General features: G+C 40.5%; 2 protein-coding genes across 3 annotated transcripts; both read left to right on the top strand.

Moving 5' to 3' along the window:
- The first annotated feature begins 1,229 nt into the window (after positions 1–1,229).
- Positions 1,230–11,965, top strand: june (JunE proto-oncogene, AP-1 transcription factor subunit). Of its 2 annotated transcripts, XM_080874853.1 has the most exons (3): positions 1,230–1,308; positions 9,517–10,621; positions 10,755–11,965. In XM_080874853.1, the coding sequence occupies exons 2-3, from the start codon at positions 9,644–9,646 to the stop codon at positions 10,806–10,808; spliced, it is 1,032 nt and encodes a 343-aa protein (XP_080730979.1). In that variant the 5' UTR covers positions 1,230–1,308; positions 9,517–9,643; the 3' UTR covers positions 10,809–11,965. The 2 variants fall into 2 exon arrangements, with proteins under 2 accessions (XP_080730979.1, XP_080730978.1); XM_080874852.1 differs by having other exon boundaries at positions 9,517–11,965.
- A 21,740-nt stretch (positions 11,966–33,705) lies between these two features.
- LOC308392582 (uncharacterized protein) lies at positions 33,706–36,312 on the top strand. The gene is made up of 2 exons (XM_080875661.1): positions 33,706–36,017; positions 36,225–36,312. The coding sequence occupies exon 1, from the start codon at positions 34,015–34,017 to the stop codon at positions 35,443–35,445; it is 1,431 nt and encodes a 476-aa protein (XP_080731787.1). The 5' UTR covers positions 33,706–34,014; the 3' UTR covers positions 35,446–36,017; positions 36,225–36,312.
- Positions 36,313–60,948: the final 24,636 nt, after the last annotated feature.

Below are 60,948 nucleotides of genomic sequence, written 5' to 3'. Positions count from 1 at the left end.
AAAGCTTAAGGTTTTTCACTTTTCCACTTAACTGTAAGAAAAATAAATTAACCATCAACGACACTCTGACACTTTGTGACACGCTTTAAAATATACAACTTTCTGGATGAGTCAGTCCCGTTGACTTACACTGAAACCTGACAATTTAAATCCATAAACACAAACCAATAGTTTACTTTTCATGACTTTTTTTGTGAATATTTGCTTTTTAGTTGTGGGACTGGTCCGGTCGATCAGTGGGTGTGATATATCTAAGCCTGAGTTATGAGTAACAGATAAAAAAGACTCTTTGCACAGTTGTTAGAAGGATGTGTAATTACAGTCCAGTCTTACAGTCCACAAAAAAGTAAAGTTTTGTTTTTCACAGAAACTAATTATACAGATTCTTCAGGACAGTGAGCACAAATTTGTTGTGTATTATTTGTGTAGTTTTATGTCATACGTGCAAATTGTGTGTAGGAAAAGCAAGAAGGCATCAATTTACTGAATCAGAATAACCAAGTCCTCAATGCCTAAAGTTAACCAAGCGACGTAATTTTTATTAATAAAAGCGACTTTTAGCTGCTTCCATGTTCAGTTTGTTTGATTTCCTCCCGGGATCAGGCGTACCTGTAAGCCACCACACTGTGGATCATTAATCATCAAACTGAATTCATGAATCAAATAAAGCACAAACATCTGTGACTTGTACAATTTGGGTCTCTTATGTACCAAAAAGGTCAAATAATTTACTCCACTACCAACCCCTCCAGCCTCCACAGCTGAGCCTCTTTTGTATTTCAAAAGTAGAAAATATCAAATTTTGTATAAGTGAACATGTACACCTATATATGTGAGATGACAGATTAAAAGTGACAAGTGTGAGATAATGTCGGGGATAAAAAAAAAAAAGCTAAATTACGTCCAGGAAAGGTCATGCGTGAGGTCAGAGTGGAGTCCAAACCCCTCTCAGAATCAGGTTGTAAGGGAGTGTAAGGGACTGATTCAGGGGGAGTCATCCTCAAGCGGACGTTAGAGGAAGAGTCGGTGTGGGGGGTTCTTTTTCGGGGGTCCATCAATTTACCAACCTGTGAGGCACGGCTTTCAACCTTTCACGGCTCATATATATCACATATATATGTTCCCCGTGTGAAGTATGTCAGTGTATAAATAAAGGCGCTCATTAGAGGCGCGTTGGAGAGATAAGGAGCAGAAAGCGTCAGAGTGAGTCACTTTGTGATGGAGAGAGACTTCAGCCGCTCTTCCTCGCTCTCTCTCTGAGTCAGTCTCTCTGCTCTCGGATGGTTCAGCAGCTCTCCCTGTCTCTCTGTGAGTATCAGCCTTTATCAGACATTATTCCCGCTCTCATCGCCTCCCAGCCTCGTCATGCTGGACTTTTTTAGATGAGACACCGAGCCGCGGTCGGTTAGGACGGTGATGAGGAGGGGGAGGATGATGATGGTAGTGTTAATGATGCCTCGCGCTGGTTTCACCCGGTCTGAAGTTGACGGAACTTCACCTGATGAAGTCCTGAGAGGAGAGGACTGATCAGAGTGTCGGTACTGAAAACTACCTGTTATTATAAATTATAGCTTACACAGCATTGATGAGGATGAAGGTGTTTGACCTTCCTATTAACGAGCTTCGGTGTGATATGACGACTGTTTCACTGCTTACTGGGATTTATATTCATCACTGTCACATCTACTGTAACATGTAAGCAGGGTTTGAATGCTGCAGCTGGTTTAATGAACTGTTGCGCACTTCATATTTCTTTATTCTATGTTTAAAAAAAATCAGCTTTTTGACTAACACGCCGCACAGTGCTGGGATTAGAAGCGGGGAGGCAGCTGTGACAAGCGGTAGAAAATTAAAATAGTTAAGTAGTTATGAAGTTTGAGTAGTTACGTTACCATCGGATTTGGGAGAGTTTGTGGAAAATGTGAACATGTTGGATGATAAATAAGGAAGAACACTGCACTGGAGGTCGTTTAGGAAGTCGTGTGTCCAGCAGAGGGCAGTGATTTTCATTGGCCACAAATAACATTAATAATAATAATAATAATAATAATAATAATAATAATAATAATAATAATAATAATAATAATAATAATAATAATAAACTGCTGTGTTGGGTGTGATTGGGAGTTTCCAGCTGTGACTGTGCTTTTGATCTGAGATGCAAAGAGAGGTCCGGGGTCCAGACACCCTTTTTTGATCAAATTTACGGTATAGACCCATTTTATTTTATTATACTCTTATACTTTTTTTTTTTTAATTTGCAAAGTTTTTTATTTTTTATCTTTTGAGCTCCTTTTTTTTTCTTTTCTTTTTTTTTGCTGTTTTACAGCTCCTCTGTTTGTTTGTTTTTTTACCTCATGGAGCTATTTTGTTTTGTCATAGTGTTTTTGTTTTGTTTTGTTTTGTTTTGTTTTGTTTTGTTTTGTTTTTTAACTACTCTACTTGCTGCAGGCTGTGTTTAATGTTTCGGCTGCTGTAACACAGGGATCTTCTGACCTTTGGGAATAATGACCTGTATCTTGTCTTAACAGCATGACTACACATGCATGGAAATGTCTGTAAAGTGAAAACATATTGGGTCTTGTACCTCTTTGTGCCACTGTGTTGGTTAATCACATGTAATAAGACACATTGTTAAAGCTGTACTTACTTATTCTCAGTGTGGTTCATTAAATTGTGACATTAAGCAGGTCTACTGTTTCTGCTGGTTTCTGCAGCTAAAGTGGCGCAACTAATGTTTTCGAGCTGACGTTCACTTCCAGCTCAAGTGTTGTGTTGTTTTTGGACTAAAGACAGTCAGAGTTGTGTTTGTGTTGTGTTGTTGAAAGCTTCCCTGCCAGTTTTGAGAAACATTCGAATGTTAGCTGGAGTTCTGTGGAGGAAGTTAACTTGCAGTAGTAAGAACTTTACCGTTTGACCAACACATTTCTGACCTCATCAGTCAGCTATAAAACAGATTACAGCCAACATTTTAAATAGGACATGTACAGAAAACAACTAATCACATCGAGGATTACTGGTGGATATGCACATGAATGTGTAAGGTTGGCTGTTTTCTATACCTTTTTAGAATAATGCTCTTCTTTATGCACCTTGGAAGTAGGTGACGTTGCTCTAGAAACATCTGCTTTGTCTGTAAAAGAAAGTGGGATGTCCAGATTTCTAAACGCTGCTCACTAACTAACAATGACAGTGGGGAAGGCGCCTTGCTTTGTTTAGGAGCATTGAGGCGAGGGCTGGAAGAAGGAGTTAAATGTCTGTAGGTGGGAGGAAGCATGGAAATGCTGATGTATTCCAGTGCTTTCCCAGCTCGTACAGTGGAATAAGTGGTGGGTTCATACTGGAGCTGGAGATGCAAAACTCGAAAAACGATGCCCACTTGCTCAAAAGTGAAACAAAATAAGTTCACATGGCATACGAGCTGTGAACATATTTTCTCAGGGTGGGATTTATAATGTTATCAGTCAGATCCATCCCCACCCATTTATGCTGTGAATGGTTGCCAGACTCTCTTTGAAGCCCAGAGCTAGATGTGAAGGGCAGTGCAATCTTAACAGTTTGGGGCATAAATGTAGAAGATGGCCGTCGCACTCTCGTGCCACCTCTTCATGTTTAGACAGTTTCAGACTAATCTAGCATGACCTCTCAAGCCCTGTCCACACATATATGGGCATTTTGTATAACCTTTCTTGTGTATTTTTTCCTTTTGTCCAAATGTAAACAGGATTTAAAGGAACTGAAAATAGAGCTTTTGAAAAACAAAAGGCTTATGACTAGCTAACATTTCTATCTGGGTAGGGTTACAATGGCATGTGTTGCTTTGGTGAGCTCTTGACAATGTTTTAGTGTTTTTGTGTGGATTGAAAATGTTTAAAAAAGGAAAAAGTATTTGTGGGCGTAGCACTCAAATGTTACATGACATGTGACAGGACTAGGCTGTCATCGTTTCAAACTACGTGCTGTGCAATGAAAACCAAAATGAGTTTGTGAAAACTGTCACATCTTATAATCTGTAGTTTTCTGGCTCCTCTGTGGTTTTTTGTGTTCCTGAATATGGTTTTTCATCTGTCTGGTCTCATATGTCTTCCCCTCATCCACAACCAATCACAGCAGTTGGCTGTTCCTCCCTGAGCCTGGGTCTCCCAGAGGTTTCTTCCTGTTAAAAATTAGTTTATCTTTCCCACTGTCGCCAACTGCTTGCTTTTTACTTTTTAATCATTTTTTTATTTTTATTCTAATTTTTATTTTAATTCTGTGAGTTAACGTAGTCTTTACCTTATGATATAAAGCACCTTCAGGCTACTGTTGTGGTCATTTGCAAGTTCCTTTTTAATAAAGGACAAAAACTCCACCTATGCAGGTTGAAGGTAAAGGAAGCTAAAACTGATCTAAAAACTAACTAATTTCACTCTTGTTGATGGAAATAAAGATAAAAAGGAGATTTGGAAAAATATTTTTGCTGAGATGATTTTGGATAACTGAAATAAAATAAAACATATCTGTAGTTCTCGCTTTTGTGAATTTGGTAAAATGTGGATTCACAAGCTGCCCGATGATGCTTTCAAGCATTTTTTTTTTTAAAGATTTGACTCTCAACTGCCATCACAAAGCTGTTTTACTGTAATTACCCAACAGCTTGTGAAATAATCAAAGTCTCGAATCTACTGATTTGTTTCTGGTCATGAATTTTCTCGTCTTTCTGTTTGCTTTGTTTTTCCCTGAACACCAGTTCTCATCACGTGGACTGACTGACATGAAAACACGTGACCGTTTGTGTCCATGAACACAAATAAACAGGTTGCTTTTTTGTCACCATTTCATGTTTTGTTGCCGTGAGATCGGGCTGTAATGTCTATTCTGACTTTGCTAAAACCTTGAGAGAAACCCTGCATAAAATAAATAATTTAAGACAAATTAAGAATTAAAAAGACTAAAACTGAGTCTGATTAAATAAATTAAAATAAATAAAATAAATTTTAAAAAGTAAACTTTTACAGTAAAAACTAAACTGAAATGAGCAAACCCAAGTTCAAATCATACACATAATCTTCACATGTTTTCTACCAGTATTAATAATGAACGTAAAAGTTGTTTTATATGATCATTATTCAGCAAGATTGAGAAATAGATTATAGGCTGGGTTAAATAAAACAGTTACCACTTATTTTAAAACTTTGTTTTAGGTGTTGCCTCCAGACTGAAAAGTCTGGAGGCAATGATGCTACAGACACTAAATAATCATAACAATATGCATCCATGTGAGCCTACCAGATCGCTCTTACTGGTTCAACATCTCAGACCAGACATACTTTAAAAGCTGATAGAATAGAATATAAAAATTCAAAGTCTTAGAAGTTCCAGTATGTTCAGAGCCATGATGTTTAAGCTGTTTTTGCATTAGCTTAAGCATCAAGTGACGCCTGTTGTCCCTTGTTTTAACTTTAAGAGTTGCATCAATGTCACATTAGCCTGTTTGTCTTTGTAAGCTTCAGACTCATCGTGCTGGGCTGCTGTTAGTCACCTGAGCTCAGATAATCACCTGTGTGCAGCCCGTGATTATCACACTAACTTCTATCTGACGTTTTCACTCCTCTCCTGTGGGGAGATCTTCCTCACGCATGACCTTGACTGCTGTTTCTTACTCTGAGGGTTTTTTCTCTTATTTCTCAATATGCTGCTCTGATTAAATTATAAGGAAGCAAAGAGTCGAGGTGACGGTGGACCTGAGCTGAATCAGTTCCTCAAGCGTCTCGCCTCGTGGTCAGTTTCGTCACCACATGACACACACTGCATCTGAACTGTTGAGGTTAAAGGATAGAGGGGATGTTTTTGTAATTTCTTTTTTTTTATTCATGAAAAGGATTCAGGAATTACAGTGACGCTTGTCACTGTGTTGGTTATTTGTCTCTCCGTGTAACTCAAACTCGACCACTGTGTTTCCTTTTCAGCAAAAAATATTTTCAGACTCATGTGTTGCCCTTTTGTGGAAACAGACTAGAGGTTTCTGTCTTTCTGGACTCGGAGAAGAGGTTAAGAACTGAAAGGGGTAAAGCTCCAACAACACTTGTTATATATAGAATACACACTGTTGTTTTACCCACACAGTAAAGCCAGATAAACAGAGAGAAGAAATGAAGCATTAAAATACAGAGACTTCAATCCATTCAGACAGGTGCAACACTTATCTCTAATATTTAATATAAAATATTCTAAAAACGCTCTCAAACTGCTGTCAACAAAATAAATAAATAAATCCATGGTCCTCTGCTTACACGTGCTTTGATATTATCTCTGGAGGGTTTATCCATGCCCACCAGCACTCTCATATTCCCCAGCTTTCTCTCCTATTTCAAAACCATCTCCAAGAAATCTATATATCTAACCCATCTGTCAACCCAACCTGGCAACCCTAAACACAGTTCATGAAATAGCCTCAAACTCTAATCTAATGAAATTAAATCTTATCTGTCCAGTTTCATCGTGTCCACATACATATTTGACAAATTTGACTTTTAAATTTGCTGCTCTTGCTGGTCAGTGCCAGAAATGCCAGCTGGTTAAGTGAATTATTTTGATAAAAGCCGACCTTCGCTGACAGACGGAGGGCCCTCCTTTTTCTGACAAGAGGATGTAAGTGTGCGAAGTTTGGCATCCGCACCAACCAGATCGGGTTTGCAGGACATCAGTGGTGTCAGAGTAAGCTGACATAAGAACTGAAGCAAAATGAAAACCACATTAACCACAAGGCACGTGGAAGCATGCAAGGACGGAGAGCCACATGTGCTAGCCATACTGACATTAGCAACGCTCGGCAAATTAATTTAGCATTGCGTGTGAGCAGCGTAACACATTAGACAAAGTTTCCCACTCTTCAGTGACATTTAAAACAGTAATTATTGGGGGAGGTGAATAATGATTTCAAATGGTTCGTAAATTCCCACGCAGTATTTGTACGACCGATGTTTAACCGCATTCTGTTGGAATGTGCCCAGTTTTCATTGTTTTCCTAGTGTTAGTTTCCCTCCTGATACAAAACACAAATTAAATGTCAGGAACAGCCCTAATTTCAGTCGAATGAATCATTTCACTGCTCACACCAGAGACCACAAGTCGGGTCATTCCATGACTGATTTTTACACTCAGTTTAGGTGATCGTTAATGTATCATTAATTACTGATAAGAAGTCACTTGTTATCAAAGCTAATGAGTTAGGTTTAGAAAATGTTGTGGTTTGGGAAAAAATGGTTGTGCAATGTTTTCTTCAAATCTATGACATTTATATCCTAGAACACAAATGGTTATTTTCCAAGCTTTGGTATGACTGGGCGTATCATCCAAAGACGATTCAAGGAGTGAGTGCAGCTGATCTTGTTGCAGGCATTCAGACCGGTCAGATTCTGAGTAAATTAGCTCACTGTCGTGTAGTCGCTTCAGCTCCTCTTGCTGCAGAGATAGAAACTTTAAAAATACACAACCATACACATGCTGGTAAAGTTTGAACTGACCTGAATTGACTCTCTGAGTCAGTAACTCATAGGATATGAGACATGCTTTATTTTTCCCAAAAGTTGATAAAATACTGTAGCAGCAGCCAAAATGTCAAACAAAACCTATAACAGCAAGTAGAATAGCTCACACAAAGCATCTACAAAAAATACTGCATACTACAAAAGTATTCAATCAATTCAAAAGTGAAGTTTCACTAAAATCACTTCACACAATCAGACATTATAGTTTGGAAAAAATTGCCCAAGAAATCCCAGGATTTTCAAACTTGAGCGCATGTACGGTCATTTTTTTCACCCACGTCTGCAAATCTGCTGAAAGAGAACGAGGCGACAGCTTGTCCATTTAATGAGACTTCAATAAATACCTGAAACAGACTCCTCTGTAATGTTTACAGCATGATGGATTCCTGCAGTGAGCAACGGTCATGTTAACGTTGAGCTTTCTTCTCAGGAGTACATCTGCTCCTTTCTATCAGACCATCAGTGCTCGTCATATAAAGGTTTCACTAGTGGAGCAGCCCAGTGAACAAGTTTAAACAAGCTGTAAATCTCACCTTTGGAGGGAAATCTCGACATAATCAGGGATGTGTAAGACACTCTGTAATAACTGTTTTTTGACAGGATCCTGTATCGTTTACTTAGCCAGCTCTAGTTTTTACACCGTAACAGCCTTACTGAAGACCCATGCAAGGATCATGGTGGATTTGCTTTAGGATCATCCTCCAAGTGTAGACGTTTGTTGCCTTTTAAAAGTGGAAATGTTTGTCATAGTTACATTAGTTGCTCATCCTGTCCACTCATATTCCCCCGTCTCCCAGGAGAGATGACCCACTGCACCAACTGCCTTTATTAAGACTCACAAATATTTGCTGTTCTCAGAAAGCGACAACTTGCAAGGAAACAGATTTTATTACAGCAGCATATTGAATTTAGGTCTAAGTGTAACAGCCTGTCGTTGGAGGTCAGAAACATATCAGCAGCTTGTAAGTATAAAGTGTAGAACACTGTGTGTTGTGAATTGTGGGGCTCCTTTCTTTTCATAAAGAATCCACCAGTGTAGCCTCTTGTAAAGGAGAACTTTTTCTTGGTTTTTAGAGAATTTTAGCAGCTCATATTATTGCTATAGGGTTAGCTGATCAGTTAGAGATGTTACTATGAAGAACTCACATTAGTGGGAAACACTGGTTGGGTTGCTGATATGACAGTTTTTCATTTCTTTCAGTTTCTCATCCCATGTTTAGATGGACTCCAACTCCACCCTCCTGGACTGCAGCTGGCAATGGCTTCTTTGTTCTGCTCTGCTGGGACTTCAAGCATCACCCTAACCAGAACCTGCAACAGGTGGAGAGCTGGTTCATGTGCTGAGCTCACAGAGACTGCAGAGTAGAACAAGGACGACTGGCTACAGTGCAGGAGGGTGTAGTTGGAAATAATCAGCAGGACTAAAATAAGAAGAACATATTTCTCATTATTCATACAATTAGAAAACCCGTGTGCCTTTAATTTGCTTGTAAATTAAACCTCTTGGTTTTTTGATAGCACAGACAACTGAAAAGAAGCTTTAATCCAATTTTTTTGTAAACGAAATATTTACAAGCAATAATCTGTCAAGTTTAGAGGCCATACAACTGAGCATATTTTCAGAACAAGGTGTAGTTAAGTTTGGAGCTGGATATGCAAGTGCTATTAAAACGTTTTTGTTTCTGATGAACATCACTGAGTCATAATGCAGTGAGGCATGTTGTCTGTAAAATCAGGAACAAACAAGGATACAAACAGTATGAAGACGTGAATGCAGACACATATTTGATGTCATGAAAATACATTTCTGAAATAGAAAAGATGGTGAGCATGATTGTCAAATTAGAGGTGGCTGTGTTCCTTCAGCCTTAGCTCAGGGTGAAATGAACCCACAAACAGAGCAGGAGAATGAGAGGTGAGGGGTAGTGATTGTCCTGTTGTTTTGGTCCTCCTCTTCCTCTCACAGACATGTTTCTTCCTCCTGCAGGAACTCTTTTTCTTCTCTTCGTCTTGCCTTCATCCTCCAGACGCAGACGTCAGTGGAACGTTTCAATCAGCTCTCATATTCAGGTTAATCTGATTATGAAGATTTCTTCTGAGACGCCTCTCTGTCAATGACGGCCAAGATGGAGACTCCTTTCTACCACGATGACTCCCCCGCTGTGCCCGGCTTCAGCCAGATCGCCGAATACGAGCGCTACTCGGGAAACAAGATGCTGATGAGTAAGAAAGCCATGTCAATGGCAGGAAGTCACCACTTCCCCAGTGGTGGTGGAGCAGGAGGGAGGGGTGGGAACCCCAACATCCTGGGGCTGGCTAGCAACAGCTCCTTGATGACATCAGCAGCGTCCTCTGCAGCATCCTCAGCAGACATGAACCTGCTAAAGCTGGCGTCCCCAGATCTGGAGCACCTGATCATTCAGTCCAACCAGGGGCTGGTCACCACCAGCCCGGTGCCAAACTCCACCAATCCCTTCATGTACCGCAACCAGGCCACCAACGAGCAAGAAGGATTTGCTGATGGCTTTGTCAAGGCGCTGGCAGACCTTCACAAGCAGAACCAGCTGGTTGGAGGTGGGCCCATGTCTCCGCCTTCATCCTCTAGTGTCTCCCTGCAGGCGTCCTACCAGAGGAATCTGATGTCAGGCGGAGATATGCCCATCTACACCAACCTGAGCAGCTACAACCCGGGCCAGATGCCATACTCTGGAGGGCAGATGGCATATGGTGGAGGCTCAGGCCACGGTGGAGGTGGAGCACCTCAGCCACACCCTCGAGGCCTGGATGCCCCGCAGACTGTCCCTGAGGTCCCTCATCCTGCAGGGGACCCCACCTCGCCACCGTCGCTCTCGCCAATCGACCTGGAGACACAGGAGCGAATCAAAGCAGAACGCAAGAAACTTCGCAACCGGATTGCCGCATCTAAATGTCGCAAGCGGAAGCTGGAGCGCATCTCACGGCTGGAGGAGAAGGTGAAAGTCCTGAAGAGCCAGAACTCGGACCTGGCCTCCACCGCCGCTATGCTACGGGAACAGGTCGCTCAGCTGAAACAGAAGGTCATGAGTCACGTCACAAATGGCTGCCAGATTTCGGTAAGCTCATCAGCTGCCAGCAAGGCCGGAGGAGGAGGCACCGGCAGCGAGGACTCCAGCTGCTGAGGAGGCGGGACATCGCGAGAATATGCCAAGAGGCCATTTACTTTTAAGATTTTGCTTGTGCTTTCAGTTGGAGCGAGCAGAGAGTAAGCGGCTCGTGTCATCAACGCCTCCAGAAGGATAGGTGGATGTTAACGGCATTCAGAGTCCCGGAAACTCTCTGTCACCTAGCCAAAGGGGGCGGAGCTTTACAGAAGAGACTGGAAAGGAAGCAAATGGAAGAATGCAAGCAAGGTTTGGATTACGGACGACAACTTCTTAAAGAACACCTGGCAACATTTGAGACTTAAAGTGTTCAGATTCCACACAATGCATTTGTTTAACAAGTGGAACAAACTGTCAGATTTCCACATTTATTATGAACCGCTCACAACATTTTTCACACATCACACCTTCCACCTCTGTTTTTTTTATTCACACTAAAAACATATTTAAGATGTTACAGATGAAGTAAATTATCTAAAAAATATTGTTTTTACAGTGCGAGCTGAGAAGATTTATCATAGCATCAAAATACCGAAATGAAATGAAAAACTCTTTCATGTAATCAGATTACTTTTATTTACAGAGTAGGAAATGTAACTGTGGTTTCTTGTCATAATTTACAAACATCTGTTTTCAAGGTCAGAAGAAACTTTCTTTAATCATTTTCATTTAACATGATCTGTGCTGCATTATTTAGTTTTTTTTTGCTTTGTAATCTGATTATCAGTTTAATCTCTTTAATTTCATAACAGTGTGTTAATGCAACTAAAGACCGGCTTCTTTACAAACAATATCTTTCAACTTCAACAGCTCTGTTTTTAAAGCAAAGGTATGTAGTCTGATTATGTTAATCACTCTTTAAGCTCCAGTCTGGCCTACAAAGTCACATTTGTTGATGGAGGTTTTTCAAAGTGTTTTGAGAAAGAAATTACATTAAAGTTATGTTTTTCCCAGAGAAGTACTTCATCAGTACCAAAATGTTCACAGGTAATCATTAGCCTTTTGAAAATTCATGATGGCCACCAAATGTGGCAAAAAAACAAAAAGATACACATTTGACCAAATATAAGTCCACTTTAAAATTACACTCTTAAATTACACCTCAGTTTTGTTTGTATCATAGCTCAACTTTGTTTTCCAAAACTTTTTGTGAACAGGGGATAAATTGTTGAGGTACTTTTGTTTCAACTAGATTTCTTGGATTGACCCCTACCTGCCTACCATTTGCAGTATGCATATCAAGGTTATAGAAGGATAATCTCTCAACCTGCACAGCACGTGCAGCTTATGTGACGCCTGTAGGTCTGACACATATAACTCTCTCTTTCTTTGGATCATATTCAGCAGTCTCTTCAGTGTTAGCTACATTGTCCTAATGAAAGTTCAATTGCAGTTTAACCTGTGTTTTATGTTTGAAACTGTAAAAAAATTTGTAAATGTGAAACAAAGTAGCTCTTAAGAAGCTTTAAAGGCGTAAATTTGACTTCCCCAAAGGCAAGTATGTGGAATTCAAAAGATAAAAGGTGTATGTATTCATCTTTTACCATCTACTGGTTTGTGAGGTCCTGTTTTCAGTCCTCTAGAGGAAGATTTCACATCTAGATTTCACTGCCGCCTTCAATGTTTTGAAACTAGATGTGACGGACGATGGGGTGGGTCTGACTATGAAACCACACATAAACCGGTATGTGCACATGCACACCCTGGCTAAAGACTTACAGATTGTTATTCAATAATCCTCCTTTAAGACCAGTTTAGACAGTTTAGACAATTAACTTATGTTTGGATTTATTCAAAGTGATGATAAACCCGCGACTGAGCTCATATATTCAGCAAGGGTTAGGGTTAGGGTCTAGAGAGGTCAAGTTCAAACATCCTTTTTCCTCAGACTTCTGCCAGACTGGATATGTTTTTGCATCCAGAGCAGATGCTTCCTGGTAGATGTTAAAAAGGATGAATTTCGAACGTCTTTCCACATTGGATTCATTCTTCAGACATGAACGCTATGTCCACCTTTTATACTCTCGACACATAAAGATTGCTTTTTTCTACGCTGGAATTAATAGCAATTTTGGAAAATGGTGGCAGTTTTGAAAATTCAAGAGGCTAATGGTTCCAGAGGCAAATGAATGGCTCCAGAGGGACAAACATAAACATGCAAGTTTTGGTGTTCATGAATACTTTTGAAAGATTGTCAGAGTAATCTGCTGGGATTTTTCTTGAGTTACAAACAAAGGAAGTGCACAGTAAGATCTGCACTTGTTTTAAGTTTAAATGTGTATAACTTTGCAAAGGGAATCCAAATCATTTAAATCTTTTTGTTTTCACATTTAACTTTGTGTGACCGCGTGCAAAACAATCCCGTGTTGGAAGAATTTAATTATTTTTTTTTAAAGTTAAGGTATTTGACTCTTTGTTTACTTTTCTGCAGATGATGAACTGTTATTATGGAAAAGGAATTGTTTCATATCTGTTTTATATTCATACTATTGTGAAACAAGAAAATTAGTGTTGACTAATATTCATTATTCTGATGTTGTTACTGATTTACTTTTTATCTTATAAAAAAAAATAATGGTTCATGTAAGTGAGTTTATATGGTGCATTTGTTAGCAGGTTATACAGAAGCCCATTGATGCTGGAAAAATAGATGGAAATAAAAAATATTCATAGATTTGTGCCACAAAATTAGACTGAAAACATGTTCTGTTGACTCTTAAATTTTTGTCATAGAAAGAATTTAATCTCTTTTATCACCTGGCTGTAATGGGCCTCCAAGGTTTTTTGACAAAGAGAACGATACATCTGAGGATGCTGGAATAAAGCATTCGTGAATACATTTCAGATTCAATTCAAGGTCAAACGGACATTTCTAAATGTAATTAAAACATACAGGGAGGAAAATTCACTCAGATATATTCAGGTATGAAAAATAATGCTCTTCATATGTATATTTATCTAAAGATTGAGGTTTCTGCAGAAATGAGGTCCTTAAGGAGGGATAGGAAAACCTCTGCAGATGGTGCAGATCCCGAGGTCCATATTGGTCTCCCTTCTGGGCTTCCAGAGATACTTGGGTGAGCTTAGCTTTACCTAGAAATCCTACAAACACTGGAACTTGAAAAGTTTTGAGATGTCCTTAATGACCTTGTAGGTTTCTTAAGTACACTGTAAAAGTCTGTAGTGGTAGAAGTCTGAGGATAATAATTGTCCTTGGTCAGACAGCTCTGAGGTCCTGAAGTCAATGTCATTAATGGGATTTCTGAGGGCCTTGACAAAACTGATAATGCCTTTGGGAGAACTCTGAGGTGCTGGAGGGGTGAGATCATTATAAGGGTTGTACAGGTACTAGAATGAATTCTGGTGGACTTAGATATAGGTTGTAGTTCCCCAAGGTATTTGCCTCTACCAGGGCCTTCATAAGTTCCTAGAACAGGTATCCTGAGAGCCCTAATGGGATTTTGCAAGGTACTAGACTGTAGACTTTGAGGGAAGGCTCTTAATGACAGGCAGATTTCCTTAAAATTGTATAAATATTCTTGAGAATATTGCACAGGTACGTGAGAATCACTGATGATTTTGCCAAGTTTCCCTGAGTATATATTCAAATTCTGGTCTCTGATGGGGTCCGTGAGGTCCATAAAGAGGTTAATTCAGTCCTTGTGAAACTTCCTGAGGTCTTTAATAGCTTTCCAGAGGACCCTAGGGGGTTTGGAGGGGTCTTGAGGATGATTAGTGGGCATTAGTGGGCCCAAAGGTCCAAACTTTGCCTGACTGAATTTGTATGATTTTAAAAGCTGATTTATGACAGACATTTAAAAGATCACAACTGGTTCCAAGATACAAAGAATACAGCCCACAGTTTGTGTTACATGTGAGGGTACCTTGTTGATTGATAACTGTACACGTTGTTGTGGATTTTCTAAGTTTTGGATGTGGGTGCACCTCAGATTTATATTGTGAAAAGTTAACAGACTGGGCTTTTAATCTAGTCGTACAGTTGTTTACTCACCTAACAATCCTGTTGTTGTTTATGCAGTGTGCTGGTTGATATTTTATCACATTTGCAGCCATGAGGCTAATTGACCCTTTCTATTTCAGACTCTGTTTTGCACTGGCTTTACTGTCCAATCAGCATCTGTATCACGTTTGCAGATTGCAGCTGTCAGACAGAAAAACATGTAACTGCAAAGACAGACAGAAATATTTACTGCTCACAGATGTTTCTTTTAGAGTTCATGTTTTATGTTTGACAAATCAGAGACTCTCAAATATACTGTTGGCAAGTGTCAAGCAGATATTTATTTTTTTGAACTTGAGAGAGGCTTTTGATGTCTCTAATGATTCTATTTTTGTACAAATGTATAAAAGTTGTTGTTATTAATATACTGAAATGTGTGTATGTACAATCTGATTTGTTCAACCTCTTCGTGTCTATTTATTATAAATTGGTTTGTGTTAATTACGCTTCACTTTGTTCTGCTGTGTTCAGATGTTTGTGTCAATATACCAGTGATGAAACATTCAACCGCTGCTTCTCTCTCTCTCTCTCTTTTTTTAGACACTTGCAGCTGGGATTTTGGAGATTGCCTTATGACAGAGATAAAGCACATCACACTCATTTTACAATAGTGTCCTTGGGTGTTCTGTTCACATAATGAAAGTACCAAATCCATTGAAATGTAAAGGGAGTGTTGTCTCTGTTGTGGCCTTTAGGGACATTTTTTCAGTTTCATGTTGAGAAATTTGGGGAAATTTGCACATCAGATGGTTCCCTATTACGTTTCCCAGTTTTGATTTACTGTATATTGAGATATTCAAGAGAAGCAGAAGACTGAGACATGCTGAAATCCTCAAACCTGCAGAACTCCTTCGTAACAAGCAAAAATGTTATAAAAGAAAGTGTAACAAGATTCAATTTTATATAAATACAGTGAGGTAAATGTGTTGAGTTGACCAACATCTGTGAATCTTTCATAAACATTTTTGCAGTCCAAAATCTATCTATTACTAGTGGCTCCATCATAACTCATATAATCTATGGTTGCTTTTAGGAAACACAGGACTCAGTCAAAGTTTAGAAAAAATGTTTTGTGGTCTCAGCAAACAGGAAAAGTCCACAGTCACCAAAATCCACCCTTAGGACCCCTACAGCACTGTTAAGGATCTAAGAAAAGATCCTTGTCAAAGAGCAGCCAATCCGTTAGAGGTTGTGAACAAGGATGTCCATATACTTTTGAGCACACAGTGTATCCATCTATTTATCTTCGGAGGGTTTTTTGCCTGTTGAACTCATCAGTGAGTCATCAGGATGAAGTGATTTCTCTCCCCGTGAATCAGAGCAGCAGGACTGAAGCGGCTTGTTTAGACCGTTTGTTCATCCCCATCATCCCCATCATCATTTTCTTCTCGTCTTGCAACCAATAACAGCACTTAAGATTTATATCTCGACTTTTTCCTTATAATGCTTCAAATGTTATCTGGAGTCAGCATGCTCCTCTAAACAGGATGATTAGCTATGAGCTGTAACCGTGGGGGTGAAACAGCTCGGTCAGACACTGACACACTCTTGATGCTCTTGTGTGTCAGTTTTAGTCGAGAATGAACTGACACTCATCTTTATACAAATGTTGATTCATAAATGCAGTTTTCATAATAAATTATTCAGATAACGTATTAGTGAAAAAAGATGGCACTCCTTAGGAATAAAGGTAGCATTTACAGTTTGACCAAACAGGTGAAAGAAAGGCTGGAGTCTGTTTTTTGACAGAGCCAAACTGAGTCAGTCATGTTAATGACAGTGTTTATGGAAATCCTTTAATAATACAGTCACACTGTTATTAGTAAAACACACAGGCCGGTCAGAAAAACTGGCTGCTTTCAGTTGACTCTCAAATGGAGACTCAAATCCCAACAATAACACCTTCAATAAGAACACACAGAGCTCCACAGAGGCTGCACAGCTGAGTGTTTTTCTCTACCAGTTATTCACACAACTACTAATCAAAGGTTGTCACCCATTTTGGTATAAAGACTAAAAAAATGATGTAACAGATGCCCTTACAGCGTTAACCCTGCATTATTTTTTAATGCCCAGTGTGGGATAACTCATCTGGTGTAAAAAGAAGTAATTTGGTTAAAATGGCAAATTTCCCGCTTGATTTATGATCTTAGTAAACATTTTCCTGATGGGGTCATGGTCTCAATGAGTAGTTTCAAGTTCATAGTATGTTAATTTCATAAATTGTGCTCCCATCTAGAGCAAAGCAGACAATGCAGCGCACTGGCACTGTTGTGGAGTGAAAAGCTCATAAAGCGAGAAAATTATTATTGATTAGAACTGAACGGCCCTCTACAACAGTCCCAGTTTCTCACGTGGTGTTGCTGTCTTCACAACAGGACTTTTGTAGACATTGACCCCCTAGTGGTGGACAAGTTTATATTATTGTGGACTTGTGACAATCTTGGTGACAAAATACGATGAATAAAAAAGGCCCCAATCACTCAGGACTAAACACCTGTCTACAACAATCTGGTCGCTAGGTAAAAACGCTCTTTGATCAGTTGGAAGAAAAACCTTGTGATTGTTGTGGTTGATTTGTCTACAAACTTGCCAGCAACTCTCAAAGTGGCAGTAAAACCGTTAAAGTGCTTTGAAGTGCATTACAGTACTGCTGCCCGGTGGTGGCTGGCCTGTGTTTGTGGACACGCTGGTATCTTCTACGCAAACTACAGGCAACCACAGTGACCATAATGAGGTTTTTGGTGAAACACGCTCTTTGCAGCCAATTTCACCCAGCAACAGCCAGCAACCTACAGGAGCCACGCACCAAACTGATGGTTGTGTCTCGTTCTATATGTACAGATGACGTCACGTGAGAAACCTCAATATATGAGAAAAGAAATCCTCTACAGATGATAACCATCCGGTGGCAATGCCCTCAGAAAGTAAAACACCTTATTGGAAATTTAGAGGTACAACAGCTTTTCTAAAGTACTACAGGAGGTCCTCGTTTGTTTTAGAAATTTCAACCTAATTTAAAAAATTTAAGTCATTTCTAAAGCTTTGGGACTCTAGAGAATTACAGCAAAAGCCATTATCCACAAATGGAGAAAAACTGGAACAGTGATGAACCTTCCCAGGAGTGGTGGGAATACCAAAATTACTTCAACAGTGCATTGATGACTCATCCAGGAGATCACAAAAGAACCCACAACAGCATCTAAAGAACTACAGGCCTATTTTCCTCAGTTAAGGTCAGCATCAAAGTCCAGACTTAAATCCGATTGAGATGCTTTGGCATGACCTGAAACAGGCTGTTCATGCTTGAAACCCCTCGGTGTAGCTGAATTAAAACAATTCTGCAAAGAACAGCGTGCCAAAATTCTTCCACAGCGGTGAGAAAAACTCATTGCCAGTTATCACAAATGCCTGATTGTAGTTCATGCAGCCAAGGATGGCACAACCAGTTATTAGGTTTTGCGGGCAACTACTCTTTCACACAGGGTCAGGTAGGTCTGGATAACGTTGTTTCTCTTAATAAATTTAAAAACTGCATTATGCATTTACTCAGGTTATATTTGTCTAATATTAACATTTGTTTGATGATCTGAAGCATTTAAGTGACACAAATATGAAATCTAGAGAGAGGCAAATACTTTTCCACAGCACTGTAAAAGTTAGTCCACAGTCCGTCAGAAGGTGCGCTTTTAACTAGGTTCAGGTACTGATTAAAAAAATCCATGTAATACATGAAAAAGGTAACTAACACATAGTTAGTTTGCATTTTAGAGATCTAAAGAATAAACTCTTGAACCCCTTTAGATCTAATCCAGTATCTAAATGAGTGATATCTGACCTAAGCAGCCGACTGGCTAACGCTTCAGTGTTGGTACTTTGACTTCAGACAGACTGAAACAAGCGTTTTTTCTTCTACGTGTCTGTATGTGTGTGTGTGTGTGTGTGTGTGTGTTAAGCTGTTTGGTAGAAAATGTTGTGTTGCTGTTTTTCCATATTCTGCTCCAGATGGAGTGACCCACTTACTGGGAGAGAGGGAGAGGGAGAGAGAGAGAGCGGCTCTGTGCCATTTCTGGTGACTAATACCCCCTCCACCCACACCTCGACACACACACACACACACACACACACACACACACACACACACACACACACACACACACACACACACACACACACAGAGCGAGCTGTATCGGTGTGTTCGCAGTCATGTTGTTTCTCTGTATTTCTGCTCTCTGATGATTCTGTTTGTTAAAAATAAAGACGTTTGTGATTAAACGAGTGTTGACAGTGAACGTCAGCGCCTATTATTGTAGTTTTACATGTTTTCTGCCTCACAAGCCCTCGGCCCAGCACTCTCTGCTGCTTCACGCCGTCTTTCTTTAAACATGAGAACCAAGAAAAGAAAGAGAACGCTCCCAGTCTGAGAAAAAAAAATACTTCACTGCATTTATTAAAGTGCAAAAACACAACAATGAAGCCATCATCAGTGTAGTTTAAGACAAGCAACAATCACAATATAGAAAGCCAGGTTAGATCCCAGTACCAATCAGAAAGCAGAGATCTAATTACACAATGATCTGCAGAAAAAACCACCCCAAAGGCCAACAGCCATAATCACAATATACATTTATTTAAAGATATAGTATCAACACAGCACTATTAAAACCACTACTTAGTGTTTTGGAAGGCTATAAGTTCTTCTGTAAGTTAAAGATGAGATCCAAAGCTGTCAATGTCAAAGCTGGGAAGGCGCCAAAAGAAAGTTCCAGCCGATCCAGGAGAGAAGGACAACCGCTGCCTAAGCAAAAACCTGTAGTGATCCCATATGTGTCAGGAGTATCAGAACAGTTGAGACGCATTTTTTCTAAACGTGTGTCTCTGTGATTTTCAAACCCCAAAACACGCCAAAAACTGGTCCACCCCAAGGATCGGGTCCCCGACACAAACAGAGTAACACAGTGTACGCTGTTAAGTGCCAGGAGGGTTGCCAGGATTTATATATCAAGGAAACCAAACAACCTCTGGCGAAGCGGATGGCACAACACAGAAGAGCTACCTCATCAGACCAGGACTTTGCAGTCTATTCACACCTGCAGGCCAGTGGACACTCTTTCAATGATGAGGATGTGCACATCCTGGACAGGGAGGAACGTTGGTTTGAGCGCGGAGTCATTTATGTGAAAAGGGAAAGACCATCTCTGAATCGAGGAGGGGGCCTAAGGGTACATCTTTCGCCATCTTGCAATGCTGTGATTGCAGCCATTCCCCAACTCTCTGTGAATGATACTCATGGCCATTGATCAGTGGTCTTTGATCAATGGCCATGAGAATTTGTATAATTATAATGAAGGAAATGACCTCCCAGCCCATTGTTCCTTCAGTGGTGCTAGTTTCAGTCACTGTGCAATGTCCTGTTTATAGGATTGGGGAAACCTGCAGTCAGCTGAGACTAAAGAAGTCACTTGGATGAGTGACGAAATGATTCTCCCACAAAATGCTACGTCCAGATGAACAGAATCAACTTTTGGAGATTTACTTACCTGGATGATTGAGCATGCATCAAGACGTTATTGGACATTATTGGTTTTCAAAAATTAATCTTAATGATGTGCTGCACATGAATAGTGGTAATAAAAAGGCCAGAGAGAGCGAGAAAGATGACTGAACAGTTTTGGGTGACTACATTTTAGAAAACAAGATCTTCCCACTTCCAGAGGAAACACAGTCATCATATACGCCTTTACTAAACAGGCAGATATGGACGCTAAACACATATCTGCATAAATATTCATAGTTTTAGTACCCGAAGCTATCTTTCTCCACCTGTAGTCTGAGTTTGAGCAGACTTTGGCTGCACGCAGGTAAATATTCAATGTGGAGAGCAACAAAAAAACAATCTGAAAACCTTGAAACCATTGGTTATTGTATGACAGTGAGAAGACGTATCTACAATGTAAAAGGAAAGGACCATCTGCCTTCACTCCAGGGCCATAGGCAAACAGCATTAGACAGTGAGTGTTTAGATTTCATATAGCAAAGTGTGCTGATAAAGATGTGCATCAAGTGGACTAATAGCTCATTTTGAAATTAAGGTACTACCAATATTACATAAATCTGACATACATCAATCTACACAAACAAGATGTCTTTGTGAGATTTTTCGTAGGGGTCAAGAACAACATAAAGTACTGCAGCAGTCTGTATGGTATTTGACAAAGAATAATAACAAGCATAGAAAAAATGTATAGGAACAAGTTATCAACCCCCACAGTCACAGAATGCAATCATAATATTCTGTGCTAAGGATAACTTGTACAGATGACAAATGTGGTATATATACATAATACCATGGCACCTTCCGTCTCGTCATGAGAACAAAATATCAACAAAACAGAGGTCAAAATCCAACATAAATGGCCTGTATTTATATAGCGCTTTACTTAGTCCCTAAGTAAATTTTCCAACCCAGTTTAGGGCAAAAAGTGTAATAGACATGCTGTTTCGCTGTGTCTGTTTCACACTAGACCTCTCCAAAACTTGAAATGTACACACATGAAGAAGTTGCAGTTTCAGAGAAGGAGGTTGGGGTGGCTAGACGGAATCACAAAACCACAAAAAAATTAGTCAGTATCTCTTTTAACTAGGTTTAATTATCATGAAAGTTAAAATAAAAGCCAATTTTAATCCAAATATTTGCACAAAAATGCCAGATACAGACAGTGACAGATACACTTCCTTTCGCTGATGGGAGGAAGACATCACAGTGGAGGCATTGCTGTTACAAGATGATGCTATTAAAAGGATTATTAAAGGCTCAAACGGCCGACTGAGGTTTTGTCTTTCAGAGGTATTTCTTTTTCAATGATTTATAATAGTTTTAAAGTCAGGAATCAGGGGTGTGTTCAGATGGCGATGAAGAGGTAGGATATGTAAATCTGATTCATTTCAGCATCCTGCTCTGACCGCTGGATCGGTTAGAAGCCCCGCTCACTCCATCTGCAGGAAAGTCAGCATCCATCCACTCAAGCGTCTCCTTTAATTCAATCTTTCTGCCTCGTTAACTATTTATGAGACTCACCTGAGGCGCTGCTGGGCCCCGCCCATTGCTCGTGTCACATCGAGGTGACAGCAGCTATCATGCGAGGGCATCTTAGGAGGGAGAAACGATATAACATGGTGGATGTCAGCGAGGATCTGATGGAGAGAGGAGATCCGAGTCTGCTTCATCTCCTCCGTCAAAACTGATCACCAGTGTCATCACCTGAGCCCACCGCAGGGATGAAGAACATCCATCCTCATCATGACGTCTTCATCAGAAAGCGCAGTGATAAAATGAACACGTCTGTGACACCAGTTCTAACACCCACAGACGAGATTTGTAGGTTTACTTACCCACACACACACCAGTGTTACCCAGACTTTTATGAAATAATAAAACATTCACCACAGAAAAGTTAGGTTAGTCTTCAGAAAAGATGCTTTGGAAGTTTTCTAACTGAATGATTTAACCTAGAAGTAGGTTAACGGCTCTTAGGGCTTGTGGCTGCCCTAAGAGCCGTTTGATTTCTCCAGATACTAAGGAAAGGTGCACCAATGCTTCCTTTATTGCCTCCTTTAACAGATGATATGGGGAAACATTATAACCTAATTCCGGCTCATTGTGAAGTCCTTTCCTTGCGTGACAGGTTCAGAAAAGTTCTTTATAAATAAAGTTAATAACATGTTTTCATGACATGTCCTCATTTTGGTGGTTTCTGTATTTCCAGCTTTTTGGGATTGTCATTAAGTAATCAGAGATGCTGAAAGCTTCAATAAAGGAAGACTTGAAGTGCATACAGGTGAGAGACAATGTTATTCTTTCACGAGTGGAATTGGTGGGCTTAAGTCCAACCTTGATAATTAAGTGGTATTTTTCATTGGGTTATCTATATTTATACAGCATGCATAAGACAATAATATGGCCTGGCCTGTATTTGTATAGCGCTTTACTCAGTCCCTAAGGACCCCAAAGCGCTTTACACTACATTCAGTCATTCACACACACATTCACACACTGGTGATGGCAAGCTACATTGTAGCCACAGCTGCCCTGGGGCGCACTGACAGAGTATATATATACTTGGATGGAATAAAGCTGTGAGTTACAGTTGTTGTTTGACATGCTGGACATCCTAACCATTTTCCTCTCATCTGGGGTTGATGGTTTGGGTCCTCCATGGCAAAGTAGCGACACATCTGAACTTGTACTTATGTACAGTTCTTTAATCTCGGATCTTGGACTTTGTAGTTATTTGTAAATAGTTCCAAGAGACCTTCCCAGTTTATGTAAATCTACAATTCCCCTCCTTAGATCTTCACTGAGTTCTTTGAACTTTCCCATTGTTCTGAGTATTGGTCAATCCAGTGGGCGCTGTCAAACAAATCCTTCTTATGGAGGCCAAGAGAAACTACTGGCTGTAGACAATCATGATTACGAACAAGAAGTTCACAGACCTTGGCCTTGTTAAGTTTAAAGACATTGGAGAATCTTCAGCACCACTTGGTAAAAGGTTTAAGGATATATATTTGAGAACATATGTGTACTTTTCATCCAGTGTGGATTAGAAAAACCTAAACTCAAACTTGTGCAACCAGTTTTTGTTTTGTAAAGTGATAGTAAAGATGTATGCTGTACAATCATTCCACCCTCGAAGAAGAGCAGACCCACAAAATCATTAAAAGCCAGAAAACACCCTAACATTCATGCCCAAGATAAGTGTTTGTAAACTTCTAACCGCAGCTGTATGTTGAGCTTCTCTATGTGAGTCCACAGCTGGGCAGATGTGCAGATAAAAACCATCTGATTGGTTTGTTTCTCCTCTCTCCCTCCCTGTTGCTCTTTCCCTTCACTTTCTGTTGATGTTGTTGGCTGACTTAAAGGGTTGCTGCCTGTTACATAACCACACACACACACACACACACACACACACACACACACACACACACACACACACACACACACACACTGTGAAGTTTTCAGCTGTTTCTTTGTTTGGTGTTTGGGTTTGATGTTGCTATGGTGACACTGACTGGAAACAAAAACAGGCAGAAAATTAAAGGCAAAGCATGACAGGAGACGGTGAAACACATCTGTAAACATTCATAAACAGGACTTTCTTTCTTCACACAATGAATGTTTATGTTCCTGTGACTGATGCATGCTGGGAAAGCATTTCTCTTTTTTAGTACAGGTAATAATGAGTACATGGAAATCTTCATTCAACAAAATGAATGAATTAATGAAGTGAATATTAAGCAGATGATTGGATGATTTTGTGACTGAAAACAAACTGCTGGTGGCTGCTGCAGCTGATGTGTTATGTAACCCATGTTTGTTTGTTTGTTTGTTTGTTTACTCGAGAAAAGAACATTGTTTTTCCTTTGAAAGCAAACATCAGATCTGACGTGTGAAAACCTGCAAAGATCTGAAAGAATCATTTGTAGAAGCAGCGTTATCCTGAACCTGATGGAGAGATAAAGGAGGGATGATGGAGGTGTGCAGGGATGGATGGAAGAAAGTATTATTGGCTCTGTAGTTGCTTGAGGGTGACTCAGATGCTCCGCCCACAGACACGCTGAGTCACCACGAACCGCCAAGTACTCCGTGAGTCTGTGTGTGTGAATGTACCTGATTTAAATGTCAGTAAAGTGAGAAGCTGACTCTTTCTCACTGTTTTTCCTCCTCCTTCTTTTCCTTCTTCTGATTGGTAGATGTGACTCTGAGTGGAACACACACTTTAATGTTTTCAAACATAATGAGCAGCAAACTCTCTTACCTCCATGCTGGAGTGATGGTTTCCAGTATCTTTTAAGGCTGCGTTTCCACATATCCTGCTGGTTATTTGCTTTAAATCATTGGGATAAAGACATATTTACTGTTCTGTCTTGTCTCTAGCAGCAGGAAATTTGTGCTGAAATCTTTGGCCAATTGATCAGTTTGTTAATAGTAAAGAAAATTAATCAGTGGCAGACATAATTAGCATCTGATTTACCTAGCATTTTGGAGCAGAGCAACAAGTAAAAACATCCATCCAGAGTGACCTGAAGAATGAAGTGAAGTGAAGGATTATTAACCACATGAAAAACAAGCACTGTATCTTACCATGGGAATGCACTGCATGAATCTCTTTGGTGTTCAGCTTTAAATCACAACAGAAGCAGAACTGAAGCATTTAACCTGTGCAGGGTCTTTTATTTTGAAAATTACCAAACTCTTTGCCATTCCTGTGTTTGACTTCTTGCTGTTCCATCAAAAGTTCCAGGTGCTGTGAGCGGAACTGATATGTACTTACTTTGTTGCACTATTCAATGCAACATATCTATTTAAACATCATGTACTTAAGTGGTGCATGAGTATGGGCACTGTTGGCAACATGAGTCTCATTAACAGTGCTACAGGTACTGCACTTCCATGTAGAAAATGGTGCCTAACAGATACTATGTAATTACTAGGTACTTCATATATATATATATATATATATATATATATATATATATATATATATATATATATATATTTATATTAGGGGTGCAACGATACAAAAAATTCACGGTTCGGTTCGATACTTTGGTGTCACGGTCCGATATTTTTTCGATACAAAAAAAAGTTCATGCCTTTTTAATTTGTCATTTATTAAAATTATAAATATATATTTTAACTCAAAAGTACAGTTTTTAAATTTAATGTTGCTAAAACAACAAAATAATAAAAAATAAATAAATTATCTGATTGAGAAATCACTCATCTTTGGAAAAGAGTGTTTATTACAGAGAAATGGTTCTTTCCAAAATAAAAGCTATACTATATGCTTCTTCTGGGCTATATTCTCAGCAGCATATTAAACATATCAGGCCCCCATAAGGAGAATCATGTGCTAACGGCTGTCTAAATGACTCGGGTAAAGTTTGTAGCATGTGTGCTTGTTGTTTTTGTCTGCTTCCACTTGTCTTTGCACTAGGATCATGGCTAGTGCTGTCAGCGTTAATCTTGTTAAAATGACATTAACGCCATAACGCGGCAAATCTCCGTTAACAAGTTACCGCGGATTGCCCCGTGCGTGGGGCTGGACGGCGTCAACACGTTAACGAGCTAACTGTGCTAACGCACTCGTTCCTACCAATTGAGCATTGCGTGGCGCATCCGACATACTGTTTTACTTTTGTCCATAACACGCTTACCTTCAGGGTCATACTTCACATGAAGACCAAGATAGTTCCAAACGCCAGATCTGAATGAGGGTGGGGGAGGTTCAATTTCGGGTAGCGTTGAGGCAGTTGCCATGTTGCAACGAGCTTAGCTTCTGTCTTGCTAGCTTGCGCTGCGCTCAGTGGATCTGCACTCGACAGTGCAGCCTAGGCGGAGTAGCGAACGCAGATCCACTGAGCGCTCAACACAGACAGCATTGCCAAAAGAAAAGTTGATAAAATAAATTAAAAATTTTGTATCGTTTGATACATATGCGTACCGAACCGAAAGCACTGTATCGAACGGTTCAATATCGAGTATTGTTGCACCCCTAATATATATATACATATATATATATATATATATATATATATATATATATATATATATATATATATATATATATATATATATATATATAATTGTAAAAAATTGTAATTACCAGCTGACATAGTGTCAGAATTTCTTTGTGCATTATGTAAATATTTGTCATGATCTTTCTAAGTAATACTATTTATTCATCATTATTATCATTATTATTAATATTATTATTACTGTCTTTCCAACAAATAAATATAAATATAACCCTTTAAAATGAATCAATAAAAAAGAGAACGTTGCTTGACAGTTCTGAGTGGCAGATACAACATTGTAAATAAAAGAGGTCCAAGAATAGATCCCTGTGGAGCACCACTGGTATTTGAAAGTGGACTTGAACTGAAACATATCTGTATTGTACATTTACATAGTACATATGTTTAATTTGTGATTACTAGGTAATTACTATGTACTTAGTAGGTGCTTTTCTAAGCTTTTATTATGACAGAACAGTAGAAACTAGCTTTATAGTTTCAATAGCCTTATAGTCAGTGTTGGTCAAGTTACTTGAAAAAAGTAATCAGTAACTAATTACTGATTACGTCCCCAAAAAAGTAATCCAAGGATCCATCATACAAAATGTAATCAAATGAAAAAGTCTCTTTTTAAAACTTGTTTTATTAGTTTTAATCTTTTAACTTTATGCATCAAGCAAAAATTTAATTATATGCAACATTCTCTGACTGGAAGAAATTAGTTTAACATTTAAACCTATTTTCTGCACATTCCAGCACATAAAATAAAATATTTTTTGTTTTTACACTCAGTCTTTCAAATAGATGCAAGTAAAACACAGCAGAAAATAAATAAAGCCAAAGACTAGCGCTCCTGTTGCTCTATTTTCACCTGTAAAGCAGGAGTTGGGTAGGCGGAGGTTTACCCTGGTGCAGGTGTGTTGCAGCGGTGTGGAAGAATCCGCGAGTCGTAGCTACTCGGTGCTTGCTTGGAGGTTTAGGGGTTTTTTTCGCTGTAAAAAGAAGTTTTCTCCCCACGCACGATGGACGCTAATGTTTTTGTCACTTTTTATGGAATCAAACTCAAAGTAAGGTCAGTACTTCCACGTTTTAAACGCTGCACACTCATACTCTCTCCCGCACTCGATATATGATCCATTGTTGATCTGAACACAGCTGTTGTCACAAACGTCGCACTTGCTTACGTCACTGTCGTGAGACATTCTCGCAAAAAATCACGGTTTTAGTAACGCAGTAACGCAGCGTTCCTACGGGAAAGTAACGGTAATCTAATTACCGTTTTTGGATGGATCCCCTGCTTAACCCAGCGAGCTATACCGGTGCCCCAAAGTATCAGTCTCATCTAACACCTAATGAATGAAAAACAATACAACACAAGTACATCCAAACCATCGGTGAATCATTTTTAAACTCTCTTCCATCCGACCGTGTCACCTTATTAAGACTCCTCTTGGTCGTAGACATGCAGTCTGATATTTGAATTTCACGTATTTTTTTTGTTTTTGTTTGTTTATTTGTTTCAACTGAATTCAAAAGTTGCCACATATTGCTCTTGCTGTGTACTGCCCAAACATTTGGACAAATATTTGTCCTACAACAGATGTTATTGCTCACAGAGCTCTGATCTTAGGTCTGTTTAGGATAACAAAAAGCTGGAAAAGATCTAAGATAATTTTATGGGACATATACTGCAAAAGCATTAAGAAAACTTTCATTCTCTTGTCCATACTTTTACCCGCATGACTCTATGCTCCCATCCAGTCTTTATTTAGTAGTCATTTGCTTCTCTTTGTGACTAATGAGCTCAGACTGAGGTTACATAAAGCTTCTGTTTCAGTGAGGCTGTAGCAGAAGGGTCCGGACAGGTATGCTCCTTGCCTGTCACAGCTCGTCAGATGGAGCCGTAGCGAGATGCCATTATTCGTTTTGTAGAAAGTAAAGGGGCACATAAGGAAGTTTCTTAAACATACTGAGAGAAAAAAATATATAAATCTTAAAAAAAAAAAAAAGTACCTGCAATAAAAAAGTGACCTTAGAACATGTGTAATGAACCGCTGATCTGTACCATAAGTCATCCTTGCGGGGGTTGTCGGAACTGTATGCGCAGTCGCACTAAGGACAGATGTGATCAGAGGCATGCCCCGTAACGCGTATAGAGCAGTCTGTCGCGGCAGGAATAAGTTGTACAAAGTCCATGTAAGTTACGATAATACTTTGATAAGTATGATAAGTGTGTTTCTAATGTAAGGTATGTTGCTGCGTTTGTATTGTGAGCTATCTGAAAACCCTTTTATTCTTTATTTACGTTACTTACATCCATGTGCTATTTTTTAGCTAGACATGTGTGTCATGCAAGCTAGCAGCACCCCATGAGAAACGGGCCGAAGTGTTTAAGTGTTTACCGGAGTTTTGCACCCTTGGCAAGCGGACTGAGGTATGTGATGAGAGATGATCTGTTGTTATATTTTATTTAACTGAACTGTGTAATCCCTTGATGCTGTTTGAAGTAACCCCTTTTGTTTTATTTAATCTGTGACTGTATATCTCAGAATTACTTGTTTGAACTTGCCTGAATTAACTTAAGCTCATTGTTATAGTTCAAAGGGTACTGTACGGGTATCAATTTTTTCTTATTTTATAGTTTTCACGGTGCTCAACGTCCAGAGAATGAGCCGTGTGTGGTGAGGAAATAAATGGCTGCACCCGTTAGAGACTCTTCTGTCGTTCTTGATGCCAAGGGCTGCTACAGTGAAAACTCATCGCTGCCTTGCAGCCATCTACACTCATCTTATTCTTTCGTCGAACTGTGAGTAAAGGAGTGTATCGCATCATCTAGAGACTACTGGATCAGTAAAGGACTCAAAATAAGGACATTATAAATACAATGTCATGCACACCTTCATCTTGTAAGCTGTGTGAGCAAATGATCTTCAACATGGCAGTCTAAAGTAATGCAAGAAAGAAAGACCTCTTCTGTATTTAACACAGTAGCATGTAAAGTTGTGATGCTGAATATCCCACATTTCTTGCATCAGAATGTCTAAGACTGAATCTGGGCTTTATGCTATCAGTTGTACTTCTGTAAAAACTTAAGTGGCAAATTGTCTGATTTGAGGGCATCATCAGTATTATTTTGGTTTTGTTGCCAGTCTGTGAGGTTAAAGGTGTAAATATCTAAGTTGAGTGTTAATAAGTTTGAAACCACCACTCAACCCATTTGAGTTAAGATATATACACTTAAAAGGGCAGGTGCAACAAGCCAAAAATAAAATTAATAATAATGTTGTCCCCTGTTGAAGAAATAGACAAATCTACAGAGGCACAAGAGGCCAGGTCCAGCTCCAGAGAGCGAAGACTAACAGACAAGGGGCAGGAGATGCATGAACAGGAGGCCAAGAAAAATGAAAGGTCATTTAGCAAGGCATATGAGTCCTGGAAGGAGTTAGCAAGAGGAGTTAGAACAAGGCTGAAAGGTTTCTGCTCAAACGAAGACCTTGTTAGAACACAAACGGACATTAAGGCTAAAGAAGCATTAATGCATGAACTGTATGAGCCTATCCGACGTAATCATACTTCTACTCCAGATGTTGTCAAGAAAATGGATGCGTGTGTTGCCCTAACAACAGAAATTTGTGATCTCATTAGTAAACGACTAGAAGATATAGATAAGACTTTTAATGACAGGCTCGAGAAGGAGCGTGTAAGGATGATATTAAGTAAGGAGGAGTATGGATCTGTTTTTGGGAAAACTGAAACAGAAACAGTTATTTCAGAGCATTCAAAGGGCTCAGATTCATACTCTGGAGCCACATCTACGCCTTCTAGCAAACGTGTGGATGCCGAAGCTGACCTTGCAGCTAAACTAGAACAGGCGAAGGCAATGCAACGAATACATGAACAGCAAGCCAAGTTGAGTAGCTTAGAGCATGAGTGGAAAATCAAGGAAGCACAAATGATTGCAGAAATGACAGCAAAGCTAGAGGAAGAGAGAACTAAACTGCAACAGCTACAGGCAGAAAATGAGGTAAAAGTAGCAGCAGCCAGAGTGAGAGCTTACAACAACTACGATGGATTGGAAAGCCTTAAGTATGAAGCAGATGACAAATCACAACTTGATAGCCAAATCATTGAATCTCAGAATCCATTGAATCCACAGGCTGAATCATTTCGACCTCAGTGTGCACCACCTGAGATTTTGCAAAGGCAACAGGAGGTCAGCTTAACACAGGAGCTTGCAAGCTTGTTCGTCTCCAACCGTCTGCCTGCACCTGAACCCACAGTGTTCACTGGTAACCCTTTAAAGTTTATAGACTGGAAGATATCCTTTATGGCATTGATTGGCCACAAACCCCTCCCCGCAGGTGAAAAAATGTTGTACTTGAAAAGTTATCTTGCTGGTGAGGCACGGAAGGCGGTCGAAGGATTCTTCTATCGAAACTCAGAAGATGCATATCAGGGTGCCTGGGAGATTCTTCAGGAGAGGTATGGAAGTTCATTTGTCGTCCAAAAGGCTTTCAGGGATAAACTGATGAAATGGCCAAAAATAGCTCCCAATGACCCAGTAGCCCTCAGAGAGTTTTCAGATTTCCTTCAAAGTTGTGCCGAGGCCATCCCTCATGTTAAAGGGCTGGCAATTCTAAATGATTGTGAAGAAAATCATAAACTTCTCAAAAAACTGCCCGAATGGCTGGTACGCAGATGGGGTCGTGTTGTTGCGGATGAACTAGACAGATGTCAAGAGTATCCACCATTTGCTCATTTCACCAGATTTCTACAAAGGGAAGCTAGAATAGCCTGCAACCCCATTGCTTCTCCCTTCTTATTAACCACTAAAGTTACAGATGAAAGGCTTCCTAAGAGAACCAAGGCACTCAGCACCAATGCTCAAGCTAAGCACTCTGCAGGTAAACCAGGGACCTTAATTTCAAAGCCAAGACCACCATGCTTCGTCTGCAACGATGAAACACACGGTGTCGCCAAGTGCCCAACCTTTGCCACAAGGCTTCCTGATGAAAAGAGAGCTTTCATTCGTGAAAACCGTCTTTGCTTTGGCTGTTTAAGAAAGGGTCACACTAGTAAAGAATGCAAAAGAAGGCACACATGCACTATATGTGGTCGAAATCATCCAACTTGCTTGCACATAGAGAGAATTGAGGGAGCCAGTGAAATGTTAAACAGTGATTCACCATCTGCAGGAAATGAGACAAAGGAAGTCCGCAATGTCATGTCACACACATTGACAAGATACTCCTCAGCTACGTCTAGCATTGTTCCAGTTTTTGTGTCATTGGCAGAAGACCCCCACAGTGAGATTCTCACATATGCTCTGCTCGACACACAGAGCGATTCAACTTTCATCTTGGGAGATCTGGTCTCTGCACTAAATGTGAAGACTCAGCCAGTGCAATTAAGGCTCAGTACAATGACAGCAGTAGACACAGTCATAGCTAGCAAAGTGGCTTGTGGATTGCAAGTTCGTGGGCTCCATAGTGAGTCGCATGTTCAGCTACGCCAGGCATATACAAGGGATTTCATCCCAGTCGATAAGTCTCACATTCCTACAAAGGACACCGCACTTCAGTGGCCACATCTGAGGCAACTGGCAAACAAGCTGCAGCCACTTCAAGACTGTGAAGTGGGATTGCTGATTGGCTATGATTGCCCATCAGCACTGGCCCCTCTAGAAGTCATTGTAGGGTCAGAAAACCATCCATTTGCTCAAAGAACCGTGCTTGGCTGGAGCATCATAGGATCAGCAAATCCATATCTTGATAGAAAGGAACATCAAAGCTTTGTACACAGAGTGGTAGTAAAGGAAATGCCATTGCCTCCGGTCAATGATGTGTTGAAGGTCCTAGAAATGGATTTCAGCGAAAGAAACTATCAAGATAAATATGTTTCTCAAGATGATGTTCATTTTGTAAAACTCCTCAGCAGCACAATCACAAAAAGGAAGGATGGACACTATGAGATGCCACTTCCTTTCAAGGGCAGCTCTCCACCTATGCTGCCAAACAACAAGCGACTGGCTGAAGCTCGTTTGCAACACCTCAAGAGGAAGTTAAGGTCCAACAGGCAGTACCATGACCATTACACAGCATTCATGGAGGAAACCATCAGCAAAGGTGTTGCAGAACCAGCCCCCCCAGCACATGAGGGAGAGACAATTTGGTACATCCCACATCATGGGGTGTACCATCCTAGGAAACCAGATAAACTTAGGGTGGTCTTCGACTGTTCAGCCAAGTTTCTGGGCATCTCTCTGAATGACACCTTATTGACTGGCCCTGATCTGATAAACTCTCTAGTAGGAGTTCTCTGCCGCTTTAGGAGGGAAGCAGTAGCCATCACCTGCGACATTGAAAAAATGTTCCATCAGTTCTATGTTCCACCCAACATGCGGAACTACCTGAGGTTCCTATGGTGGAAGGGCGGTCAGCTGGAAACAGAACCCCAAGAGTATAGAATGGCGGTGCACCTTTTCGGTGCTGGTTCCTCTCCAGGGTGTGCCAATTTCGGCCTTAAATATCTTGCACAGCAATGCGAAGCCAATTATCCTTCGGCTGCTGCTTTCATTGAAAAGAACTTTTACGTTGATGATGGACTGACTAGCGTCCCATCAGTCACAGAAGCTACAGACCTGATTATCAATGCACAGCAGCTGTGTAAGACTGGAGGTTTACACTTGCACAAATTTAACTCGAACAAGGTGGAGGCGCTATGTGGTGTTGCGCCTTCAGAAAGGGCAGTAACCACCGGACCTCTCAACCTGGATTCAACAGCGGAGGGTCACGTACTTGGCATTCAGTGGTCAATAGAAAGTGACACCTTCAGCTTCAACATTGACAAAAGGGACCAACCCTCAACTCGTCGTGGTATCCTGTCCGCTGTCTCCTCCCTCTACGACCCTCTGGGTCTTGTAGCTCCCTTTATCCTGAGTGGTAAATGTATTCTCCAGGAGCTGTGTCGCATGGGCGTAGGTTGGGATGATCAGCTTCCCGATAGCCTACATGCACGGTGGGAGCAATGAAAAAGGGATCTACACAGGCTAAAGGAAATAGCGATACCCAGATGCTACCATCCTCCAGACTTTGGCAACATAGTGAGGGTGGAACTGCATCACTTTTCAGATGCCAGTAACATAGGTTATGGTGCATGTTCCTACCTCAGATACAAGAATGGAAAGGATGAAGTACACTGTAGCCTTGTGTTAGCCAAAGCAAGAGTCGCACCAACAAAGCTCATGAGCATCCCAAGGCTGGAGCTTTCGGCTGCAGTAATCTCCGCAAGGCTAAGCGTCATGTTAAAAACAGAGCTCGGCATGCAGATTGACGAGGAATTCTTTTGGACTGATTCCCAAGTTGTATTGGCCTACATCAGCAATGAGGCACGGCGATTCCATGTGTTTGTCGCAAATCATGTTCAGCTAATCCGAGAAACCACAAACCCTGCTCAGTGGCACTATGTGGATACGGCAGAAAACCCAGCTGACCACGCTTCGAGAGGTCTATGTGCAGGGGACATTCTGTCAACGAACTGGTTATCGGGTCCTAAATTTCTATGGAAACCTGAGATACACCCAACACTACATTTTTCACCAGATTTGCTAGTCTGTGACCCTGAAGTTAAATCGGTGAAAACCTTTGCCACCCATGCCAATGAGCAAAATGACATTCTGAACCGTCTAAGCCGCTTTTCCAGCTGGACAACGCTCATCAGAGTAGTTGCAAGAATTAAGAGACTAGGCATGAAGTCAGATCGTGTCAGTAGCATTGTGACGGTAGAGGAAAGGAGAAAAGCTTGTGAACTAGTAATCAGTCTGGTTCAGCGACAAGCCTTTTTGCAAGACATAAAGACACTTCAGAAGGGCAACTCTCTTCCATGCTCTAGCCCCCTAAGTTGTCTTGATCCCATCTTAGATGAAGGACTTCTTCGTGTAGGTGGAAGACTGACAAAGGCAACGCTCAGTCGAGAACTAAAACACCCGGTTATCCTTCCAAAGGAAAGTCACATTACAAGACTAATACTGTCTCATTACCATGCCACCATCTGTCATCAGGGTCGCAGTCAAACCCTAGCAGAACTCAGAGCAAATGGGTTTTGGGTGCTTGGGGGAAGCAAAGCAGTTGCCAAGTTAATACATAAATGTGTGCAATGTCGAAAACTTCGGCGCCCCACCGAGGAGCAACGCATGGCAGAGCTCCCGAAAGAAAGGACTGAAGCCTCCGCTCCTTTCTCGTACTCTGGTATGGATTGCTTTGGTCCATTTTCCATCAAGCGGGGCCGTAAGGAGTACAAAAGGTATGGGCTTATCTTTACATGCCTGTCTTCACGTGCTGTTCATATCGAGATGCTAGAAGACCTATCAACAGATGCATTCATCAATGCCCTTAGATGCTTCATCAGCCTCAGAGGAGCTGTTTGCCAACTCCGCTGTGACCAAGGCACAAACTTTGTAGGAGCCAGAAATGAGTTCAGAGAGGCTCTCAAACAATGTGACATGCAGGCACTGGAGGCTTTCCTGGCAGACAAACAGTGTGAGTTTGTTTTCAATGCTCCTTCTGCAAGTCATGCTGGTGGCATCTGGGAACGCCAAATTAGGACCATTCGTAATGTGCTAAATGCCACTACTGCTCAGTGTGCAGGAAGACTAGACGATGCCTCTCTTAGAACTTTGTTTTATGAGGCCATGGCTATTGTAAATAGCCGCCCCTTGACTGTGGGCAGTATCTGTGACCCAAAGGCACCTGAACCTCTTACTCCGAACCATCTTATACTGATGAAGTCCAAAGTTGCTCTACCACCACCTGGGAAATTTGTGAGAGAAGACTTGTATGCAGCGAAGAGGTGGCGTAGAGTACAATACTTAACTGAGCAGTTCTGGGGTAGGTGGAAAAGAGAATACCTCATGAATGTCTCCACAAGACAGAAGTGGCACAAAACCCGCCGTAATCTAAAAGTGAATGACATTGTTATCATCAAGGAAGATATGTTACCAAGGTGTCAGTGGCAACTGGGGCGTATCGTTGAAACTATCGAAGGCGATGATGGTTTAGTCCGTCGGGTCAAAGTTCAAGTAGGAGTCCAAAGTCAGACCAAGAAACAGGACCGTGCTTTCAAGCCCCCCATCATCGAGCGGCCTATTCAAAAACTGGTGGTTCTTGTTGAAAGAGAATAATAACAACCATGTTATTATCTGAGAGGAACTGACATACTGACATAAACAATGTAACAGTCCAGGTGGCACCTGCTCTATGATGTTTGTACACCTGTATATTGGTTGAAGTGGTCTCATTTTGTTGTTGTTCAAATCATGTATGATTAGCTAGTTTGTAAATCATAGCATGATTGGTGGGAGTGTAATGAACCGCTGATCTGTACCATAAGTCATCCTTGCGGGGGTTGTCGGAACTGTATGCGCAGTCGCACTAAGGACAGATGTGATCAGAGGCATGCCCCGTAACGCGTATAGAGCAGTCTGTCGTGGCAGGAATAAGTTGTACAAAGTCCATGTAAGTTACGATAATACTTTGATAAGTATGATAAGTGTGTTTCTAATGTAAGGTATGTTGCTGCGTTTGTATTGTGAGCTATCTGAAAACCCTTTTATTCTTTATTTACGTTACTTACATCCATGTGCTATTTTTTAGCTAGACATGTGTGTCATGCAAGCTAGCAGCACCCCATGAGAAACGGGCCGAAGTGTTTAAGTGTTTACCGGAGTTTTGCACCCTTGGCAAGCGGACTGAGGTATGTGATGAGAGATGATCTGTTGTTATATTTTATTTAACTGAACTGTGTAATCCCTTGATGCTGTTTGAAGTAACCCCTTTTGTTTTATTTAATCTGTGACTGTATATCTCAGAATTACTTGTTTGAACTTGCCTGAATTAACTTAAGCTCATTGTTATAGTTCAAAGGGTACTGTACGGGTATCAATTTTTTCTTATTTTATAGTTTTCACGGTGCTCAACGTCCAGAGAATGAGCCGTGTGTGGTGAGGAAATAAATGGCTGCACCCGTTAGAGACTCTTCTGTCGTTCTTGATGCCAAGGGCTGCTACAACATGTGTTTTTTGATTAGTAATTGTAATAACAGTGTTAAGCTATCTGAAAGTACAAAGATTCATTTTCGAAAGTTCTTCTCTAACTTCAAAGATTCTACCTGCTATGCACCAGCCAGAGCTCTGGACATAAACCTGCTCTCTGATTTATTAAAAAAAAAAAAAAAAGCAGTATTAGATCTTGAAACCTCAAACTGTTGTTAAGTTCAAGCATACAAACAACGTGGTTACAATAATAATCATGGATTTGACTGGGAGTTGAAAGAGTCCTATCTTAAACTCCAGTGTTTTATGGACCCTTCATCAACCCTGAGGTACTAATAGCTCTGAATCTGTGGCCTTAAGCAGCTCTGTATATCACTCGAGTTCCTCTTCTGCTCCTTGTAATTAACATGACTGCTAGTGATTTCTAGCACAAGTTCACAAGTAAAGATAACTAGATCACAGTAATGTATTTGTATAGTTAGGAGTGCAGTTAAATCAACATCAAAGCTTATGTATGTGTATCAGGCAACTCCTTCAAAAATTATCAGCTACTGAGCACATCATGCTTGAAGTCCATTCAACAAAATTAATTTATATACAGTGTTGGAAGGTTACTTTTAAAATGTATTCCACTACAGATTACAGAATACATGCCCCAAAATGTATTTTGTAACGTATTCCGATACGTTACTCAATGAGAGCAACGTATTCTGAATACTTTGGATTACTTAATATATTATCATGCTTTTTACAACTACATGAATGTGATTTATTACTATTGCAGAAGGTTACTCGCCATACCAATACCAACTAGATTTTAATTCTTAATATAAAATGAGTAAAAGTAGGTTGACATTAGGGTAAGGCTGCACTTTTTGCAGCGATCTCGTATAGAAAACTATTCCGCGGCTCTGAAACCATAGTAAAGAAACCTCTGGCTAATACGCCGGGTTCCGTGTCGGGCTCGTATATGGGCTCAAAATGTGGTCTTAAATATTTTGTACTTGTAAATCAGTTTTGTATGTGTAAAAAGAATTTGTGTGTGTAAAAAAGATTTGTGTGTGTGTAAAAAAGATTTGTATGTGTAAAAAAGATTTGTATGTGTAAAAAGGCAAAAAAAAACCCCTGCAAGTTACAAGTACGAATTTTGACCCTATTTTTCTTCCTTTCATCCGATTGGCCAATGTCATGTCAATCACAAATGTAACAATCCAATCAGAGAACAGATGGGTTTGGCTGTCGGAGGGGCGCTTTTTTGAACTGCAGGTCCTTGAAGGGTAATACAATTTGAAGCTGGAGGATCGCTATATAAATATCCGATAGCAGCTAGGTCCCCTAACTTTCAGCAGCTGTTGAAAGGATAAAGTTGTGGTATATCAGTGGTTAGAAATACCATTATTACTTTACCATTATTACTTTAGGATTAGTTTAACTGTGTTAAACTAACCCGGGTCAGCCCTGAATGTGTTAAACTTTAACTCATTCAGGGCTGACCCGGGACCATTGCTGTGAGTCACAGTGCGCAGCATAAAAGTCCTTTCACATCGGTTGCAGGACGTGCTGCTAATGCTAACTAAAAGCAAAGGATCCAGAATTTGTTGTGCTGGCTGCTGGGCTCTGTGGGTTTTTGCAGCAGCTCTACCTGTACTAGATGCACCTGCTCCTTGTTGTTTTTATCTCTGACTTTATGTCCTTTACAAGAGTTTCTGTTTTTTTTGCTAGTTCTTCAAATGTTCAATAAAAACATGTATGCTAATTCATAACGAAGAAAGCTTTGTAATGAAGACTGTCATTTCCAAAACACTGCCCGCCCCCACCCCGCGGTCCACAGCGCTGTTGAAAAGGCTGTGGAAGTCCCTGTATTAAACACGTAGACCTGTGACACAAAAATCACCAAACTCTGACGACCACAGACTGTTTTCCTTCGTGGTGATGAAGGAAAACGCTGGGTTGGCATGTAAAAGGGCATTTATTCCCTTCAAAGACCTGATGCTCCGTAAAGCACCCCTCCGACAGCCAAACCCATCTGTTCTCTGATTGGATTGTTACATTTGTGATTGACATGATATTGACCAATCAGATGAAAGGAAGAAAAATAGGGTCAAAATTCATCCTTGTAACTTGCAGGGTTTTTTTTGGCTAAGTCCACACACAAATCTTTTTTACTCACACACAAATTCTTTTTACACATACAAATCTTTTTTACGCACACACAAATTCTTTTTACACATACAAATCATGATTTACAAGTACAAAATATTTATGACCACATTTTGAGCCCATACTCGTAGCCGAAAACTAGCTTTATTTTGTTGTCTGGGTCAAGTTTGAGACAGAGTGAGGCGTTGAAAGACTGCTCCAACTGAACTTATTGTTTCGGAGGAAAACATGAACACGGTGTACAGTCGAGTCTTAATAGCTTACTTACAGCTGGGCTCGTCAGGCACTCTTTTTGGCTGCAGTGGTTATTATTATATTTACATGCTTCCAGCTCCCGTTTCTGCTCGATGACAGCTCGTACTTTTCCACTCCCCTTTTTCTCCCTTCTCGCGTTCAAAGACACATAACGGGTATGGCAGTCCATTCTCCTTGCAGCACGGACTACACTGCCCATGGGGCTACATTCTTTAGGGCTATGCCTGAAACTCTCTGCCTTCATATTAAATAAATTTTGTGAATAATTAAAAAAAAAAAAATTCTTCACGTCATTATGCGGGCGAAGTGGAGACACAGGCATTAGAGCCTCTTAATGCGTGTTTTGTTTTGGTTTCCACCAGCATGGAAGCTAAAAATAGAGAGGGCATAGCCTAACATATGAAACAGGAAAACGTGTAATCCATTTATTTCAACAAAGTAACTGTATTCTGAATACTACCTTTTTAAATGGTAATGTAATAGAATACAGTTACTCATATTTTGTATTTTAAATACGTAACGACAGTACATGTATTCTGTTACTCCGCAACACTGTTTACATAGCACAAAATCACGACAACAGTCACATCAAGCTGCTCTATTTTTTAAGGTAAAGACCCTACAGTAACGGAGACAAGATCCCAACAATCAGATGATCCCCGTGAGCAACCCAGAGTCGAAACAGTGGATTCCCTACAGCTGTTAGTGGTGCTGAGATGTTGCAAATACTTACAGAAAAGTAATTTTTTCACAAACACATAAATATCTAAAAATCTACATATGTAGTCATATAGTGACTGACAGTTTGTTAAGACAGCGGATAAATTTATTTGAAAATGGTTGGCTAATTTACCAAATCATCCCCAGGAGTTTGGATAAGCTAGCCAACCTCAAATACTCATGATGTGATTTTTCACGGTGAGTCAACAGGCATGCTAATTTAAGCTAAGGTTGGCCAGAGAAAAAGAAAGCTCAAACTGATTTGATCTCAAAACCTTCTGTGAATTAAATGTTATTCACTTAGATAAAACTGACTTTCTTCTGACTAATCTTAGCTTACTTTCCTTTCACTAGCAGACTAATCTTGGTTATTGGTATTAAAATTCTACATGAAACCAAATTAGTGACCGCTTTTATCTCTATGTGGAGTTGAGTCTGAGTTGAGTTGGGATACGATTGTTTAATGATTAATAGCCTCTATTTTTAAGTAAATCGATGGCTAGCATAGCACATGGTTGAGCCTGGAAGCAGATAAATGGCACTATGGCACTTAGCAGGAAGTATAAGCCTAGTGCTATTCATGGAAACTTTCATCCTTCATGTACAAATCAATACACAAAGGAAGGTATATTTTTTTAAATTTGCATCATGGTTCATTCATGTTGAGAGCATTTCTTCCACTGAAGAAGAACATCTGACTTGGAGTGTCCCGGCCTCATACTGAGACACCAGGTCAGAAGGTCACCAGAGACTGCTCTTCCTCCTCCTCGCCATCACTCCATCCTGCTGCAGGCGCTCCATCTATTTTACTCTCTAAATAACAACAGCAGCTAATTTCTCAGTTCCGAGCAGCCGATTCGGCTGCTGGAACGTCAGTCCGGATTAAACCATGCTGAGGTCTGATCTCGTTTTAGCTCTGGCCTCCAGGCTCCAGCCCACATCAGACAGTCTGCTTCAGAAAAGCCAGGCGTCCACATTGGAGAAAGAGCCCCTGAGGGTGCTCTGAAAATATTAATGAGACACAAACTGACTTCTCATTTAAAACCGCGACCTAAAGTGGACTCACCTGCAGTCCTGAGCTGGTGTGATTAACTCAACAGACAGGAAATCTTTCTGCGAGCTTGAGTAAAAATGTAGAGCAGTAGTTTTAATATCTTGTTCCTACCTGTTCTGAATCTTTTGAGTAAAACTGCTGAAAGCACAATATTACATTTACATTTGATATTTTATTTTTCAAAGGATTTTAACTCTTAAATATGAAGAAGCTTTTTTTTCCTTATATATTTATTTCCGAAACACTTCAACTGAGACACTTTCTTGCTGGACAACATGGATACTGAGGCCTTTGTTCGCAGTACAACAACAAGTGCAAAGCAGTCAGTCTTGGCCGCATGGACTGTGTGTGGGCGTCTCCAAGCTCACCTGCTATTTCAGTTCATGTTGATGCAAAAACAGGGAAAAAATCTGAATATAGAGTGGAACATAAAATGGGAGGGTGTGGTGTGGATCGATATAGTTTACTCTCAGATGGTCACATCGCTCTTTAGCAGCTGAGCCAAATAGAGTGATAAAATGCAGCAAAGCAAATGAGGAAACAGCTCCTTGGGGGGGAATTTATTGGTGGCTGATCGTGCAGAATAGCAAGGCGTAAGCACAAATCTACAAGGGACCATTAGGGGCACATAAAAATCAGGCTTGTCCAGATTAGTGTTTTAAATTTAAGAGAAAAATCACAAAGCATCGACAACAAAATCCCAAATCAGTGATCGTGATCATACTACAACAATAGACTGCAAAATAATGTCACGGTCACCAGAACATTAACCAATTAGTTTTGGAATCAACATTAATGTTTTGGCCAAAGTTAGGCACAGTGTGACAATGCAATGCAAATGAAGACACATTTCCCTGAAATAACCCAATACAGTTTTTACCCTAATTTAGTTTTAATGTTAGCATTTTGGCTAACTGACCATCTTTTGACCTGAAATCTCAATAATATGAGAGTTTAATCACTTTTGTGTGGACTTTTCTAGTGCATATTTGAAGAATTGCAGGCATATAGATGGATGGATGGATGGATGGATGGATACTGGATTTAGATGAAAACTAAAACTAAAGTGAAGCCATGGAAACAGATGAGAAAATGGCAAAAGCAGCTGAACCAGTCAAAACTATTCTGTTCATTAACCCTCATTAAACCACTAAGAAGATTTAATATGCTCTGTGTGTGTGTGTGGCCGTGTGTGTGTGTGTGTGTGTGTGTGTGTGTGTGTGTGTGTGTGTGTGTGTGTGTGTGTGTGTGTATTCTTCACAGCAGTGTGTGTCGATGCATTTAGACAGCTGCCTTTTCCTCGCGGCTACACTGCTCGAAGCCTACAGAAACACACACACACATTCATATGGATGCTGTTTGTGGGCTGGCAGTGTGCTGCTGGCTAATCACACGCTCACGCTTAGTTCTGCGCTGTGAAACACACCGATAGATCAGTTCTGATTTAAAATATATATATTTGTGAGTTTATGTGTGAACATTTTGGGTTTTGTTGGAGGTCACTGTGATGAAGAAAGATGGCCCGAAGTCTTGTCTTATTCCCCTTTTTCTGTGGGGAATAAGCAGCACCAGTCCACTGCAAGAAATGAGGAAACTAAAGTAGGATGGTGGAAAGAGGACTGTCCCCTCACCAGTGTAGCGTAGAGTTATTTGGTCTCAAACCTGTCCAATTTTTTTTAAACAAAACAAACAAACAAATAAAACAAAAAAAACAATGCCAATGTCAAAATGCCTTAAAACGTATTCACATGGCCAGCAAAAACATCATGTGACTTCATGATTTTTAACATCAGTAAACATTCCCTGGTGAGTTTATGATCTCTGTCACTAGTTTCAAGTCTTCTTTAACAAAACTTTGGTCTTTTTATTATTTTTCTCATTGATTTTTGTTTTCGTTTGCAGGTACTTCCTCATTATTGTATTCAATTTCAATTCAGTTCAGTTTTATTTATATAGCGCAAAAGAGCAACAACAGTTGCCTCAAGGCGTTTTATCTTGTAAAGTAAAGATCCTATGATAATGCAACATTAATTTATTAATTGTAATTATTTAAAAATGATCATTTATTAATTTATTTCAGGTCATTCTTTAAAACACGAGCTACAGCTCTGAAGAACTACTACTTGATTCCCAGCTCAAAATGATCCTTCTTTTTCTCATCCTGGTCCTTGGTGTGACCCCTCAGTTCATTCTCAACCTGAAACAAACAGTTGTAGCTCCTCCCCCTTTCAGGCTATTTTGTTGTGATTGGCTGCTTTCCTTAACAAAAGTAAAAGACCAGAATGTGGGTGGGGCTTATGTGCCTAAGATGACCGTGTCATGTATATCTTCTGTCTTTGAGAGATCTCATACAGAGCCAAGAATTGAAAAGACTGCCTGAAGCCTGAGCTTTGGGCTCACAGGGATTACTTGCTCATACTTTGACCTCATTATTTAAAACTTTGGACATGTCTAATACGAACATCCACCACTGGAACAGGAGTTAGATGAAGAAAAGGTTCACTTTAAAATACTTTAAAGCACTTTTTCTTTAAGCCTCATTCCTTTACTATAAGTTTTCTATTGTTCCATGACATTTTAAATGTAGATACCTATAAACAGGGTTCTTTTTATATCAAGTCATAAGACACTCAAGATACTATGAAGGGTTTCAAGCTGAAGCATGAGAATCGTCCCTTTTGTTTGCCATATTTAACAGGACATTTTGTGGGCTCAGGGTCGCTCCATATGAGGACATAAAGTGGACTAATGCTGATAGTGCGTTTGGTGATGGATGAGGGGAAGGTCAGTGCACTGACTGCAGAGGAACACGAGCAGATCCTCTTCCCTCTGTGGGAGATGTGAGGTTTGTCTCTGTCATTAGCATTAGTGTCGGTCTGAACGCGGCACATTAGCTACAGGTTTTACTGCGCTATAATTAATCCTCTTCACGCTCATCTATAATTCATGGAGGTGTTTTTTCTTTTTTTTACCCCCTTTCTTGGATTTGGAACAGAGAGAGAGGCTTATTTAAATTTTAAACAGTTTGAGGAAAATAAGGTGGTGGTGTGTATGTGTGTGTGTGTGTGTGTGTGGGGGGGGGGGGGGCTGTAATTAAACACGCTTTTAATGTTTAATTTTGTTTTTTAATCTTCAAGTTTTCCCCCGCTGCATGTCTCTGGCCTGTGGGGGGAGACTCGAGTTAACCTTTAATCCTCCAGAGCACAATAAACATGTGAAAAGCAACCCAGAATAACCCAAAGAACAAGAGTGAGATTCAAAATGTGATTAAAGATGCAGAAAGACTAAAATCCTCAGTGTTCAATCCTTTTAAATTTGTCCTCATAAATATTTAACATCATAAAGCCTTTTCAAATTAAAACAAGCCTTCGTTTCACACCAATCTGATGGCTGGAAAATCAAGTTTTCGCCACAATTACTGAGAACTGGATGATTTATCCTCCAAACATGTGGACCAGCTGATTATACGCATCAAAACAAACATTATGTTGGAGTTTCTCTCTGCTTGTAGTCCTGGACAAAGTTTATATCCTCTGCGTGCATCATCATTAATAGTTACAAAAATACGTTTGTATAGAGTCTGTAAAAAACTGAGTACATCCCATCATTCAGCAGTTTGTAGAGTTTCCTGTATGACTGCATCAGTCTCTCACATGACTGTGAAGGAATATTGGCCGGCTCTTTCTACGGGAAACCCTTCCAAACAAACGTGTCATGCACTGTCATGCACTTCACCTTTTAACGTACTAACTGAGGCCTGTAGAGTTTGAGTCATATTTTGGGGCATATTTGCTGGGACAAGATTGGCAGCTTTCTTTGATGTTGTTCACTTGTGAATCTTTCTAACTGTAGACTTCAGATTATTTGGAGATGGCCTTTATAAACCTTCCCAGAGTTATTGTTTCATTAAGAACATTGCTGATGTCTGCTGATGATTTTACCTTGGCCTTCTGTTGACAGACAGCTGAGATATCTAGACCTGCAAAATCCCAGAGTGACTGCTTTTAAATAGAGGTGCTCACACTTGCTGGCGATCATTTAATCAATTGAATTGATTATCAGCACCTGACTGATGCTTATTCTCTTAATTTCTATTGAAGCAATGAGTTTCCACAAGACTGTAAGTAAAAAGAACCCAGAACTCAGCTTGGTTTAAAAGCCAAAGAAAAATAAAGGAGAAGTTGATCATAAACCAGCAGAGATGCATTTGTAATCAGGGAGTCTATGAATGCAAGTTTTTATGTCCATTTTAAATAATGTTACTTTATTAACGCTTCAAATGAACACCCCGGACAACTGCCCTGAGGTATTTCAAGATTGGCAAGCCATGCAGCCAGCATGTTGTACAGTTTTTGAGATGAAGTGCATCCTGGATTCAGACTCTTCTTGTCTGAAGTTCTCTTTGGAAGAGGTGCAAATAATCTAAACTATCAAAGAAGTCCAAGACTTTCTCTTTTTAAATTTGATTTAAAATGCCTTTTCTTCCCACAGCATGGTCACATGTAACCTAAAAAGCAGTTTGTTTCGACCTTTATCAGCTAGTTAAACCGAACAGCTCCTTTCTTGTGGTGTTCCTGCAGTGACAAGCCTCCAAGGAAAAAATTATCAAAATATGAGGAAATTATTTTAAAAAAAGAATACTGACAAGGATCCATGTACACAAAATTCAACCGAGTGATAGTTTACGATGTAAAGGTGTGTTTCCACACATTTTGTCCTGCTGTGGGATGAGTTTGGCAGTCTTCTTGTAGATCTGAATGTGATACTTTGCTTGGCAGAAAGTTCTAAAGTCTAAAAGCTTTTTTTGAACAGTTGTTAAGTCAGTGGACAAACTTACTTAATTTCTTCAAAGCTTTGGCACTGCTGTGATCAAATAATTACAATACATAAGAAGAACTTCAATCGAATGCGTTCTGTACACAATAGCAATTCATCTTACATGCACAAAAATATAAAACCTCTTCTTGAACATTTAAAAACAGGAGGCTTCCACCCAGGGATGCATTCAGTACCGAAGATCAAGCTAATAATAGTTTTTACTCAATAATTGTTTTACAAATCAAACCCTCGTACTTTTTTTTTCTTCTCAAAACCCCCAGGAGCAGATCAGAGTCTAATCAACATGGATGTTTAAAAGAATCACTCTCAGAAACGCTCCAACATCCTCCTGCTCGGCGTTACAGAGCCGTGAGTCACTGCACTGAAGGAACCCAGCGAGGGATGAAAGCGGTATTAGTGCCGGTTAATTCGTCCTGACAGTTGGAAATGTTAAATCCTGCAGGGGGCTCAGCTTAGCGCGCTCGCTCTCTGCCTAAGTAGGTTAAATACAAACCAGTGTGATCAATCTGCAGACACCAAATAAATCCCCGCAGTCGAGCCAAGCACCGGCTGGCGACTCCTGTGAGAAGGAAACAGGAGTTGAACCGGAGCATCCCGGAGCAAGGCAGCGAACCACCAAAGGCGACCTGCACAGGCTGGGGTGTATTAGGAACCAGGAGGATGGGGCAAGGACCGCAGGGCCTCCTACCAGGGGGAAACAAGGCGAGGGAGGATCAGAGGGAGGTTACACACACTTTCTACAAGCTTCATTATTCCTCAAGTGAACATTTCTGCATTTAATCAAGCATAAGAGGTCACATTCAAAAAATAAAACTATTAATGTGCTACTCATTCATGAGCCAGTGCACTCTCAGAGAAACAGCTGCAGTGAAAGTCCTTTTCAGTCCCTACAGGTGTACTCTCTCTGCCAGCAGGCTATCAGGAGGACCTTTAATGGAGTTAAAGCAGCCTATTAAATTTAAATAATCTGAACAACATTACTGATAGATGTGCATAATAAACCTTTTAGCACATGTGACTACTCTGCTGTGGGTTACTTATGATCAGTGCTTTAAACTTTGCATTTTCATTAAAATAAGAGCATGTTTTTGTGTGTTTATGAAATTATAGAGCTAAATCCAAATGCAGATATTTTTAATAACAAAAGATCAGCCATGACGTGGAGGAAACATGCATAATCCACTCTGAGCCCAACCTGTGTTTGTGCAAATAACCCTGGTTACGATATTTATCTACATTCTGTCAAAACCACACAGAACAGCTGGAGACCACAGGTTAACCACACCTGGATTAGGTCTAACTATGTGTATTTTTTAAGAGCCAAAAAAATTGGCATTTACATTTTTTCTCTTTTGGAAAATATTCATTTTAATCTTAGATTCACTAGCAGGGACCACATCCTTGGTAACGAAGGGCGATGAAGGATGAGGAAATGTGAATAGTGCTGCGGTTTGGGGAAGGCCTTGAAGGGGACTGGCGACGGCTCTCGGGCCGGACAGATCCCCATGTACTAATGAGAAATAAATGGAGGAAAGGAAGAGAGGAGAGGAGGAGAGGAGAAGAGAGGAAAGAAAAGGGTGGGGGGCAGGGTAGGGCGTGAAGATGAGAACAGCAGGTATTGGAGAAGGGGGGCTTTTATAGCCTGAGGCCGGAGGGGGCGTGTGAAGGAGGAGTGGTCCCGCTCCTGAAATTCAGATGATATCTCCACTATTTAGGTTTCAATCCCATTATCACAGGTGTACAGCATCAAGGACCGAGCCATGTAGTTGCTCTCTGATGGCACAAAAACTATATTAGTTCAAAAGTCAGCACAGAAATCTGGGATTGTCACAGCATCGAGCTCCAGCAGGTGTAAGAACTTTGTCCACATACTGTATACAGAAGATGGAGGTAGCCATGATAGTATCACAGACTGATTCCCAACTTCGAATTTTTGGTCATGTGCCTTAGGGTTTTTATGAAGCCAGAAGTGAATGTATTTGGATGAGAGCGTGGAGTGCTCAGTTCTCCTCTAAGCTTGGTTGGAAAGCTACTGTGACAGACTGTAACGGTGAAGATAGCAGCGGATCAGGGTTCAGTAACAACCACAGATACGTAAAATCCTAAAATTTAACTCATCAAAACTGCAGCCCGGACTTTTTGGATGGTTTGTCAGTACAATTGATTGCAGTTGATCGCATTAGAAATGCTCTTAGAGACTCCAGCACCACAAACACAGTCCTGTGATTGGTGAAGCCTAGCAGACAGCTAGCAGCTACTGCTACTACACACTGGCTCACCAGGCAGGTGAGTCATACACAAAACAGTTCACCCACTACACAGTCATGGAGGGAAGCTAATTTTTCTATTAGACTATAAACATGTTTATTTCTGCTGTAAAAATTAATATGAGCGTCTATAACAGTGGTGGGGAAACTCCAGGCCTCAAAGACCAGTGCACTGAAGGTTTTAGATGTGCCCTTGATACAACACAGCAGATTCAAATGGCTAAATGACCTCCTCAACATGTCTTGAAGTTCTCCAGAGGCCTGGTATTGAACTGATCATTTGATTCAGGTGTGCTGATATCTAAAACCTGCAGGACATTGGCCCTCGAGGCCTGGATTTTGACACCCCTGCACTAGAGGAACTGCAGGTTTTGGTGTTTCATGTTGGCTTTCTGTTTAATCACCAAATGCTGATGTTTGATTTTCATGCGTAGTTTAACTTTCAGAATAAAGTAGCCTCAGTGAGTGCAGGCTTAATCACTTTGGTCTTCTAAATGATCAAATCGGATGTTTCCTGCTGATAAAGTAATAATGATTAGACCAAAATACCCAACATGTAAGTGCTGCCTTTGAATCCTCTTTGCAGGAGTGATTCACTCAGTTTCTCCTCATTTCTATGGACTCAGACTCAGAAGAAGTACTTTCTTTCTGGTACGCTCTCATCATGGTAGAATTTATCTTGCAATGACACCTCTTCATCGTCATTCATCTTGCAACCTGCTCAGCTGCAACTGGAGGCGTGGTTGGTCGGTCAGGCGGAGGGAGGCAGGGACGGATGCTGTGGGAGAAAGGGCCTGCAGCTGCTCTGCTGCATGAAATTACAGAGAAAAACACGGCAAGGGAAATTTATGCTGCCGCTGCCTCTTTAGTTCACGCTGTGGGAGAGCAAGCTGAGCGGAAACTGATCAGATCTGATCAGAGCCACGTTCAGGATGAGGCCAGTGGTGCGGGGCTGACTCTTTGTGCGAGCGGCTGTGGTGGGGGGGCGATGCACATTCACAGAGCCATAAAGTAATTTCATCCACAGTCATGGTCGCAGCTCATCTAAAAATAATAACGCCTCGTGTTGATCTTCAAACTGGAAGTCAGCGTCACCCTACATTCAGACTTACAGTTTAAAAAAAATTCATCCCACCTTCTCACAGTCAGCTGATTTTTATATGCAATGCAAAATCTTACCTTCATATTTAGAAAGTTTTCAGTTTCAGGCCCTTGAAGCCCAAATTTGGTGCTTTTCTACATGTTACCAGCATTTTTGAGTGCTTTTATGTTAAGCACGATATTAAGAAGAGTTTAAAGGCTGGACATCAAAGGTCATCACACAGCTGTTTGGCCCACTGAGCCGTCTAAAGTCAGTCAAGGTTGAAAATGATATTTAAAGAAAAAGCCTGAAAACAGCCAGCAGCTCATCTTCACCACAGACACATGAAACAGGGTAAATAAATGAACAACTGGCTCACTTATGTCCTCTGAACAGGTCTGAGATCAAAACTCAGCATTAACTATAGACTATTTAAAAGATGGGAACAGCCACTGAAGAAATGCCTTTGGAGCCTTGAGATGGATGTTGTCCATTTTAAAAATCACACATGACAAACCAGGAGTGGATGTGTCTGAGAAACCAAGGGACACCCATATGGGTTATTTTTTCCAGTTTAAAATTTCAGGAATTCTGCTTTTTTTTTTTTTTTTAAGTAGACTGAATTTTGTACTATTGAGTGTGCTGGCCAATAAGATAGCTAGTAGTGCATTGGGCAAAGCCTGAAGCATTGCCCACTGCAGGCCATTAGAAATACTGCAGGTCCAAGGCCCTGCCCCTGTGGATTTCGAAATCTTTTCCATAGACAGTACAAATCATGGATGAAGATTAAAAAATAAAATAAATTTAAAAAAAAAAAAAAGTAATATAGGGTGGGGGTTTAACCTGTATTCTATGAGAAGGTCACCAGATGGCGATAGCTATGGCAGCAGGTAAACAGCTTTCTGCCGGTTTCTGTTCATGGCCTCAGTCACTGAAGTTGTTTCAGCATGATTTACAGACCTTCTCATCACTCACCCACTCCTCTGCAGCTCTTCTGGAATGACGCTGAGGTGTTCCTAAACCTGAAGAGAGATCATACAGTGGGATGCAAAAGTTTGGGCAACCTTGTTAATAGTCATTATTTTCCTGTATAAATCGTTGGTTGTTACAATAAAAAAAAAAGTCAGTTAAATACATCATACAACACACACACAGTGATATTGGAGAAGTGAAATGAAGTTTATTGGATTTACAGAAAGTGTGCAATAATTGTTTAAACAAAATCAGGCAGGTGCATAAATTTGGGCACCACAAAAAAAGAAATGAAATCAATATTTAGTAGATCCGCCTTTTGCAGAAATCACAGCCTCTAAACGCTTCCTGTAGGTTCCAATGAGAGTCTGGATTGTGGTTGAAGGTATTTTGGACCATTCCTCTTTACAAAACATCTCTAGTTCATTCAGGTTTGATGGCTTCCGAGCATGGACAGCTCTCTTTAACTCACACCACAGATTTTCAATAATCTCAGGTCTGCAGACTGAGATTCCAGAACGTTGTACTTGTTCCTCTGCATGAATGCCTTAGTGGATTTTGAACAGTGTTTTGGGTCATTGTCTTGTTGAAAGATCCAGCCCTGCCACAGCTTCAGCTTTGTCACCGATTCTCCAAGATCTGCTGATACTATGTGTCCCTCAACTTTGAAAAGATTCCCAGTCCCTGCACTGGCCACACAGCCCCACAGCATGATGGAACCACCACCATATTTTACTGTAGGTAGCAGGTGTTTTTCTTGGAATGCTGTGCTCTTTTTCCTCCATGCATAATGTCCTTTGTTATGCCCAAATAGCTCAGTTTTAGTTTCATCAGACCACAGCAACTTATTCCAGATTGAAGCTGGCTTGTCCAAATGTGCTTTAGCAAACCTCAAGCGGCTCCGTTTGTGCTGTGGGCGGAGAAAAGGCTTCCTCTCCATCACTCTCACATACAGCATCTCCTTGTGTAAAGTGCGCCGAATGGTTGAACGATGCACAGCGACTCCATCTGCTGCAAGATGATGTTGTAGGTCTTTGGTGCTGGTCTGTGGGTTGACTCTAACTGTTCTCACCATTCGTCGCTTCTGTCTATCCGAGATTTTTCTTGGTCAGCCACTTCAAGCCTTAACCTAACTGAGCCTGTGGTCTTCCATTTTCTCAACATGTTCCTAACTGTGGAAACAGACAGCTTAAATCTCTGAGACAGCTTTCTGTATCCTTCCCCTAAACCATGATGGTGAACAATCTTTGTCTTCAGGTCATTTGAGAGTTGTTTTGAGACCCCCATGTTGCTACTCTTCAGAGTAAATTAAATGAGGGAAACTTACAACTGACCCCCTTAAATACTCTTTCTCATTATTGGATTCACCTGTGTATGTAGGTCAGGGGTCACTGAGCTTATCAAGCCAATTTGAGGTCCAATAATTAGTTCAAAGGCTTTGAAATCAATAGAATGACAACAGTGCCCAAATTTATGCACCTGCCTGATTTTGTTTAAACAATTATTGCACACTTTCTGTAAATCCAATAAACTGCATTTCACTTCTCAAATATCACTGTGTGTGTCTGCTATATGATTATTTTAATGGACAAAACATCATATTGCAGTCGTCTGGTCTGCACGAAAACCAGCACGAGGGAAGTTTTCTTCTTCACTCACTCGGCTGCTTCAGCTTTTCTTCGACTGTTGTGCAGCCGGCGTTCGAGGAGCTGTGGCTGAACTGTTTACTGTTCTGACAGCACTCTGCAGGTGGAGATTAGAAAGCTGCACCTCGCTTCATGCAGCCTTAATATGTTCAGATTAATGTTCCCGAATTAAAGCTGACAAATCCCAAACAAATGACTGGTGTGTGTGTGTGTGTGTGTGTGTGTGTGTGTGTGTGTGTGTGTGTGTGTGTGTGTGTGTGTGTGTGTGTGTGTGTGTGTGGGGTTTGATTTTTCCGAACCTTCAGATCACCATTAACGAGGCTTAGTGTGACACATTAATGAGTCATTATTTGTATCCACATGGATTTACATCCATGCTTCACACACAGGCAAACTGCAGGCCGAGTCAGATTCCTGTTCTCCTCTCAGCGTGATCGGGATCTTCTGCCACAATAACACACGACCAAACATGACAACTATGTAATTTTGGTCCATGTGTCATCTGTTTGTTGTATTATTCATTCAGTATAAAAGAAAATGACAACAAAAACAAATAAAAGTCCTTCTTTTTTTCATGTTGTCATTTGCAGAGCTTGTGGTTGTGTTTAAGTCTCCATCATTTTAGTTTTGAAATTCATGAGAGTGGCTTTGTCTGATTTACAGTTCAAAATAATCCTTCTTAATGCAACAACACAGTTCATCCTGAAACAAAGTGGTCAAGCTCCTCCCCCAGTTTTCTTCTAACTGGCTGCCTCTTTTAAACAGAAGTGGGTGGGGCTTCTGAGATTACCATTTTAGGGGCATCCTCTCTTTATGACATCATACAGAGCCAAGAGTGGGGAAAAAACTGCGATAAACTGACCGTTTAGAGCTTTTAGCTCACAGATGGTCTGTTCATGCACTGACCTCATTACTTGAAACTGTGCTGTCCTCCAGCACCAGGACGGGGAGACCTATGATCGGGGGGTTAAAGAGGAATTAAACAGTCCAGAATGGAGTTGCAGAACCTTCAGTCAATTTTAATAATATCAGTCTCGTCCGTCTGCATTACAGCTGATACCACTGATACTGGCTCTGAAAACAGAAACTAACCCTCCCTCTGACTCTGTTTAATATTACTCTATGACGTTTGCTCTTGAAGACAAATTGAGCATTTGGAAACAATTAATTTGGCCATTTAGAGCAGAAATGAAGAAATTTTGAGAACACAAATTCATTTAAACTACAGCATGCTTTCATTCTTTAAATTAAGCACTTACAGAGTCAGTTTCATGCATGACATAGGCGAGTTTAGAGTACCCCAAATTTCATCAGAGCACTCCTAAAAATACTATTACTACTATATTAATGGTAGTAATGATAGTGTATTTTAGTATTACTTTCTGGTATTGTCAAGTGTTATATTTTCCTGACTTGTCTATTGATGACAGTACAGGATAGAAAGAAAACAGGATTTATGTCCAGTGTTATCGGCATCATGTTACAGTCTCTCACACAGAGGCGTTGCTGCTTCAGACTTTTGTTTCTGTGGCAGAAAGAAAATAAAAGAGGTAATTTAACACCACATCAGTGATGCAGATTTAACTTGAACTGAAATACAGAAAAGTTCAAACTGTTCTGATAATTAAAGTGTCTGCTTATCTTTATTTGTTTTCTAAATAGTGTAAAAAACATTGTCTAATGGGAATTAAATTACTAGAGATTATTAGCTAATTTTAACCTTCTGATATGCTTTATTGTTTTAAATGGTTAAAATATTTTCTAAACTATTCAAACAGTAGTTTTTCATGTATTTCATGGAGGGTTTGCGTTTTTCCCTGCACCACACTTTAAAAACGCCAGTGAACATCGTAAACAGAGCATATTTCCATGAACAATATCATTTTACAAGATTCCCTCGAAACATGGCTGACCAGGATGGCTGCCACTACCATCGATGTGACGAACTACAAATCTGTTCTGCGGTACATAATGCTCTGTGCGCAGTCTGCAGAATACAGGGAGGGTTTGTATGAATTAAGAAACCTTAATATAAAACAACTCTATTAGCAGTTTGCTTCATGTACAGGTCTTTGGAGTGGCTGATTTTCCGGTGTCTGTATTGATAATGTTGCTTTAAGTGCTGAGTGATTGGGTGGACTGCTTCTATTTGATTATGAGTGTGAAAAAATGTTGGGCATATTTCACATCTGCTTTGCCACAAATGTTTTTTTTTAACATCTTTAACGACTGAGACTTTGCCTCGGGTTTGATAACTAAAGGCTCCGCCCTAAAACATGTGTATATTACTGAAATCTCTGATTATTTTTGCTCGGAATTATTCTGAGACACTAGATTAGATCATCCAGTTGTGTTTATCCAACTGAACTGAGGTTTGCAAATGTGAAAAGGGTTGATGACATTTGCAAACAGCATATTGCATTAATATTAATTACAAGCCACTGTATGCATGCCATTATGATTGGGAGCGGAGCCTTCCTAAAAGTATGAACTTAGAATCACCCCTGGTTTACGAATCAAGTCCTGTTAGGCTTTAGGGACTTTACATTAAAAAGGTTCAAGTGAAAATTCGGAAACTAGAAAGCGGATCCTGCAGCAGTAACTTTTATTTGTTGTCTGAATTAAATGTTTCTAGGCTAATTCTAGAATTATATTTTAATGTTTTAATGTAAACCTCACAATACAGCATTTACATCTGAATTTGGTTTGCAATGAATATCCCATGTTGGGCTATTACACTTGACGAAATCTTCTTCAAGTATTCATTGATTCTACAGCTTGACTTCACTTAACAAAATATTTAATCATGTTTTCAGCATTGAAACTTTTTACTGTTAGAACATGATTTAAGAAATTGTAGAACAGAAAATATTTAAGATTAAAGTGTAAATTTTTTCAGGTGTAGAATGTGTGAATACAGCTGTAATGTGGGTGTATTAAAAAAGGAAAGCGCTGAGTGACGGGCACTGAAGCGGTGAATATTTGAGTGCAAAAGTCAGACGTTACAAACTCTCTCATGACATCAGGCAGGAATTAAACTGTCAGACGTGACTCAAGCTGAAAACACACCTCTGCTGTGTTAAACCGAACCACACACACACGCATACACACACACACACACACACACACAAACAGGAGGTGAGAGCACGTCGTTATGGTTACTGTTTTGTCATAGCGACGCCCTTTAACCCCACAGGAGTGATGTCACATGGTCCCCACCCTGCTGTGCGTCAGAGTGACGCTGACAGACACAAAGTCAGACACACACACACACACACACACACACGGGCTTCTGTTTGTGGAGCTGATAAATAAACTTTAACACCATTCATCTGCTACAGCAGAACACAGTGTGGTGTCCAGCCAGGACTGACGGATCTGTGAGCACAGGTTCAGGAGTGAGCAGGGGAAAAGTTTTAGGCTTCAAGTCCTGCTGAGTTTGCTCCTGGAATAGTAGCGGAGGGGGTTGTAATTCCAGTTTAGATTCTTCCTGTTGCAGAGTTCCAAGGTGGCAGCATCTGATTGGTCCAAAATTCAATGTGCAGCGAAATAATGAGCCCAAACCATTGACTGTATGTAAGATTCCAGCCACACTAGTCTGTGAACCAGTTAGTGACCCTCTGGCAACATTCAGCTGCTAAGGAAAAATGTATATTTCCCAACTGGTTGCCAAGTGGTTGCTGTAGGTTGCTGGCAGTCTCTGTAAAGTAGGTCACAAACAGGGTGCTGCACAGCAAACCTCTCCGTGATTGCTTTGGTCACTGGTAGTCACTGGGATTTGCACATTTGAAACATGTTGGTTGCACTTTAAAACATGACTTTTACTTTTAAGGTGAAGGTTTCCAGCTTCCAGGTTGTGTTAGAGTGTCAGTACAGTTGTAGTTGTTGAGTCCAGGGGCCTGTTCTTCGTACGTCGCTTACTACATCCAAGATCAAATGACACATCCAAGACCAAACCATCGCGCTAACCGTGAGCTCGCTAATCCGGTTCCCCGAACACACCTGCTGTTGACGATTAGTACAGCTGGACGCAGTAATGTGACATCACTGGGTGTCGTAAAAGGGGCTACGCATCGATAGTAGAAACATTGATCGGCAACCCGCTGATTGGTCGGCGAAAATGTCGAAGGAGCGCGCTCGGCTCGGTATTTTTCGGCAGCAGAGCAAGAACTCTTGAGTGAGGGATTTCAGGAGTTTCAGAGTTTAATGAAAACGCAAGAGAACACTGCAAAGGCTGCAAAAGCAAGGAGAGAGGGGCTGGCAGAAAGTTGCTGACAAATCAAACTCGTAGGTAATTTAATAATAATAATAATAATAATGGATTGGGTTTATATAGCGCTTTCCAAGGCACCCAAAGCGCTGTACGATACCACTATTCATTCACTCCCACATTCACACACTGGTGGAGGCAGCTACGGTTGTAGCCAGGCTGCCATATCGCGCCATCGGCCCCTCTGGCCAACACCAGTAGGCGGTAGGGTAGATCTATCATATGACACTATATTGTCCAATATCATATGGCATTATATTATATTATAATATGTTATATTATATCCCCTTTCACATTAGAGCCACAACAGGACCCACAAGAACATGGGAACAAGTAAAAGTGGAATACAGGAGTATTCTACAGAATGGTAATATTTATCTCTTAGATTGCTTTTCGTCTCTTGGCAAGGTAATACTGGCCTGTAATACTCTGTTTGTTTGCTTATAACAGCAACCAAGAAAAGGGCAGAGGAAAAAAAGACAGGTGGTGGTCCTGCACCCCCTCGTCAACAAGTTGGTTAAGTAAATAATACCCTCACGGGAATATCGATATCTCTCAATGAGCACACTGTCGCGCTGAGCTAAAGGATCCTGTCTGTCCCGCAATATACGCTGAATCCTGAGGACTCTCCTTATCAATCTTGCACCTTCCGCAATGGGTTGGTCGCGTATACGGACAGGACATGGCTGCGACAGGCTTCCCAAATCCACCTTCGCTTTTATAGCCGTGGTCTCTCATCTTGATTACACGAAGTAATTTACAATTACTACTCTGAAATATGAATTACATCTGTAATAATCACATACATGTAATAGAATGTTAATAGTACATTTCCCTTTTTTAGGAAATGACCTGTATGTATCTGTGTGACATCAATAAAAGGATCAAGTGCTGCATTATCTTTAGTTACATTGATGTTATTTATTTATGGTGAAACAGTGGTGGAATATCGCTGTTGCTTTTGTATAAATGAAGCGGACATACCTGCGTGGCCGCGATCTAATCCTGTTTACATAAAGTAAACCTGCTCCCGAGCAGGTTTACGCTTACGGCTCTGTTGCTATGACAGCAAGTCCCGGATGAGCTTCGGGGAACCGAACGATCCAGGATCACGCAAAATCGTCAACAATCTAATCCAGCTAACTTACTTAGCGAGGTACGAAGAACAGGCCCCTGCTCAGTGTCTTCCATGCAATCTACTGGTGACCACAGGAATCTGCTAGTGACCAAAGCAACTGCAAGGAGGCATTTTTTGCAGCACTGTGCAGTCAATTTCACACAGCCAGCAACCACTCACCATTCCACCAAGGAATACACATTTTTCCCCAAGTAATTGTAACCTGTTCAGCTCTGTTTTCACTATTTTCTGTTTTCGCTTTGTTTTACACGCTAAAAACTACTTCATTAGGCTCAGGAGTTCATTAGTGTTTGGGTTAAAACACACGTCTTTGCATCAGTAACCCTCTCCATTTAAAAATGAAACAGTGCGAATGACTTTGTAATGCTGTAACCAGGTAAAAGTCACCAGGTAAAACCAACAAAATGGCATCAATTAATTCTCCAGGAATGAGAACAGGCAGAACAGGCAGCTAGCATCTGCCAATCAGAGCACACACAATCCTAACTGTAATCAATTCAAGCCTTAATAAAAATCAAAAGCTGTATAAAAATTCACCACCTGTCCAGCTGTCATGAGAGATCAAATTAGCTATAGAGACTGAAGCGGCTTTCTGTACCAGGATGTAAATATGTTTATTTTTGTGTGAAGCTGGACATGTTAACATGGGAGTCTATGGGGAATGACTCACTTTTGGAGGGTGCCTCTAGTGGACATTATAAGAACTGCAGATTTTGTTGTAATACAGTATGCCAGCCCCAAAGGTCACCACTAGGCCCAAACTTTGAGCCAGAAACAGATAAATCAAATACCTCACAGGAAAGCTATGCAATTGGTCCTCAACCAGTTATGCTGTCAAAGGAAACAAGAGGAGTCATTGGTCAAATATCAAGAAATAAGAATGTAAATAAAGAATGTCCTCTTAATCAGTGAGTATGAGATCAGGGCTGTCTCATGTTTGTCAGAGCCACGGAGAATCAAAAACTCACTGCTGACTCGTCCAAAAAGTCCGGCCATCACAGGTCTGAGGAGGCGTCAGGGTGCACTACAAACACTTAGCTGTTCTCCCTGAGTATGCTTGCATAAGTGTCACAGACATTAATAAATATCTTTAAAGAGCTTTTCTCCAAGATTTAGACCTTAAAGTTCAGCAACATAAAAATAAACATCCCCAAGTCTTGAGGTGAAGGTGCTTCCATCATGTGTGCAGCTGAGAGTCTGTAACAGCCTCCCCGATGATGTGTTAAACACCTCTCCGGTCAGCTCTCAGCAGGTTGAATCATTTTGAACCTCAGATGACCTTTTCAGAGTTTAAATTAAATATTTCCATCCGCTGAAACGCAAACAGCTGCAACAGGTCACACTTTCATCATCATCCTCCTCCTTTTTGCTCCCTTCACTCCTTTCCATCTCACAGCTTCTCCTCTCTGAGTCATTTTTGTTCGCTGCCTTCAGATCCATTAGCACAAAACTATTTATTTGCACATATTAATTCATGCAGTAAAGTTACTTTAGTGCACGCAATAATGCTCACAACATGTTAGTGCAAATTAGCAAGATTATACCCACAAATGAGCAAAACTACAAACATTTATTTAAAAAAAACATTAACAATAAAAACTATGAATCTTATTATGATTATTATTAGCAGTAGTTTCTTATTATTATTATTGTTACTATCAACAGTTCATTGTTTTTTTCATTGACTCACAGACTAATGCTAGTGGACCAATGATGACGTTTCATAATCCCATGAAACTGTGGTTTCAAAATGAAATATAACCTGTTGTGACACAACTCAAGACTGCAAAATATATTCATTAAAGCTCACAGAGCAGATGTTAAATACTTCAAGAGTACAAATAAGCAGTCCTAGAATATAAAGCATGAATGAAGTAATTCTGCAGCATTAACTACCCCATGAGTAAAGCCATTCTAGTAAACACATGACATATTCTAGAGTAAAAAAATAAATAACTTCCAGAGCATTTGTTTAGACTATTTATGTGGAAAATTAATTCTGTCAATTTAGAGCAGTAAGTAATTATAGAGCATGAATTAGTTTGAATATATGAACTTTGATGTAAAACGTGGATTAAACAATCAAAGCACAGCTTAAAGTAACTGTAGATCTGTTTTAATGCTTCTACAGCAAAGGTTTCCATCCATCTGGGTTCGGATCTCAGGGGCAGCAGTCTAAGCAGAGAAGCCCAGACGTCCCCCAACTGGGCCACCTCTTCCTGCTCATCCAGGGGAACACCAAGTTGTTTCCAAACCAGTTGAGAGATCAAGCTTTTGCTGCAGTTGTAAGTGGCCTGAATGGCCTGTAAAAATGGATCACATCATATACTATCAAATCAACCTCCACAGGATATCCTGAGGGATGCAGTCGAATGTCTTCCACAAGTCCACAAAACACATGCAGACTGGTCAGAGGCACATTTGAATATCCTTGAGATGATAAAGAGCTGGTCCACTGTCCCAAAGCCAGAACGAAAACGTATCCTGGATGGAACTTTCCCAGGGAAGCTGAGGAGTGTGATCCTCCTATTAATTAAATAATCCTAAAACATGAACTCTAGAGTGTTTCAGCTAACTGATAATACCTTCAATACCTTCTGAATTAAACATGAAGTTAATTTATTTGAAATAATTCAGGCTCTAAAATTATTTGGGGCATAATTACTGAATTTCATTTTGTGCCTTCCTTTATCTGTGCTGTGAGTCTGATCGTTCCTGCTGTAAAGCTGGGTGCTCACTCTACATCATGAATACATTTATCTCTTTATATGGTTGTTGGTTAGGCCCTCAAAACAGTGCCAGTTTCTCTCGTGTTCCCTTGGGAAAATTAAGTGCCCACCCCTGATCAAGATGACTAGCTTAATTACATTAAGAAATCTACCATCTCTACCCCAGAAAACTCCTCTTTTATTCATGTTATAAAACAACTTCCTGGGATTCATCCTCCAGTAGTGTTTATTTTTCCATTTCTATAGTTATTTAAAGCCTAGAGAGCACAGTAATGCTTAAAGGGTATAAGATTTATTTATTTTTTAAATGCATTTCTTTATGCTGCATTGTTTATGCAGCGCAAGTTTAGCATTTAAGAGCATGTACTCTGGATCCTGATTAGCATTTATCTGGAACACAAGTTAATCATTTATAAAGAACTAATTAAGTAATTTGGAGCATAAACTAAGGACTTCTGTAGCATGACTTGTGTAATTGTAGTCTGTGAATTTATTACCTTTGGCTTCGTTTTAAAAGTAAGTCATTTGTGTATCTGCTTTTGTGCCTTATTAGTTATTTTTCGGTCTCCTCAGCAGCCTCTCGGTTCAGCCTTTCCCTCCTCTGATCTCTTTCTTCTCCTCTCACAGTTAAAGCCCTCTCTCCCCTTGTCTTCCTCCCCCGCTCTGCTTCTTCCCCTCAGGCGTCTCTTCAGAGTTTTTGAGGAAAGAGCAGATTATTGGAAGTGAGATCATACCGCGGTACAGATCGAATGCATGCTGCCGGGCAGATTTTAAAAATGATGACAATGTTTTATATTTATATACATCATTATCGTGGTGCAGCACCGTCCCGCTAACCTCCATTTACTCCGAGCGTTTGGCTCGCTGCTGCAGGCTGAATTCACTGAGTCCAGACTGAAGAGAATGAAAAGTGAAGCCGGGGAGTTTGTATCTGGGTCAGAGGATGAACATATTCATCAGCAGCACATTCACATGAGAGGAGACTGAACAGAAGAAAAACAGCCGGTAGAAGAAGAAGAAGACATGACGTGCACATGCTGTTCATCTTTCACCTTAGGAGCTCAACTTTACCCCTTAAATGTAGCCCTAAATGTGCCCCTGTGCTCACGAGAATAATGCACTGTACTATAGTTCATATTATTAATTTAGTGGAAAGTGTCTTTGTGTTCCTGCCTCCGGCTTTCAGTGCCATGAGCAGAGCATGCTGGGAGCAGCAGGTCATCCAGGTGTTATCTAATGAAAGCGGTCAGGCTGCAGCCCGAGGAGCGTTACTGTTCAGACAGGGCGACCTTGATGCTACGCCTGGGGGCGGAGCTTCAGACCAAGCACGTCCACCTGGATCAGATTCAGCCCTGCAGAGGGCTGTTCACCTGAGGAGGGTCGAGGTCGTGAGGAGAAACTGATACCAGAGCAAAACTAAACTGTTAGCGTTTCCTGAGGCCTGATGGAGGAGTCTCACTGTCAGAGCAGCACCTCCGTGCAACAGATATCAGCCCTTAAAT

Source organism: Rhamphochromis sp. 'chilingali' (assembly GCF_963969265.1).
Source record: "Rhamphochromis sp. 'chilingali' genome assembly, chromosome: 2".
NCBI classification, from domain to species: Eukaryota; Metazoa; Chordata; class Actinopteri; order Cichliformes; family Cichlidae; genus Rhamphochromis; species Rhamphochromis sp. 'chilingali'.
This window is presented reverse-complemented; position numbering and strand designations above follow the sequence as displayed.

Coding starts and splice junctions, on each gene's coding strand:
- june (XM_080874852.1), top strand. CDS start 9,644: ATGACGGCCAAGATGGAGACTCCTTTCTACCACGATGACTCCCCCGCT.
- LOC308392582 (XM_080875661.1), top strand. CDS start 34,015: ATGAAGTCAGATCGTGTCAGTAGCATTGTGACGGTAGAGGAAAGGAGA.